The sequence below is a fragment of the Miscanthus floridulus genome, chromosome 9, assembly GCF_019320115.1.
Source record: "Miscanthus floridulus cultivar M001 chromosome 9, ASM1932011v1, whole genome shotgun sequence".
In the NCBI taxonomy this organism is placed as follows: domain Eukaryota; kingdom Viridiplantae; phylum Streptophyta; class Magnoliopsida; order Poales; family Poaceae; genus Miscanthus; species Miscanthus floridulus.
In genome coordinates, this window is record NC_089588.1 from 96,242,894 (window position 1) to 96,296,286 (window position 53,393).

Genomic DNA, 53,393 nt, shown 5'->3' on the forward strand with positions numbered 1-53,393 from the left:
CGATCTTGCTGATGATTTTACTATCAATAGTTTTTCAGCAACATCAATCTGCCCGATCGAGATCGATCTAGATCAACCTCACATACTTTTAGTCCGTCATTTGCTTTGTTACAATACGATATTTCTTACTTTGAGTGATGGGTTATGTTTTATCAGTTGTTCAACCTCGATCTTGATCGTGCATAGTACGTGGTTAAGGCACGTATGATCTTGAAGGGGTTTACTGGCTAGTTGAATCTGGTCTGTGGTTCGCTATTATGGCTGTAACGATCTGGTTGATCCCCACTGATGGCACTTTATATCAGAGGATGCTAGTTGGTAGATTTGTTCTCGATCAGGCATGACCTTAACTGTTTGATATGCCTGCATCGGCTAAATAGCCGATCGCCTATGCTTTAATGCCTATAGTGTGTCTCCATGATTCTATTAAACGTGAATAGATTTGTGTACTTTAAAGGTTTGATTTGTTGTATTCATCACGGCTACCATCGATCCGGTCGAACCCCACTGTTAGAGATAGTAGGTTAAGTCTGATGAGTTTATAGATTTGTCCATGTTAAATAGTTGATTGTTCACATGCTGTAGTCCCTTTTCCACCAGAATCGGCTATTTCAGCCGATCCGTTTGAGCTTTCACACATATAGCGTGTCTTTCGAAAAGCCTGTCAATATATAGATGGTTTTATGGATTCTTCAGTTTTAATTTGTTATTATCATCATAGCTACCATCGATCCGGTCGATCCTCACTGTTGATGGTAACAGATTAGATTCAGAGCGTTTGTAGGTCCATTTGTGCTAGACAGTCGATTTGTTAGCATGCTATATCTTTTCTCGTTAGATTCATCGGCTCGACACATTACACTAGTAATACCCACTTAGCTGATGATCTTACTTAAATCTTCTTGTATTATACTTGTCAACATAAAATCAATCGCTACCCACAGGCTTTATAGTCCATAACAGCCAATTTCTGTGTGTATCGGTTATTTAGTTGATTTTCCCGTCTGGCTGCTCCCAAAGCGGCACACTTGGAACTATCTGGGCAAAGACCAGCATGTTCCACCATAAATTACTGATAAACTTTCTCTCCTTGTTAATTGCAGGTCAAATTGACTGGCACACCTTGGGAGGAATTCGTAGGATCGGCTAACCCTGCGTTAAAGCCAAGCAGATCTCCAACCTTGCTCCATCAAGCAGATCCTTCTGGCTTGCTGTGTGGCCGGCGCATCGACACTTTTTTGCGCTAACAATTTATTTCCTTTTTGTTTTTACTATTCTTAAGTTTGCTTTATATTTGCTAAAGAAATAAAAAGATGCATAACAAACTAAAAGCAAATTAAAATTTTATCTTAGCTAGTTATATACATATTAAGGTGTGATCTTAAATTTTGAAAACAAAATAAAAGTGTGTGTCTAGTTTTCTATTTTTAAGAGCTAAATAAAAGGACTCTGAGAATAATCTCTTGCAATGAAAATGATGAATAGTTGATGTGTCGTAATTCCTTTTAAGTACCTAGTTTTCAGTCTTGAATTCTTCCGAGTTTTGGATATAACTGTTTTGATATAAGAATTTACTCTGAACTTGAAAATCGTGGGTAGCATATGATTGATCTAAGTCTAGGTAATTGACGGATATGATATGAGAAGGTTTGAGCCGCTATTTATCTTGTTCCAAGTGACACTAAAGTTTGAGAGATTTATCTTTTGAAAAAATATATGAAAATCCTACATGATGAGTTCCTATATGACAAAGCTTGAATTCCTACCAGAGCATATATGATATTTAGATTAGGAAAACTTTCACATATATGCTGCTTGCATTGCATTGAGTTTTCTCAAACTTTGTTGGCCCTTATAAGATGTTTATCATGCTCTTAAAATCAAGATTACATACACACCACCCAAATATGCACTAATCCTACACTGGGGGTAGCCACAACAACATGCCATTCTATCCAAAAATATTTTACTCCTACACTAGGGGTAAAGACCAAAAAAATTCTTGATAGGATATGCACCAAATAAATGCTCCAAAGTTCTTGTTGCTATCTCTCAAAAATTCTATTGCAGAAAAGAAGCATGTGGCTATGCAAAAGTTATTCATAAAAAGCGAGAGAAAGAAAAAAAAAGTTGAAAAAAATGGACAAGTGTCCGAGATATTTAAAACAATGGGTACTTAGATGCCTACCTGAAAAAAGGAAGAAAAGATGAATAAGATAGTCCATATGTTCTTGCAAAGTTGTTTCACGTTTTAAAAGAGAGAGATATTTTCAAGGAGCATAGTAGAAATAGGTTAGCCCCCATATATATCCACCACATACATCCATACATATGCACATCTTGATTTAATTGTATGACTCAACTCTCTTTGGATCCAAAGTTTGACTTTACAATATATATATTGCAAGTATGCTCTTTTATGCTTTCTCCACTCCTAAGAGCTCCACATAAGCTTTAGTTGTAGGAAAGAAAGGCATAACATTACTTTTACCTTGGTGAGGATCCACAAATACCACATATATTGAGAGACTTGAGAGTGTCATACAATGGAAGCTCTGAGTTTTATTTTGAAAATCTATAAAAACTCCGGAAGAATGCTTGAGCAAAGAACTTGAGACATAGCTCTGAGTTTGAAAGTCAAATCGGTTCATTCTAATTCAGAGGAGAATTCTTGTTTGAATGCATATGTATATTTGAGGAGTTGCGTCGATGTTTTCAAAATCCTTAAACTCCTGATCCATTTACTAAGTTTAGCTTTGCTAAGGGACTAGCAAAGGTTAAGCTTGGGGGAGTTTATTAACGATAGTTAACAACCATTATAAACCATCAATATAACATGTATAAGGGCATAAATATAATCACCAACAAAGGTTTAGGGGTTTAAACAAACAAATTCTATGAGTTTTGGTGAATCTGTATTTTCTGCAGGGTTTATTTATAAAATTGTCAAGGTGGACCTACATGTCAGATTTAATCGCGCTTATCCGTAGCAAAATAGACATCAGAAGACTCTAGAATACTCGAGAGGACTCCATGCTAAGGCAAAGAGGTAGAGACTACCAGGTGGGGTTGGCCAGCCCCACCTGCAGGCCGCCCAACCCCCTGGGCCCACAAGTCATCCCCTCCTTCGAATGTCGGTTCTCCACCGCCTCCTAGGTTGCATCTACGCTGTCCTTCAAGTCAGTTTGATCTAAGGGCTCACGTTGGACGCTCCGGGCTATATATACCAGCCCCTGCCACCCCCTAGGTATCATAACTCTAGTCATCAAGTCATTTGAGAAGACAAAAACCCTAATCATCCTTAGAGCTCCACTATATTCTAGGGCATAGCTAGTTAGGCTAGGTCTAGAGGGAGGCAAGCAGGCTTCGCTTAGATTCCCAATCTTGTCAAGAGCGTGGTTTGGTATAATCTTTGTACCCCCTCTCTTTTGTACCTCCATTTTTTATATGCAAGATACAATTGTTATGGCAATATTAGTATTCATCTTATTCATGTTCTTCGTTATAATGTTCATTGTCTACTTTGATTATGTGCTTAGTATAGTTAGATTATCATCATGTTCATGCATAAGTTCGTACAGTGCTCACTTTAAGGTACCATGGGTGAGTGGTCGACATTGTGTAAGAGTGGTGCTTATACGTTGTTTACCTATGGATACACCCTATATTCTGGGTCTTGTGGTAGATCACGGATGTGGCACTTCCATTGAGTCCTTTGTAGTCCACTCCATGACTAGGCGCACGTAGGGTCCGGTTACTAAGGAAGAACAAGCTCTGTTCTTAATCTTCTTTAGTAATATCCCTTATGTGTAGATATGAAGATGATCTTAGCAATGACTACTAGGTATAATTGCACTAATCAATATATGCTTTGACTTGTAATTAAGAATAACTTAGGAATTATTCCTCTATTTTCTACTAGACCATGCTAATGCCATAGAGAGGAGTACTCTGAGTGATTTATCATTATCATTGATCAATACTTATCATATATATATCTTATCGTATGGCTTACCCTGTTATGAGTGGAACATTGGTTATGGTTTATTTCTCTATCAATAGTATAAGTTATCAATACATGTCCATGCTAGACCTTCCCTACGGTAAAAATATAAATAATGATACCTAGAATACTCCTGGGTGAAGTGCTACAATGGTATAATTATCTGTGCGCTTGTAGATTCCTTTCATATATTCATATATATTCTTCCTAGTCACATAAATTAGTAAAGAACTGCTTAGTATTATTCTAATAGTAATGCTATGTAGTACCAACAAGTATCTCTATCATCATCACTAGGGATAACAACCTAGCAAAGTAATGTTAGGATATGTAGGTAAGCAATAGGTGGCTACTTAAAACAAGTGACAAGGTAATAAATACGAATAAGCATTTCTAGCACTGTCACTGGGGACTAGATTTAAAACTCTATTCTTAGTAGAAACGCTAAGAAATGTCAACACTCGTGAGCTGAGAGGATCCCTATGGTGTCATCCTCTTGTGCACCACCTAGGCCGCCCTAGCATGGAATCAGCGACGATAGTGATACCCTAGGAGGAATGGAATGGCACATGATATTCAGCAAAGAGTAGGGCCATTAGTGATGGCAATGACGGAAGATCAGTGAGCGAGAGGTGAACACGGTTGCGGTCGTAGGACCCTCGCGCCTACGGTGGTCCAAGGTGTCGATCACCATTGTCTGGGATGACAACCCTGACCATGTGCCTAGCCTAAGACATTTCCCCCTGATCGTCAGCTTGATCATCACCAACACTTGCCTTATGAGGGTGCTTGAGGATGGGGGAAGTGTGCTCAATATCCTCTATGCTGACACCCTAGATCATATGAAGATTCCAAGAAGTCATCTTTGCCCGAGCGAGGCGTGCTTCTACAGGATCCTCCCGGGAATGCAAGTTGTACCCATCGGTAGCATCAAGCTATCTGTCATGTTTGTGGACCCAAGCAACTTATGTAAGGGCTAATCACCATCGAGGTGGAAGCCATCCTAGGCACCTACCATGCATTGATCGGACGGCCATGCTACGCAAAGTTCATGGTGATCTTACACTATGCTTGCCTAAAGATCAAGATGCCTATCCCACATGAAGTCATAGCCATGAACTCCAGCGCCTGGGAGGCCTACCTATGCAACTAGGAGAAGATGCATATGGCTGCAGTAGTCGCCTCTCTCCTGACCTTGTTGATATCTAGTTTTGTTTGAACGAGGAGTCTCTACGCAGCAAGAAAGAGAGCCCAACAAGTTCTTTCAAGCCAGATAGATACCAAGGCAATCGGGTCGACCCTAAGTGCCCCGACAAGGTTGTGCGCATCAGAGCCAACCTGCCACCAAAGCTAGAAGCGCCCCTTGTGAAGTTTCTATGAAAAAATGTTGATGTCTTTGCATTGTGTGCATGCCCTTTTCAACATATCCTTTTTTCTCACATGGGTTTTCGAGATGGAGTTTTTAGTGAGGCGATACATGTGTAGGTTGTAATAAAGGCAATCCTAGCAACCAAAGTTGGAATTATATTTGGGTCTCCTCTAGTAGAAATAGCTATTGGATCTTGTAGTTTCATCCAAAACCAAATAGGTGGAACACGTGTGACATATGTTAGGGACTCTCTTTAGGTGTAAAAGAGACCCAAATACTATAGGTTTAGGGGCATATGAGTAAATATCTAGGGTATAATTGTAACATTTGAGGACTTCATGTAATTCTCTCCTCCACTGAGGTAATAAATATAAACCGCCATCTCCACCTCCTATAAATAGAGCCCTTTGGATTAGGTGGTGAAGACTCTCTTAGCCATTTTACTCTCTTATGTTCCCTCTCTAACTCTTCATGTCTCTCACTCTCCCTCACTCTCTCTCTCTCTTTGATTCATACACCCTCCATCCTGTAATATAGCGCATTCTAGCATTCAAAATTTGTCCTCAAATATAAAGCATTCTAGAAGATAGAAACCAGTTTTGCATTAAATACTTTCAACTTATCAACCAATCACCACTAATCATGTTGATGATAGCGTCTTATTAGGAAATAAATTGAGGGCACATGCGTCTTTTGTGTTCTCTCTTAATCTATCCTAAATTTCTAGAATGCATGTACTATATTATAGGAGAGAAGGAGTATCCATTAATCAATACCAGTGAGGTTTGTGGAAAGAGAAAAGTAAAAGGGATATGGCAATCCTAGTAATTGGTTGTGGTTTATGTCCTTAGCACACAAGTATAGAACTTTTGTGTAAAATTAAGGATAGTATCCTAATCTGCAATACAACTCTCACCAACTCATCCTCTCATCTCAAAATATGTGGCCCTCAAGCAAGCTGAACTAGTCCTCTTCCTCGACACGGTGGTCTTCCTCGTTGCGCAGGACGTGGCTAGGAACATCACGATCCATGCATGACACTGCCCCGTCAGCATGCGCCTCATCGCATTCTAGGCATAGCTCCTTCTCCACAGGCATGTTGCCCTCAGTGACTAGAATCCATGGACCCGCTCCTCCATAGCATGATGTTGTTCGATGCTCACTCTCACCATGGTGCCACCTAGGATGTGGAAGATGGTGTTGATCCTCACACCATTCACCTATGCAAGGAGACGGGGTGGCATGAGCAGACCACAACGTGGGCTATGCCATGGGCCATGGATGACCCCTCAGTGATGTAGGACATGAACTGACCCCTAGCCAGCATGGGAAGCATGGCGTTGTCGAGGTTCTCCACCATCAGCACTGAGATCTTCGACACCTTGCCAGGTGTCGTGGCGCGAGTCATTGTCGGTGAAGCGACCCCGCGCCCCGGGCTCGCTGGTATGTACCCTAGGCCATGACGCCATGTGTGCACCCACAGCACCCCGCCCAGCACGTGGGCCCTTAGGGGCATGTTCCGCGCTGCCTCATCCTCATCGTGGTGGTGGGAAAGAGGAGCCGCCGATAGGCAGCGCGCCTGAGCAAGAAGGGTGGCATCGTAGTGAGGGCATGGGCATGGAGTGAGCTAGCGTCAGCCGCTGGGAGGCGGTAATGGGGAGTGGTTCCTTAGCGATGGAGTGTAGCAAGGTTCCTTAGCGATGGAGTATGGGGACGGGAGAGAGGAGAAGGTGATGGAGGATGGGGACGGGAGAGGAGAGGCCGCGAGGGTGGTGGGGATTATGGAAGGGCGAAGTACCGACGGTGGGCCGAAAGCGCTCTAGTTTTTAAATAGAGCAGGAGGGGGCAGGGACGGTGGGCCCTTAGGCATGGCGGTTAGAGAGGCGGGTCCCAACTAATGTGAGTTTGTTACCATGTGGCCGCGGCTAGCCACGGTGAGCCTCGGTCTTAGTAAAGAACCACATTTTTTTTTGACCACTAAAAAGCACATATTGTGATAGAATTAGGGCAAGCTTGGATGCCTGACTAGTTTTTGCTAACCTGCTTAGCTAGGCGAAGCTACCCTTGCATGACAAGCCAATTTGGCTTTCACGCCCCAAAAAACACAAAAGCTATCCTTTGCCTTTGTAAAACTTTTGTTCCTGTCACACAAATTCTTTTCCCATTGGATTCAGCATTTGAGTGATCTGGGCCACCCGTCTCGTGTTCCTTCTTTGCTCAGCCCATAGCGCTTCTTCTTCTCGCTGACATCTGGGCCCCACTTGTCAGCTAGTTTTTGGGAACGCACCATTTATCGCTTTGAAATGTTCATTTCTGTGATTTTTCTAGGCCATCCGTGACGGTGAGAATGACTGTTATAATAGTTTTACACTCTGCAAAGGTTGCACACTTTCACCATGAGCCATGATTTACCCTTTGGCCCAAGGAGGCCAACCTATTGACCCACTACCAAGGAAGGTCGGTAGGGTTCACTATGAAGCCTTTTAAAGGTTCGTCTAACAAGTTAATAGCCGCTAGGTGTCAATGGCCTGCAAACATAGGAACCACCCTACTCCTATGGCACACTCGATCTGAAAGTACTCATAACAGGAGAGGTTGTCCTATGCCCAACTTAGTCAAACCCCTTATGCGCCTTTCGGTAACCATTAACAAGCTAGAAAAGTCCTACTAAACTAAAGCTAGAGCCATGTAGCACTCATGGTTGTACTGTAAGTCCTAGCTTTTGTCGATAGATAAGTCCTTAGGGAGGGCCAAGAGCATCATGATAAAAGCAAGAGCTCCCTCTCCCTATAATAAAGTTGCTCACAAGCAAGTTTTATCCTTTGTTGCATAAAGCCATTAGTCAACATTAAGATCATGATTGTTTAAATTGAGCGCTAGCAAAACTACCCATATGCAATAAACCCATAGGTATCAAGATAGCAAAAGCTAGATCAATCCTTTGGGGAAACAATATTAGACACATACAACATGAATTATAATGATTATAAAGTGTGTAGGTAACATGGATGATCTCATGTTATACTTGCCTTAAACTTAGATCTTCTACTGGTCCCAGCCTCCAAAGAACTTCTTGATCACCAACTTCTTCTAGATCACCAACGCAAAGCTCACCGACTAGACATGATCATAGAACACCACACAAGCATCCATGCAATCATACATAAAGAGAACAATAGAACCAAATTAGAACAGTACACCAAACAATAAAAAAGTTTGCAAACTAATCTACGTATTGCTACGAGCACTTAGACGCGAAAAGCACTCTAATCGGAGCTACGGTGAAAGAGAAACGACTACCGAAAGATTTACTTTATATGAGAAAAAGGAAACTATAGGCTTTGTTTATTTTAATTATATAAAACATGTATAAGATACTTTAGAGAAATATCTAGATTGAATTAAGTCAAATTTATATTTGAGTTAGAAAACTAAAGTTGAATTAATCATATTTTATTTATAAACCCAGCAGCATAATCATGATTAAAGTTAGGATTCAAATCATGAAATTCTAGTGCTAGGGACATGTTAAACATTATTATGAACACGTAGATTACATTGTTATGAATCTAACGCAGCTTGAACGGGTCGAAACGGAGCTAAAATGGAGATTCTACACTTAAAACAATATCAGTTAGAAGGTTTACACGCCTGTCATCACATCGCGACGAGGTCTCATGAGTGATGGGGTTGAACACGAATACAAGACACCGCTAGACGGTGGAACGCACACTGTTGTAACTAACTAAGAAAATAAATGTGTGGTAGAACCGACCAATTTATAAGAGCACAAGTACAATGGCAACCACCGAAGCGATCGCACTGTTATACTTGAGCCCATATAAACCCGGTAGACTATCGAGTATCACGCAGGATCTCGAATAATCCAACACACAAACAAGATTGTACATGATTCAACATACAAGCCACATGTTACATAAGTTCACAAGTAGTTCAACATACATCGGAGTACGAAAAGAGTTATTACATCCCAAGTTCAAATGTAGTAGTAGCGGAAGCAAACATAGTTTTAAAACTAACATTTCACACCCTTATTCAAATATATGCCAGTTCATGATCCATTCCAACAAAAGCATCATAGATTACATATATAGAAGCGCCTTGCCCATGGCCTACTCCTCGTCCACGGTGGGAGAGAAGCAATTCTTACAATACCCATGATATACCGTGCCATTTGCAATAAGTGGGAAATAAACCCTGAGTACAAGAAGGTACTTAGCTAGACTTATCCATCATAAACCAAAAATAAAGTGACTCCAAGGATCATGGAAGGATTTATAAGTGGAGCTAGCTTGACAACATTTTGCATAAAAAGCCACTAGTTGAGCTATATATTTTATAATTTGATTTCAAGTTAATTATAGCTATTCATCTCTAGATTAGCATCTAACCTGTGCTAAACATGTGATGTATGATTATGTAGCATAACAATAATAACCATAGCCGGTGTAACATCCCCATGTTCATCATGACCATCAAATTCCATAGTTCAATTACTACGATGTTGGAGTTAGTCGAGTTTCTCACTATCCGAGAGAGATGACGATTCGAATCGGTTGCAACTAGCTGGATAGTTATTCCTAACACAAACCCACACTTCTCCCATCGGGGTCGCATCAGGTCACCTTTGGTACAACTCAGGTACACATTTCGTGGGTTCGATCAGCGCCGCACAATTAGGGATTCTACTGGTTGCCAAGATGATTAGGACTACCCTGCCCTTGGGCTCACATCTGGCTCCCTACACATCCTTACTACCTCTAGTGTGCACACTCTAACAGAATGAGGCCCGGCCTGAGTTTAGCTACTCGGCTTTGCGGTCAGGACGAGTTATCCGGCTAGCTAAGTGAGAGGCATGCGTTCAATCTCGGTAGAAGTGCTAGCAATGGTATGGTCCTTAATCCACATAGGTGGGATCAACATGGCCAACCCAACACCATTGGTATACCAATTCCCTCTCGGTCTCCACTTAGATAACATCCCATGGTTATTTTCCACGATAGCAAATATAGCCAACCGTGCTTTGGTATCCACCTATATCTCGTAGGTGATAGGGAATCACCCGACTTCTACCGACTAAGCATTGCTAAGCATATGTTCGATCCTAGACCTATACAGGGTTTAAGATATATGTCTAGATAAGGAAATTATATGCATCAAGAGTTTCCAATCAACTCCTATAACCTAATACATCAGACATAAAAGGACTCAAGTTGATATTTGTAAAACATATGAGGCTTAGAATGCTCCGGGGTTTGCCTTTCAAAAAGGATATAGGCCTATGATCTGGGCACTTCGGTAATTCTTCTAGGACCTGCTCTTCACCTTCAGGAGCTAATCGCTGTTGTGCCTCCTGGTCCTCTTCTTCAACTGTCTTGAATTCCAGCAATGTTATCCCTTCCAGCGATCCTATATGCATGAGCACGAAATAAGATACAAGAATGCATAGGTGATGACATGAATGATAGGATATGAGGAAATGCATAAACATACATGTACGTAACAACAAGGTATTAAGGTGATGACAAGACTAACTTTATTTTTACTAAGTAGGTGCATATCTCTTCTATAGTAACTTTAACAAACATCTAATTAAAGTATTTTCTGGACTGCAAGACAGCAGTCACTTGCTTTAACCATAACTGGAGTTTTACACACCTAAACAATGTGATTGTGCACTTTCTAGAAAGCTTATAAAATTGTCTACACCTTTCTTATAATCAACTTAAGATGATTAAATGGTTAACCAGGTCAAATAATTACCTCTCTCAGATATGTCCAGAGATTAAGCAAAGCTGATAGCAGACTTCTAGAAGCTATAACTCTCAAACCATTAGGCCTATCACCATGAAATTTTTGGACAAGCCAGATGAGTAAGTTATATACAACTTTGCTATTGACAAGTTTCATAGAAAAGATCATTCTCATTATGCGATTGTCACCACAATAGAAACTACACATGCAACCCTCCAGTTGAATTATAAAGCATTAATTAACTAGCTGCCTATAACCAATTAATTTTGAGCACAACTACTCATATCAATAGATCATATGCATCACACGCACCATAGAAAATATCATTGTTAACCCCAAATAATTTACTTATATGCATTTATTAATTTCCTTATATAATAGGGTGATTTAAAGGATAATGTTTCTAACGCATAATAAATCCTAAAAAAATTACAGCAGCCTACATACAACTCCAGTAGTCTATTGTATAAATTTCATGCTATTTGGATAAGTATAGCAACCCCTACAAAAATGGCAAGTTGCATAGGCTTATTTTAGTAAAAATAGTTTAACCTAGTAAAAAGTGTCAAGTAATAGATTTCATATTTTTTCTACTTTCATCCTAGCACAAGAATGTTGTGTAAAATTTTTCATGATCATAAGTTGTGTATATTTACCCCTATTAACTTCACTAGAAACTAGCAATTAATCAAGGTTAAATAGTAAAACCATATTTCAAGTGCCTACTGTAGGTTTAGTATTTTTTTTCTAGCTAGAGAATGTCAACACAAGATCAACAAAATTGGAATCACATTTTTAGCACTAACCTAGCTAAAGTTATGCATTTTACAAGATATAAACTATTTTAAAAGCACTTAACTAGATTAATTTAATTCCCCCAGAAATACCCCCAAACAGTAGGTTTTCCATTTTTATCAAATAGTACACTTCATGATGAATCCAACAAAATTTAGTTCACTCAATTTGGACACTGCTAGCTCAAGATATGAATTTTTGAAGTTGGAATTCATTTCTGAAAAGAATAAAGAAAAAACATTTAAAACTTAAATCGCTACGTGCACCTGGTTCACTACACCCGCTACGACTGACTGCTAGGCCCCACAGGTCAACGGGCCCCACATGTCATCAGCATAGAAGTAGGGCAGCAGCTTGACCGGTGGCGAACTCGCTGATGGCGAGGTCTCCAGCGGCAAGGCCACCACCTCTAGACTCAACCTGACCCTGCGCATCTACCGATGGGCTTGGTTGGCCAAGGGGCTCACTAGAGCTACATCATTGGTGAGCATGGTGGCTCGACGGCGGCATGTGGTGATAGGCTCGCCGTCTCCGGCGACGACACGGCCAGGTGAGCGGGGCTACCGCGTCAGGAGGTCTTAGCGGAGCTCTAGGGCTAGGTCTGAACTATGACGAAGCGGCGGTGAGCTCCGGCCACGTGCATGGCGGCACGGCGGCGTGAGCGTGGTGACGGTCAGGTCACCATTCTGACGATATGGCTGCCGGTGGTGAGTCTCCGTCTTCGGTGATGGTGCTATGGTTCATGGCAATGCGGAAACACACGCTAGTGGGGGACGACGGGGTCTAGTCAGGGCCAGCCGCGGTGAGCTTGAGCTCGCAGACATGGTGGACGCGCACGGCTCGGATGCGTGTTCCCGCATGGTTGCTGCGGTAGCGGTTAAATGAGCTACGGCGTGAGCTTCTATGACCTAAAGCGACGATAGACCAAATGAGAGGAAGGTAGGAGGAGCAATGGTGATGGCTGGCCACGGGCGAGCTTGAGCTCGGCGGCGCACCGTGGCCATGGCGGTGACGGCAACGTGCAATGTGGCCTCACCTAGGCTCAAACGGCTACAATGGTGGGTCGAGGAGTTAGAAGAGATGGTGGCCGAGCTGTGGGCGAGATGGATTGGTCGAAGGTGCGGTGGTGGTGGCGCGTGAGCACGATGGAGGTGCGCGGCGATGGCGACGGCACCGTGGCTCGACTGCGAGAGAGAGAGCGAGAGCGAGGCGAGGCAGAGAGAGTGAGCGAGCGCGACGCGGTGCCCTCTTCTGCCCGCTCCAGCCTGACGCATGGGGCTAGGGCCAGCGTATGGACACCAAGTGGCAGCCGCAGCCTGTGGCCGATCGGCCACGGCTGCTGCTCGATCAACTGGTTCAGACGGGTGAAGGAGCCGACTGACAGAGCAACTTTGAACCCCTGGATCTCCCAAACCGGTTCGAGTTAGCAAAAATTTCCTTAATAGAATTGTAGAGCTACATGAATACTATAAGATTGCTTAAAGGAGTTTTATCTAATTCGCAATAGTTTTCAAACTATAAGGCTCCAAAGTAGGCTACATTGAAACTGAAACTCAGCTTCACACTTAGAAAAATTTTGAGTTCCCAAAACAACATTTTATTGATTCTTGTGAGCTCTATTTGACCATGTTAGTCATGTAATTAGCTCATGACCCTTAAATAAAGTTTGTTCCCCATGTCAAAAACTACAACTTTTATTAAGGGTGCATTGTCATGCAAACACTCTAGACTATAGTTCAACTCTAGTCAAAATAGTATCATGAAAAATGAAGTTTTGAGTAAACTAGGACTTATAAGCAAAATTAGCCCATGCCATGAATACAAACATTATTCCATTTTCTATCCTAGATATGTCTAAGGTGTTTTTTGTGACCTCACAACCATCTCTTGCATTGGTCACACATTATCACAAGCATATACATGTATATGATCAACATCACGTGTGATAATATGTTAGAACAAGATAAAATTTCATATGCTCATGCTCATGAATGCTTGGATGATGCTTGTGCTTATGAAATACAAGTGCCAAATGAAATGCTTAATGGTAGGGTGTTACAAAATGTGCGACCAAAGAGCTTGCAACGTGAGTGAACCCGTGCTCAAGACGCATGCGGCCGCACCCGCCTCCTGTGAGCACCAGCCATGGGGAAGAGCTCTCGCATAGCTGCGCGTTTGGAGGAAGACAACGGCTCTTGGAACGTCTCGTGGAACCGAGTCGCGTGGACGCGTCAGGCGTCGCCAGCGATGATCGTGGAGCGCTCGCCGAGGGCCACCATTTGCTGAGCATCACCCGCTTGGCCTGCTTCTCTAGATTCGGGTCACGGTAGACGGACTTGGCTTCAAGTCTATCACTGCGCCGTGGCACCAGATTTTTGACACGCACGCGCGAGACGCGAAGGCGTGGTGGCTACTGGATTAGTGGCTTCTCGAGCGGCAGCTATGAAGTCTTGGACTGAGTTGGGTTGGACTGTAGGAGAACCGGTACCTGGCATGTTGCTGGGCGATCCCTGTCCCTGAGGTGATCCCTCGGCAACAGGAGACCGGGCGGGTGGCTTGCGCATGCCCCCAAAGGATACACGACTATATGTGATCCGGCAACAGCAGCGGTAGTCTGTGGGTTCTGTAGTGGCACAGAGAGAGGCATGACCACCGCGGAAGGCTCTGGGGCATCACGACCGAGCAGAGAGCACGTGATGTCAGGCAAGGGCTCTCGACGATTGCGGCGACCAGGCAAGGGCAACGACAATTCTTGCAATCCGGGCCTTGAGGTGTCGGACAGCTTGTGGAGGCCATAGCATGGCGTCATGGATGCCAGCTATCTAGTTAGGGCGCCAGGACTGCGAATGCGAGAGGTGTGGCACCAGGCCAAGGCCCACGTCGTGGTCGCCCGTCACGCGTGGGCGGCTCTCTGGTCCGCAAATGACAGGGTAGATCAGGCTCTTCGAACAGCAGCATAGGATCCAGCTAGTGAGGAGCTAGCTCTTGACGGAAATGACATTTGAATTTCAAAATCCTGGCTTGACCTTGTTCCTAAGACGCTTGTCCTAAAGGCGATGGCGGTGTCATCCCTGACCAGGATAATAAGGTTGCTGACCGTGGCAACCGGACCCCACGTGGACCGAATCTCCATGAATCGCGCCAGGAGAGGGTGGTGCATTTGACGTTTCCCATGACGATAGCTATCGCGCCCTGGAACATCGTGCCCCAACCGGGCCCCAGCACAGGGTCCGGCTCCGCCCCGTCGGCAGCACCGGCCTCATGCCCATCGTTGGCATCGTCGACATGCTACGGCCGTGATGGTGGCGTGGCCGAGTGCCGCACACGTGGAGAGGAGGTGACGGTAGTGGTGCCTGGATTGGCATAACGTGACTTCCGGACAGCATGCTGGATTGCCTCTCGATGACATGGAACCCGCTGGCGTCGACGTTGGTCCCTGGGCGGGGAACATGCGCGGCCGTGGATTTCGTCAGCGGCGGAGACACCAACGGCCTGTGCCGTGGGTCTAGGCGATGGAGCGCGGGGACCCTTGCCGCCAGCCGTGGACCAAGGGGATGCTCCGCCAGCACTCGCGCGGCCAGAAGCAGAGGAGCCCTGCAACCACCAGTCTTGTTCCTAGACTTGCGCCGATGACGTCGTTTTGACTTGGTGGGCGCCGGAAGGGGTTCCTCCACAGCTACTGCGCACTGCGCCATGTCCGGAGTCGCCCCCAGCGGCGGCGCGGCCTCGAGGGCCTTGCGAGCGGCGTCCAGGTATGGCGAGCGACTGGCAGCTGATTTGAGGTCGTCGTCGTAGTTGCCAGGATAGGAGTCCTCCTCCCAACGCCGAAACTTACTAGCTCTTACCTGATGACTGATGGGCAGGGAAGAAGGGAGGAGCATGTGGGGAGAGGGAGGACGACGAGTCTGTGGCTAGCGCTAGGGAGGTGGCTGCGGGGTCCTAGGTGGTCGTCGACAGGCTGGGACTGGGTTTGGGGATGGGGATGGTGCTGGCCACCGGCGCCTGAGTGACCTCCGGTGGGCTAGGCTGAGAGGAAGCGCATGTTCCAGAGACGCACTCCGGAGAGGCGAGCTCACCGTGGAGCGCCGGAACTACTCCAGCGATACCATGGATGGATAGATCAGGGCGCGGGGACTTGGATCTGGGTCTGGAAGGGGTGGTTTTGCTTCTTCATGGAGGATCGACAACGGGGGGCATGCGGTGCCGCCGGCACCGTGGGGAGAAAGGGAAAGGTCGGGGAGGGACGGGTCCATCCTAAGTCTTTGCGAAAAGTGTCGTGGCCGGCGGGGTTGACTTGGTCGCTGTCCACGTGGATGCTACGTGGCGCGATCTGATTGGCTTGGTCCACCATGGATCGGATGACGTGGACCTGTGGACCGCGTCCACGGGTGCGTGGTGCATCGAAGGGGTATCATAGGCCGGGCACGGTGGTGCCATTGCCGACACGGCTTGGACCTCCCCGGAGAATGTCGAATCGGCGACTCTGGCCTTCATCGGTCACGGGGCTTGCAGAGAGAGAGAGAGAGAGAGAGAGAGAGAGAGAGAGAGAGAGAGAGAGAGAGAGAGAGAGAGAGAGAGAGCGGGCGACGGCGAGCGCGACTAGGAGGTCGGAGAGGGCCGCGACAGCACGGAGGCGAAGTGGGGCTTGTTCAAGCGGGTCAGCATCACGGTGAAAATTATGTGGAGCAAGAGAGAGTGCGGCTAGGGCTGGTGGCCTATCCTTACCGACTTTCGAAACTAGGTGAACGGCTCCAGGTGTTGGCAAAGCAGCGCGGCGGCGGATCAAAGGCAGCGCAAAGCTACGGTTTTGGGCGGCAGCGCTGCGAGCTCTAGGGTGAGGTGGCTGCTGTGAGGAGGCAGGATGGAGGCGTGTAACACCCTAAAATTTGCAATATTTTTAAAATAGGAGAAAATGATTAATTATGCATTTTTATGAGCATTTGAATTTAGGAAAATAATAATAAAATCAAATATAGGTATAAATACATGATGGTGCATTCATGTCGCTGCATATTATTTTGTGTTGCTTGGTTTGAAGTCGGATTTCAAATTGAGTTGAATTCGCATTTTGAAATTGTTTTGGAAAAATTGGAAAAAAATGAATTTCCCTTCTTTCCCCATTCCCCGCTTTCGGCCGGTAGGCCTGCTCCCGCGCCCGTTCCATTTTTCCCCGCTGGCCCACTTGCGCCCCGCTCCTTCTGCGCTGGCCCAGTTTGGCTTACCTTACCGCAGGTCGTCCTTCTCCCCGCATGGGCCTACACTTCCACGGCCAGCGAGCGTCGGCCCAACTTCACAGCCCGCAAGGCCGCAGCACGCCCCTCCTTTCCTCCCTCTCGCTGACGATCTGGACCCACTATTCAGGGCGTCTCCTTCCTCCGCGCCGTGTCCACCTCAGACACCACCGCGCCGACGCCGTCCGTGTCCGGCTCCGCTACGCCGCGGGTGCCGTGCCGCCCAAGCTCCCTGTCGGTGTTTTGGACCGGCAGGCCCTCAACCGACTAGTGCAAGTGTACTGTGTGCTCCTAATCCCGGATGGTGATGCAAAGAGACACAAGGTTTATACTGGTTCAGGCAATAGGTGCCCTACGTCCAGTCTGAGAGAGCGATCTTGTATTCCTTGCACCGATATGCTTGTAGTAGGGGCTTACAAGCTGAGCGAGAGAGGCAGCTAGTCCTAGGTCTCTGCGTAGAGTGGCGTGGGCTGCTTGAGATGTTGATCTCAGGCAGTGAGGAAGCGTGCGTGTTACAGAGCGTTGTGCGTTGCTTGCTCGTGTCCGTTCTCCTCTAGAAGCGGCCCCGGTCACTCCCTTTTATAGTCGAAGGGAGGCACAGGGGCGGTACATGCATTTGCTACGTGGCGTTTTATGAGCGGAGGTGGCGTGTCCGAGCCCTGCAGCTTATCACTATGGCGGCATGGTCGGTGGAGCGGCCTTGTCCTCGGTGCACTGGAGCGACGCGCCGGTCACGCCTGATCCTGTGCGACGTGGGAGCTCCTGTGATGGTAGGCGCGCCTTCTTCTGTTGGAGGCATGCTGGTTGCTGTATGTTTGACCAGCGCGGAGTGCCGAGGCTGGGTAGTCGCGACGGCGCGGGTGTGCTGACTCCGAGGATACAGGGCTTGGCCCTGTGCACGACGTGGGAGCTCCTGCGGCTTGACGTAGGGCATGGTGCGTACTGCGAGCGACGTGCCGGTCCTAGAGCGCTGACAATGTAGAGAGCCGAGGCCTAGTCGATGCAGAGGCTGGACCGTCGTGGGGGGCTCGGTGGGCGCGAGTCCCAAGGCTACAGGAGCCTAGAGGTGGGTAGCCGAGGCTCGGAGGGAGCAGTTGGTTTTGTGCATCGATTCTGAGGCTACAGGGGCCCGGACTTGACTCTCCATGCCGCGCTATCTTTGGAGCAGGGGTTAGGCAGTACAGTGCGGCACGGGCGTCAGTTGTGGGCATAGCGCCGAGCACAGCGGCCGGTAACCCCTGCCCCGTCCTGTCCTGGACGGCATGGCGTCGATGTGACTCCCATCTCGTCGGCCACTCCGCTGCATCGAGCCATCGTTCGACTGATGTCGCGGGAGTGGTTGGACGCATTGGTTGGATGTGATGTCCTCGTCCGAGGCCTTATGGGTGGGGCCTCGGGCGAGTCGGAGAATCGGTACCTCGTCCGAGGCCTTACGCGCGGGGCCTCGGGCGAGGCAGAGAATCGGTACCTCGTCCGAGGCCTTACGGGCGGGGCCTCGGTCGAGTCGGAGAATCAGTACCTCGTCCGAGGCCTTACGGGTGGGGCTTCAGGCAAATCGAAGAATCGGTACCTCGTCCGAGGCCTTACGGGCGGGGCCTCGGGCAAATCGGAGAATCGGTACCTCGTCGGAGGCCTTACGGGCGGGGCCTCGGGCGAATCAGAGAATCGGTACCTCGTCCGAGGCCTTACGCGCGGGGCCTCGGGCGAGGCGGAGAATCGGTACCTCATCCGAGGCCTTACGGGCGGGGCCTCGGTCGAGTCAGAGAATCAGTACCTCGTCCGAGGCCTTACGGGTGGGGCCTCAGGTGAATCGGAGAATCGGTACCTCGTCCGAGGCCTTACGGGCGGGGCCTCGGGCGAATCGGAGAATCGGTACCTCGTCGGAGGCCTTACGGGTGGAGCCTCGGGCGAATTGGAGAATCAGTACCTCGTCCGAGGCCTCGTGGTTTCATTTTGGGCCGACCCCGCTTCGGATGAGCCTGGATATTGTTCGAGGTGGGCCAGGTGGTCCGGTCGGGCCTCGGACAAGGTGGGGGTTCGCCGGTGGTTGTCTCTTGGCTTCAATTTTTACAAGGTCTAAGCGATTTTTTCGGTTCTCACTTAGGGGACCCCTTTTTATGGTACCCAATAGTAGCCCCCGAGCCTCAGGGAGAGTGTGAGCGCTCTCCCTGAGGTTTTGACGAGACTTGGCTCACGGCAGCTCCTGGCGGGATGGTGTTTCATACTTGAGGCTTCGGTGGGTGCGCGCGAGCGCACCTGCCGGGTGTAGCCCCCGAGGCCCTAGAGGAGTGGATTTATTCCTCCAGGGGCTTTTCTCATGTTGAGTGAGGGGTTTTATCATGTTTGTCGAGCCCCCGAGTGCGAGTTTGGGTCGCTGGGTCTCGGCTTGGTTGCAGGAAGAGCCCCCGAGCCTCTGCTCAGAGCAAGAGGGCGATCAAGAGTTTCCCCGTCTTTTTTGTGCGGCCTTCGCGCATCCTTTTTGTTTGGAAGGAGGGGTGTTTATCGCGTTTGCCGAGCCCTTGAGTGCGAGTTCGGGTCGCTGGGTCTCGGCTTGGTTACAGGAAGAGCCCCCAAGCCTCTGCTCGGAGCAAGAGGGCGATTAGGAGTTTCCCTATCTTTTTTGTGCGGCCCTCGTGCATCCTTTTCGTTCGAAAAGAGGGGTGGAGTATGCTAGGCTACCCTCGGTGGGCGCGACCAGTGACACCTCCGGTGAGCTGTTACCGGCTAAGTCCGAGTGGAGGCCCATGCCCCATTCGATAGGGGTTGGCTAGCGGTCCAGAGACGCACTCCAAAAGTACCAGAGGGCTTCTCTAGTGGGTCACAGGGCCGTTCGATTGGCCCCGGGGGCTTGGTGCCTCCCTACGGTGGGATCCCATTCAGAGACCTCCCTACCGGTCTCGGACACGACTTAGGGCATCCCAAGCAATTGCTTTCTTAGGCCTCGGCCATGTACGGGCTCGCCCATAGTCATCCCTAACTCTGTTTGTCCTGGGGTGGCTGTCGAGACCCTTGGGGGCCTAGCCTTCGAACCCCTGGACCATAACAGGCTCGGTGCCTTTTATCATGTTTGCCGAGCCCCCGAGTGTGAGTTCGGGTTGCTTGGCCTTGGCTTGGTTGCAGGAAGAGCCCCCGAGCCTCTGCTCGGAGCAAGAGGGCAATCAGGAGTTTCCCTATCTTTTTTGTGTGGCCCTCGTGCGTCCTTTTTGTTCGGAAGGAGGGGTGGAGTATGCCAGGCTACCTCGGTGGGCGCGAGCAGTGACACCTTCGGTGAGCTGTTATCGGGTAAGTCCGAGTGGAGGCCCGTGCCCCATTCGATAGGGGTTAGCTAGCGGTCTAGAGACGCACTCCAAAAGTACCAGAGGGCTTCTCTAGTGGGTCCCAGGGCCGTTCAATTGGCCCCAGGGGCTCGATGCCTCCCTACAGTGGGATCCCATTCAGAGACCTCCCTGCCGGTCTCGGACATGACTTAGGGCATCCTAAGCAATTGCTTGCTTGGGCCTCGGCCATGTACGGGCTCGCCCATAGTCATCCCTAACTCTGTTTGTCCTGGGGCGGCTGTCAAGACCCTCGGGGGCCCAGCCTTCGAACCCCTAGACCGTAACAGGCTCGGTGCCTTTTATCGCGTTTGCCGAGCCCCCGAGTGCGAGTTCGGGTTGCTGGGCCTTGGCTTGGTTGCAAGAAGAGCCCTCGAGCCTCTGCTCGAAGCAAGAGGGCGATCAGGAGTTTCCCTATCTTTTTTGTGTGGCCCTCGCGCATCCTTTTCGTTCGAAAGGAGGGGTGGAGTATGCCAGGCTACCCTTGGTGGGCGCGAGCAGTGACACCTCCGGTGAGCTGTTATCGGGTAAGTCCGAGTCGAGGCCCATGCCCCATTCGATAGGGGTCGGCTAGCGGTCTAGAGACGCACTCCAAAAGTACCAGAGGGCTTCTCTAGTGGGTCCCAGGGCCGTTCGATTGGCCTCGGGGGCTCGGTGCTTTCTATGGTGGGATCCCATTCAGAGACCTCCCTGCCGGTCTCGGACACGACTTAGGGCATCCCAAGCAATTGCTTGCTTGGGCCTCGACCATGTACAGGCTCGCCCATAGTCATCCCTGACTCTGTTTGTCCTGGGGCAGCTGTCGAGACCCTCGAGGGCCCAGCCTTCAAACCCCTAGACCGTAACGGGCTCGGTGCCCAGTTCCTTAGCCTGAAAGGAATTGGGTGGGGGATATTCTCTTCCCATCGGCTGACGACGGCGGTTTGCGCCTTTTGAGGCAGTTCCTCAGGGAGACAGAATGGCGCCTACTGTTGTTGTGGTCAAATGCGACATGACGTCTGTGGATGGGACGTTACTGTGTGCACGCGATTAATAAGGAAAAGGTGGACGCGTGGGCGGTTTGGTCGGATCCGGATTAACTGCGCTAGATCTGAGGGAAACTTCCCTGATTTCGTCGCCCGTCCATTTCGCCCCCTTCCCTCCCTCATAAATATGTGACGAGCCTCGCCCCGCCCCTCCTTACCTTGCTTGCCTACGTTCGCCCTTTCTGCCCTCGAGCGGTTGCTAAGAACAGAGGAAGAGAGCGCCGGGGAGAAGAAGGGAGAAGGGGGAGGAAAGGCGAGAGAGAGAGAGAGAGGGATAGCGAGAGCACGCCTTACCACCATAGCTGCATTCTCCACCGCACCCATGGCCGGCGGTGCTGTTGTCGTCCAAGCAGATCCTTGGGGTCCGTCCGACGTGTCTACGGCGACGCTGCAGTCGCTCATCGACGATGGTCTCCTTCGCCCGATTACCGACCCCAACAGACCAGAGTGGATCACTCCAGGGGGCGAGCCGGAGTTGAGGCCACGCGAGGGCTACATCGTGAGCTTCGTAGCCTTCCACGAGTGCAGTCTTGGCTTGCCGGTGGACCAGTTCATGCGAGCACTCCCGCATTACTACGGCGTGGAGCTCCACAACTTCAATCCCAACTCTATCGCGTAGGCGGCCATCTTCGTCACCGTCTGCGAGGGGTACCTAGGCATTGCCCCCCACTAGGAGCTATGGCTCCACTTCTTTCGGGTGGGGCTCACCACCAAACCGACGGGCACACGGAAGGCGTTGAGGGCCGGCAGCTACACTCTCCAAGTGCGCCAAGACAGGCAGCCCTTCTACATCCTGGCCCAGCTCGCATCGTCCAACCGCCGTTGGTACAACAGCTGGTTCTACCTTCACAATGACGACGGTGGGCTTCCCCCCTATACCGGGCAGGTCATGGAGAGCCAGCCAGAGAGGGGGAGGTACAGCGTCCCGTTGGCTGATCAGCCCAAGTTGCAGCCGCTCCTGCAGGCCCTGGAGAGGCTGCACAACCACGGCCTTACGACGGCCGTGGTCGTGGTGGCCTTCCACCGCCGGAGGGTGCTACCACTAATGGCTTGGTGGTAGTGCCTATTCGAGATGACACCAGATGAGCCGATCGACGGTGTCCGGTTGTCCGCCATCGCCCTCTCCGACAAGGAGATTCTGCGTCGGGTGAGAGAGACGGTGGAGGGGCAGCTGAGGAGCAGTGGTCTGACCCCATTCCCGATGCGCCAGTCGTGGGGGTACATCTCTCTGGTGAGTCACGCGTCGCTGTGGCCCCCGAGGCCTCCTTGCTCCTTACTTTTTCAATCTGTTTCCTTATTTGCGTTTGTCGTTCCTGCAGGGGATGAGGGATGTGCGAGCCTCCACGCCACCTGTTCCCAAGGACGCGGAGTGGCGGGCGGCAAACAGGGCGCACGCCGAGGCATACAAGGAGCGGAAGGATGCTGAGGAGGCAAGGCACAAGAGGAAGAGCCTTGAGCGTGATGAGCTAGAGAAACGTCGCTGGCAACAAAGGCACGACGGCCTCTAGGAGGAGCCATCCCCATCACCGTCGTCGATGGATTCTTCGAGCGATAACGACAAGAGCGAGGCGGGGTGGGGTCCTCTAGACCATCTCCTTGACCTCAGGGAGACAGCGCCCAGGGCGTCGGCGAGTGGCCTGGCGTCTCTAGGAGGAGGAGGAGAGGGCGCCTTGGGGCTAGCGACCGCCCACCCCGAGGCCGAGGCCGACATGCCCGAGACACGGGCATTGGGGAAGCGCGCCGTCAGCCCGGTGGGCTCGACGGTAGAGGTGGAGCGGGCGACGGTGGGGGTGGCCCAACCGCCTTCGTAGAGGGCCGAGGAGGTGTTGGAGTCCGGCAAGGGCCGGCCGGTACCGGCAGACACGGGGGCCGTGCCACCGCCGCCGCTACCACCATTATCGAGGACGAGGGACGCGGTACAGAAGCTATTGTGTCCCCGTTCATGGTAAGTGTTTTGTCAGTGGAGTTTACAGCATCCCCCACTCATTCTTTGGTCGTATGCTGACCTTATGAGTGCTTTGCCTTTAGCCGGAAGCGTCAGGTGGAAGCGCCCGCCCTGGCGCCACGTAAGATGCTCAAGGTGAGCACCAGCTCCACCGCTCGATGGGTGGTGGAGGCACAGGCCACCATACAGCGTGGCGTGGCGTTAGCCAGGGCCAACCCGAAGGAGTCGGTCACCCAAGGAGAGGCTACCGAGGCGGCCACAAAGCAAGCGGGGGAGGAGGCGCCTACGTCGCGCGAGGCCGGGGTCCTCGAGTTAGGTGAAGCCAAGGCGCCCTCAATCACTGAGGCCACCGAGGCCGAGGCCCCTAGGACTTCCGAGGCCGAGGTGGCAGAGGCCAGGGCTTCCAGGGCTTCCGAAGCTGAGGTGGCGGACGTTGGGGCTCCCAGGACCACCGAGGCCGAGGTGGCGGAGGCTGGAGCTCCTGAGACCATAGAGGCCGAGGTGGCAGAGGCCGGCGTGGGCATGGCAGAGCCGGTGGCCCAGGATGCAGAGATGGAGGCGGGGCAAGCCTCGGTAGCGCCCCCGGTCCAAGACCCACCGCCGTCACAGGAGAGCGCCCGGGAGGTGGAGGTTCATTCAATCTCTTCTGATGATACTTCTCGGGGGAAGGAGGTGGCGGATGCCGAGGCGGCCAGCACCGCAGAGCAGCTAGCTTCGACCTCTGGCGAGGGGAGCTCAGTCCTCGTCCGGGTACAACCCGAACCCCGCGGGTGGGATAGCCTGCGTGTCTTGTGGCGGAGCCGGGACGACCCTGAGAGGGAGCCTCTATTTGCCCTCAAGGACACGGCCGAGGGGGCACTGGGGTTCTTTCGAGCAATACCGTCGTCTGGTGGAGCGGTCACTGTGGATAGCGCTGTCCGTCGTGGCTGACGACCTGCCTGGTGTTGCCTAGGTACACGCCTTCTTTTCTTGTGATGTGTCGTCTTTTTGCCGAGTTTTCTCACAGTGCTTGACGTTTATTCTGCCTATCCAGGAGCTCGAGGCCCGGTCCCTCAGGAAGTCGATGTTCCTTTAGTGGGAGAGGGACGTCTGGGACCAGCTCCAGCAGCAGAAGGACCTGCTCGCCAATGCTAATGAGCTTCTGTCGGCGCGGAGCGCGGAGGTGGAGGACCTCCGCCTTTGCTGTGCTGATATCAAGGCCGAGGCAGCCACAACTCAGGAGCAGGCTGCCCCTTTGGCGGCACGGATCAAGGAGCTAGAGGAGGAGCTGACCCAGGTGGCCGGTGAGCGGGACACCTTCAGGTCCCAGGCCGAACAAGTGGTGGCCTCTGCCAAGGCCATCGCCGGGCAGCTGGGTGCGGAGCAGAGCACGCACCGGCTGACGAAAGGTGCCCTGGTGGAGGCTGTCAAGGTGCCCAAGGCCTCCCGGGTCGAGGCCTTAGCCTAGAAGGAAAAGGCCGAGGGTGAGTCCTGTTGAGCCATGCCCCTTGTTTTATCTGTTTTTCTTGCGTTCGACTCCTAACTCCCTGATGCGACGTAGAGCTAGAGAAGGAGGCTTCCAGGGCGACCGAGGCCTCTCGGGTTGAGGTCCAAAACTGGAGGGAGAAAGCCAAGGGTGAGTCTCATAGGCTCGTGCCCCTGTTTGACTTGTTTTTCTTTCGTGCTTAACCCCATCCCGCCTGTCTTAGCGCAGGGTTGGAGAAGGAGGTCACCCGGGCAGCTGAGGCCTCCGTCGCAGTGGAGGCGGTGCTCGAGGCCGAGATCCGGGAGCACAACACGCTGCAGAGCGCCACCCGTGCCGCCTGCGAAGCCCTAGAGGTTGGGGGTCAAGTCGGGCAGCTCCCTCGGGAGCCGCTTGATCGCGTTGAGCGGCCGAGTCCACGAGCGGCTCTGGGGGGCGCTACACACGGGCGTCAAGAAAGCCCTGGCCATTGTCTCCTCGCACTACGCCAGCATCGACCTCGAGGCCGTCAGTGACGGTTACGTCGTGGCTGAGGATGACGAGAAGGCTGAGGAGGAGGTCATGAAGCTGGTGGAGGCGGCTGAGGCCCCTAGCATGGCGCTGGCCAGTTTGTTCGAAGAGGAGGTGGTTCCTCCCACGTCGTCCGCCGACGCTGGCGACCCTGAGTTTTGACCTGGGCCAAAGGGGCCATGTAAATAGATTAGGACTTACATCATCGTACCATGACGCTTGTGGCCGTCGATGCCTTTTTAAAGTACTTATGTGTATATGCTTTTTAATCATTTTTTATTGTATTTCTGAGCCTCTACCCTCTGTCTCGTCTCTGAACATATCTCTTGCAAAAAACTTCCTCGGAGCCTAAGCTGCCCTTCGGGTAAAAGGTGGTGAGGGAGTTGCCATAGCCCAGAGGCGTAGGCCGTCTCGTGGCTCAGCCGGCCTTTTGGCCCTGAGACAGACTTTTGGTCCTTAGGTTTTTTACAATCAATTTGTCAGAGTACGCGAGAGAGTTTGGCATAGAAATTTCTTCAAAAAACGACTAAAAACGGTGTATGGGACTTAGGGGGGTCCCCCCTTCTAGCCCCCGAGGGAGGCTCAGTTCTGCAGAGGCAGAGCTGAGTCTTATTCGAGCCCCGCGGTGGGCACCTCTACAGAGGCAGAGCCGAGTCTCCCTTATAGCGTTATCGTAACGTCGCTCCCCCATCGATGGGGGGCAGGGTTTCTCGAAAAATTAGAACAACTAAAGAATGCTTCTTTATTGTATTTTGAGAAACAATGTAGACAATGCTTGGAAATTTAAGGGTAGAAGCAACGTAGTTGTTCTATGTTCCAAGCGTTGGTGAGGATTTCGCCCTTCTCGTTGGCTAGCTTGTAGGTCCCGGGCTTTAGCACTTGGGCGACGATGTACGGCCCTTCCCATGGCGGGGTCAGCTTGTGGCGGCCCTTGTTGCTCTGCCTCAGTCTCAGCACCAGGTCGCCCACTTTCAGGTCTCGGCTTCGAATGCGCCGGGCTTGATAGCGTCGTAGGGCTTGCTGGTACTTGGCCGAATGTAGCAGCGCAACGTCTCGGGCTTCCTCCAGTTGGTCGAGGGCGTCCTCACGGGCAGTGTGGCTGCTTTGCTCGTTGTAGGCCTGTAGCCTCGGGGAACCATACTCCAAGTCAGTGGGGAGGATGGCCTCAGCTCCATAGACCAGGAAGAACGGTGTGAACCCCATGGCTCGGCTCGGAGTGTTCCTCAGGCTCCAGATGACCGACGGGAGTTCGACAAGCCATTTCTTGCCAAATTTCTTCAACCGGTTGTATATTCTTGGTTTGAGGCCCTGTAGGATCATGCCATTGGCATGTTCTACTTGGCTGTTTGTCCTAGGATGTCCTATGGCTGACTAGGCCACATGGATGTGGTAGTCGTCGTAGAACGTCAGGAACTTGTGGCCGGTGAATTGTGTCCCATTGTCAGTGATGATGGTGTTTGGATCCCCGAACCTGTGGATGATATCAGTGAAGAACAGCACCGCTTGCTCGAATTTGATTTGAGTGATCGGACAAGCCTCGATCCACTTGGAGAACTTGTCGATCGCTACCAGCAAATGGGTATAGCCCTCGAGGGCCTTCTGTAGAGGCCCAACCATGTCCAGCCCCCACATGGCGAATGGCCATGTAATGGGGATGGTTTGGAGGGCTTGGGCCGGGAGGTGCGTCTGCCGCGCATAGTACTGGCATCCCACGCAGGAGCGTACCAGCTTGGTGGCATCAGCAACCACCGTTGGCCAGTAGAACCCTTGGCGGAAGGTGTTTCCGACAAGCGTCTGAGGCGCTGCATGGTGCCCGCAGGCTCCCGCGTGCAAGTCCCAAAGTAGGGCTTGGCCTACCTCGGTGGTGATGCACCGTTGGAGGACGCCAAATGGGCTTCGCCTGTACAACTCGCCGTTGCTGAGGACATAAGTTTTGGCTCATCATGCAAGTCGTTGGGCTTCGGTCCTATCTGTAGGAAGCTCTCCTCAAGCGAGGCAATCAAGGAATGGGACTCACCAGTCCGTGCCCTGGTTGGCCTCGGGAGGCTCCGCGTTGATTTCCATGACCTCGGGCTCGGCCGCAGGGGTCTCGATGACAGAGGAGGCCTCGGGCCCTGCGGTGGGCTCGACCGGTGGGCCCTCTTCTGCCGCCGAGGCGTAGTTGATGGAAGGCTTGTGGAGGTCTCTAGCGAAGACGTTTGGGGGGACCGGGGCCCATGCCGACGCCATCTTTGCCAGTTCATCCGCGGCCTTGTTGAATTTTCGCGCAATGTGGTTGAGTTCGAGACCGTCGAACTTGTCTTCTAGGCGATGTACTAACTTGCAGTATGCCTCCATTTTGGGGTCATGGTAGTTCGACTCCTTCATCACTTGATCGACGACGAGCTGTGAATTGCCCCGTAGGTCGAGACGTCGTACTCCAAGTTCAATGGCGATCTGCAAGCCGTTGACGAGGGCTTCATACTCGGCTGCGTTATTGGAGGCGGCGAAGTGGAGCCAGATCATGTAGCGCATGTGCACTCCGAGGGGTGAGATGAAGAGCAGACCCACGCCTGCCTCGGTCTTCATCAGGGACCCATCAAAGTACATGGTCCAGCATTCCGCCTGGATTTGAGCAGGTGGCAGTTGGGTGTCGGTCCACTCAGCCACAAAATTGGCCAAGACCTGGGATTTAATTACTTTCTGAGGCGCAAAAGATAGGGCTTCGTCCATGAGTTTGACAGCCCACTTGGTTATTCTACCCGAGGCCTCCCGGTTCTGGATTATCTCTCCCAGAGGGAAAGACGACACTACGGTCACTGGGTGGGACTCGAAGTAGTGACGCAGCTTGTGTCGAGCTAAGACTATGGCGTAGGTCAGCTTCTAGATGTGGGGGTAGCGTGTCTTAGTCTCGGAGAGTACCTCGCTGATGAAGTAAACAGGTCGTTGGACGGGTAGAGCATGCCCTTCTTCCTGCCTCTCGACCACTACGGCCGCGCTGACCACTTGGGTCGTTGCAGCGATGTAGAGCAAGAGGGTCTCACCCTTGGTCGGCGGCACTAGGACGGGAGGATTGGAGAGCACTGCCTTGAGCTTGGTGAGGGCTTCTTCGGCCTCAGGGGTCCAGGAAAAGCGTTCGGATTTTCTCAAGAGGCGGTACAGAAGCAAGCCTTTTTCGCCAAGGCGCAAGATGAAGCGGCTCAGGGCTGCAAGGCATCCCATGACCCTCTATACTCCCTTGAGGTCTCGGATTGGTCCCATGTTGGTCACGGCTGAGACCTTCTTTGGGTTGGCCTCGATGCCGCGTTCCGAGACTATGAATCCCAAGAGCATGCCTCGGGGGACCCCAAAGACACACTTCTTAGGGTTGAGCTTGATGCCCTTCTTTCTGAGGCATTTGAAGGCTATCTCCAAGTCATCGATGAGATCACTGGCCTTCCTAGACTTGACCACGATGTCATCCACATAGGCTTCGATGGTTCGCCCGATGTGCTCACCAAAGACCTGGGTCATGCACCGCTAGTATGTGGCCCCTGTGTTTCTGAGGCCGAATGGCATAGTCACATAGCAGTACATGCTGAATGGGGTGATGAAAGAAGTCATGAGCTGGTCAGATTCTTTCATCTTGATTTGATGGTAACCAGAATACGCATCAAGGAAAGATAGGGTTTTGCATCCCGCAGTGGAGTCGATGATTTGGTCAATTCAAGGTAATGGGAATGGAACTTTTGGACATGCTTTATTCAAACCGGTGTAGTCTACACACATCCTCCACTTCCCATTTTTCTTTTTAACTAATACGGGATTAGCAAACCACTTTGGATGGGACACTTCCTTGATGAATCCAGCCGCCAAAAGCTTCTGCACCTCCTCGCCGATGGCCCTGCGCTTTTCCTCGTCGAATCGGCGCAGGCGCTGCTTCACTAGTCTGGAGCCGGCCCGGATGTTCAAGGCGTGCTCGGCAACCTCCCTCGGTATGCTCGGCATGTCCGAGGGACTCCACACGAATACGTCGGCATTCGCGCGGAGAAAGTCGATGAGCACGACTTCCTATTTGACGTCGAGGGTGGCGCTGATCCTCAGCGCTCGGTCGTTGGAGCAGGTGGGGTCGACCGGGATGAGCTTGATGGCCTCTGCAGGCTCGAAAGTCCCAGCACGACGCTTGGAGTCGGGCGCCTCACTACCAAGTTGGTCAAGGTTGACGATGAGGGTCTCGGCCTCCATGAGAGCCTCGGCATACTCGATGCATTCGACGTCGCAGTCGTATGCATGCTCGTACGTGGACTTGACAGTGATGACGCCGTTGGGGCCAGGCATCTTGAGCTTGAGGTAGGTGTAGTTGGGGATCGCCATGAACTTGGCTTAGCACGGGCGGCCTAGGATGGCGTGATAGGTCCCCTTGAACCCAACCACCTCGAAGGTGAGGACCTCATTGCGGTAGTTGGAGGGAGAGCTGAAGCAGATGGGCAAGTCGATGCGCCCGAGGGGTCACGTGCGTTTTCCTAGCACGATGCCATGGAAGGGCGCGGCATTGCCTTGAAGCCATGACTAGTCGAGCTCCAGGAGCTCTAGGGTGTTGGCGTAGAGGATGTTGAGACCGCTGCTTCCGTCCATCAACACCTTGGTGAGCCAGGTGTTGCCGATGATCAGGTCGACGATGAGTGGGTACTACCTGGGGTTTGGGACATAATCGGGGTGGTCATCCCGATCAAAGGTGATCGCCTCCCGAGACCAGTCAAGGTACCGGGGAGTGGCCACCTTGACCGAGAAGACCTCCCAGCGCTCCTTCTTTCGCTGATGCACCGTGAGGCACGCTGAAGGCCCGCCAAAGATCATGAAGGCGTTGTGCACCTCGAGGAACCCGTCGTCCTTGTCGTTGTCGCTGTCGCCGGCGCCCTTCTTCTAGGCATCGTCGTTGGGGAGCCCGAGCTTGGTGTAGTAACGCCAGAGCATGGTGCACTCTTCAAGGGTGTGCTTCACCGGGCCCTGGTGGTAAGGGCAAGGCTTCTTAAGCATGTCATCGAAGAGCCCGAGGCCTCTGGCGGGGCCTCGGGGATTCTTGCGATCTGCGGCCATGACTAGATCGGCCTCGAGGACCTCCCGCTTCCCCTGGCGACCCTTTTTCTTTTTCTTGGGGAGGTGGGGGGCCGAGGCCCCGAGGGCCTCATCCCTCCGCTTCCCCTTGGCATCGTTGTCGGGGAAGATGGCCCTGACAGCCTCTTCGCCCGAGGCGAAGTTGGTGGCGATGTCGAGGAGCGCGACTGCCGTGGTCGGTACGTTTCGGCCTAACTCTCGGACCAGGTCTCGGTAGGAGGTGCCGGAGAGGAATGCCTGGATAATTTCCAAGTCACCGACACGGGGCAACTCAGTGCATTGCTTGGAGAAGCGTCGGATGAAGTCTCAGAGAGACTCGTCCGGCATCTGGCGACAACTCTTGAGGTCCCAGGAGTTCCCGGGGCGCACGTATGTGCCCTAGAAATTCCCGACGAAGACCTTTACCAAGTCGCACCAGTTGTTGATCTGCAAGGGGGGGAGGTGTTCGAGCCAGGCTTGCGCCGAGTCTGACAGGAATAAGGGGAGGTTACGGATGATGAGCAGGTCATCGTCCACGCCGCCTAGCTAACAAGCCTAGCGGTAATTGGCCAGCCATATCTCGGGGTTGGTCTCGCCACTGTACTTTGAGAGGTTGGCCGGTTGCCGAAACCGGGCTGGGAAGTGGGCGCTGCAGATGGCCTTGCTGAAGACCTGAGGGCTAGGTGGCCTAGGAGAAGGACTGCGGTCCTCCTCACTGTCGTAGCAACTGCCTCGGTGCGGGGGGTAGCCTCGGGCAGGCCCATCATTGTTGTGGCGCCGTCGCCTGCTGACCACATCGTGGTCGCCTTATGCCTTGCGTCGATCGCCAAGGCGGTCGTGCACCGAGGGGGCCTTGTTGGCAGTCGGTGCTCGAGCAGGCTCGGGACAAACCGAGGCCTCTCTATCCTACCGAGGCGGTGCCGTGGGTAGTTCCGAGGCGCCCCCGTGCCATCGAGACACAGAACTTTTGGCCTGCTATACCGCGGTGGTCTCGAGGAGGTCTCAGAGCTTGCCGTGGGCCCGTTGCCCCTCCGAGGTAGAGGGCTCGGGCATTGTCCGGAGTAGCATCGCTGCTGCCGCGATGTTCTGGCTAGCGCGATTGAAGATAGGGGGTTGCTCGTCCCCTTCGTCGTTGTTGATGTGGTGGTTGACGTCGCGAGCCCTCCGCTGGGCTGCTCCGCCATCACCACAACCCCGCTGCTCTTACTAGAGAGTGTCTCGGAGCTGCTGCAGAAGGAGTCGGTCTTGTTTGACCTTGGCCTGAAGCTCACAGAGCTGCTCTAGGTCTAGGCGTCGAAGTTCTTCGGGGGCAGGGTTCTTGTTCCACGCCGCTGGGGGCTCGACGCATGGAGGTGCGGCATCGTCTGCCCCCTCGCAGGGCAGGAAGCGACTGCCCGCCCCTTCATCCTCATCGCTTGCGCTTGGCATCCCTAGCTCGACGTTGAAGCACTCACGAGTGGGATCGTAAGTGCCTTCGTCAATAGAGTCAGAGTAGCCGAAGCAGTAGTCGCTCGCGGCCATAAAGCGGCGCATGGCTTCAGGGTCGTGAAGCCCGAAGAAGTCCGCTCCGGCCCATGCCTCGTCCTCCTCCGAGGAGTCAGTGTGGGTGTGGGTCGAGGTTGTGGCAATGAGGTCGAGGGCAAAACGTTGGTGGCGTCCTGAGGGCTCCGCGTGAGTGGAAGCATAGGCGGAAGCATAGGCGGTGGCGGCATTGCTCAACCCGAAGGGGTACGGGGATGGTGCCATCATCGGGCTCCGCTCCGCCGGAGTCGACTCCTCAGGAGGTGGCGGGGTAGAGCTTGATGACGGGGCGTTGCTGCGCACCACCAGCGTATTTCCCTTGCCCAGTCTTAAGCTAGACAGGTCCCCCGCCAGGGACTCTGTACCAACAGCCGGGTATGGGATACTGGCGGAGCGCGGTGTGTCGCCCTGAGCTTGCGCGGTGTCGGGGTGGTCCCGCCCGCATCGTGCCTGGCAAGCACGACGAGAGCGGCGGCCTAGGCGCCGCTAGCGCCTGGGCTGCTGGTGTGTGATGTCGTCGTTGGTCGATGGGGCTCTAGGTGGGAGGAGTACCATATCGTACTCATATCCTAGAGACATGAACTCTAGGCTCCCGAACCAGATCACTGTGCCGAGACGCGGCGGTCGCACGGGGTCTACCATCTAGAACTTGTTGGGATGACTAAGCTGACATGCAGTAGCGCCCCTACCTGGCATGCCAACTGTCGGTGTTTTGGACCGGCAGGCCCTCAACCGACTAGTGAAAGTGTACTGCATGCCCCTAATCCCGGATGGTGATGCAAAGAGACACAAGGTTTATACTAGTTCAGGCAATAGGTGCCCTACGTCTAGTCTGAGAGAGCGATCTTGTATTCCTTGCACCGAGGTGCTTGTAGTAGGGGCTTACAAGCTGAGCGAGAGAGGGGGCTAGTCCTAGGTCTCTGCGTAGAGTGGCGTGGGCTGCTTGAGATGTTGATCTCAGGCAGCGAGGAAGCATGCGTGTTACAGAGCATTGTGCATTGCTTGCTCGTGTCCGTTCTCCTCTAGAAGCGGCCCCAGTCACTCCCTTTTATAGTCAAAGGAAGGCACAGGGGCGGTACATGCATTTGCTACGTGGCATTTTGTGAGCGAAGGCGGCGTGTCTAAGCCCTGTAGCTTGTCACTATGGCGGCATGGTTGGTGGAGCGGCCTTGTCCTCGGTGCACTGGAGCGACGCACCGGTCACGCCTGATCCTGTGCGACGTGGGAGCTCCTGTGGTGGCAGGCGTGCCTTCTTCTGTTGGAGGCGTGCTGGTTGCTATATGTTTGACCGGCGTGGAGTGCCGAGGCTGGGTAGTCATGACGGCGCGGGTGTGCTGACTCCAAGGAACAGGGCTTGGCCCTGTGCACGACGTGGGAGCTCCTGCGGCTTGACACAGGGCATGGTGCATACTGCGGGCGACGTGCTGGTCCCAGAGCACTGACAACATAGAGATCCAAGGCCCAGTCGATGTAGAGGCTGGACCGTCGTGGGGGGCTCGGCGGGCACGAGTCCCGAGGCTACAGGAGCCCAGAGGCGGGTAGCCGAGGCTCGGAGGGAGCAGTTGGTTTTGTGCATCGATTCCGAGGCTACATGGGCCTAGACTTGACTCTCCATGCCGCGCTGTCTTTGGAGCAGGGGTTAGGCAGTACAGTGTGGCACGGGTGTCAGTCGTGGGCACAGCGCTGAGCACAGTGGCCGGTAACCCCTACCCCATCCTATCCTGGACGGCATGGCGTCGATGTGACTCCCATCTCGTCGGCCACTCCGCTGCATCGAGCCATCGTTCAGCTGATGTCATGGGAGTGGTTGGACGCGTTGGTTGGATGTGATGTCCTCGTTCGAGGCCTCGGGCAAGTCGGAGAATCGGTACCTCGTCCGAGGCCTTACGCGTGGGGCCTCGGGCGAGGTGGAGAATCGGTACCTCGTCCGATGCCTTACGGGCGGGGCCTTGGTCGAGTCGGAGAATTGGTACCTCGTCCGAGGCCTTACGGGCGGGGCCTCGGGTGAATCAGAGAATCAATACCTCGTCTGAGGCCTTACGAGTGGGGCCTCGGGCGAATCGGAGAATCGGTACCTCGTCGGAGGCCTTACGAGCGGGGCCTCGGGCGAATCAGAGAATCGGTACCTCGTCCGAGGCCTTACGCGTGGGGCCTCAGGCAAGGTGGAGAATCGGTACCTCATCCGAGGCCTTACGGGTGGGCTCTCGGTCGAGTCAGAGAATCGATACCTCGTCCGAGGCCTTACGGGCAGGGCCTCGGGCGAATCGGAGAATCGGTACCTCGTCCGAGGCCTTACGGGCGGGGCCTCGGGCGAATCGGAGAATCGGTACCTCGTCGGAGGCCTTACGGGCGGGGCCTCAGGCGAATCAGAGAATCGGTACCTTGTCCAAGGCCTCATGGTTTCATTTTGGGCCGAGCCCGCTTCGGATGAGCTCGGATATTGTTCGAGGTGGGCCGGGTGGTCCGGCCGAGCCTCGGACAAGGTGGGGGTTCGCCGGTGGTTGTCTCTTGGCTTCGATTTTTACAAGGTCTAAGCGATTTTTTCAGTTCTCGCTTAGGGGACCCCTTTTTATGGTACCCGACACTCCCATTAATGGGAACAGGGATCTCGATCTTTCGTCAGGTATAGGAAACTATCATTGTGGCAGAGAATGACACACCGATCTGTCTTCAGATCAAAAGATTAAACCCTGCAATCTTAGCACCATAACTCTCTAGTTATCAACCGAGACACAGATCTGGTTGACCTCACCAAGAAGGCTAATCCCTGCCTACGGAATGAAGAACACAAGCAAGAACAAGAAAGAAAACAACCAAATTGCAGATGAATGATTAATCTCACGATGTTAGGGTCTCACAAACCGGTCAGTAGCGAAGCTGTTCTTGACAGATTAATCTAAGCAAAACCCAAAATCTAATGACGGCGGCGGCGTATGATTATAAAGGTCTTAGGGTCGTTGCCTACCCTAGACGCGCCCCCCTAATGGGCTCAAAGATGATACACGGCCCATTGGACCAGATACGGTGACGCAGCACCTAGATAGATTCTAGACGCTGAATTGTTTCGACAATTCCTGTGGATTCCGAAGAGCTTTTGACGTGAGACCACTTGGATTTGCTTCCTTATCAAATTAGCCATCCAACCATATGTGGATCGTCGAAAACGGAGTCTAGACGTGTCCTGGGTGACCAGTTTAAGATAGACTGGACCTGGAGGCCGAGGCAGACTCGAAATCATGTTGGACCGGGCCTCCGGTTTCTGTTGGACGTCCTTGCTGGTCATCATTGCCTCCACCTCTTCCTCTAAGTCCCTCATGACCCTCTCCAATGTTCCTAATTAATATAACATCATTAGGTAGCAATCTATTCTCAACAGTAAGAAAAGGATCACTTAAGAATGAGCTCACCTCTAAATCAAGTTGTCGCCTTCGAGCTCGAGTCATTGGACCTTGCATAATGGTTGGAGGATCAGCGGGTGCATCTGAAGGAGTGATGTACTCATCATCCTCCCCCTCTTAAAACTGAGTTGTCCTCGACTCAAGCTCATCTTCTTCTCCCAAATAAGGTTTCAAATATGCAATGTTAAAAGTGGGACTAACCTCGAACTCGGGTGACAACTCAAGTTTGTAGGCATTATCATTTATTTTCTCAATTATCTTATAAGGACCAGCTGCTCTTGGCATTAATTTAGACTTACGTAGCTCAGGAAATCTATCTTTTCTCAAATGTAACCAAACAAAATCACTCGGTTCAAATTTATTTTCTTGTCTACCTTTACTACCAGCAATTCTATACTTTGTATTCATTCTTTCAATATTTGCTTTAGTTGTTTTGTGCAACTTACGAATGAAATCAGCATGCTCTCTAGCATCACTATGTGTTCTCTCAGTGGTAGGTAAAGGCAAAAGATCAATAGGAGCGTGAGGGTTAAAACCATACACTACCTGAAAAGGACTTACCTTGGTGGTGGAATGTTCTGCCCTGTTATATGCAAACTCTACATGCGGCAAACACTCTTTCCACATCTTCAAATTGTGCTTCAAAATTGCTCTCAACATGGTGGACAATGTTCGATTCACTACCTTAGTTTGCCCATCAGTTTGGGGATGACATGTTGTAGAAAACAGCAGCTTGGTCCCCAATTTATTCCACAAAGTGCGCCAAAAATGACTCAAGAATTTTGCATCGCGATCTGAAATAATAGTAGAAGGCATACCATGCAAGCGAACAATTTCTTGAAAGAAAAGATCGGCAATATGAACAGAAAAACGATCAACCACCACAAAAATACTATCCCTCCCCCTCTTAGTCCTTGGCAAACCCAATACAAAATCCATAGATATATCAGTCCAAGGAGTAGAAGGAACAAGAAGAGGCATATACAAACCATGTAGGTTCAACAGCGACTTAGCTTTTTGACATGTGGCGCACCAAGCCATGTACCGTTCTACATCTCACCTCATCCTTGGCCAAAAAAATATGTGGACAGCACCTCCTCCGTCTTCTTGGCACCAAAATGTCCCATCAATCCACCTCTATGCGCCTCCTGCAACAACAAAAGATGAACGGAGCCAACTGGAATGCATAGGCGGTTAGCTCTAAACAAAAACTCATCATTGATCATAAACTTATTCCATGTACTTCCCTCTCTACAATTCAGCAACACGTCCTTAAAATCAGGATCAAGCGCATATTGTTCTTTTATTGATTCAAGCCCAAAAATCAGACAATCAAGTTGGGACAGCAAGGTATATCATCTAGACAAAGCATCAGCAATCACATTATCCTTCCCTTTCTTGTGTTTGATAATATAAGGAAAAGATTCAATAAATTCAACCCATTTAGCATGCCTACGATTCAGATTATGTTGAGAGTGAAGATACTTAAGTGATTCATGATCAGAATGAATAACAAATTCTTTAGGCCACAAATAATGATGCCACGTCTCTAAAGAACGGACAAGTGTATACAATTCCTTATCATACATGGAATAATTCAGAACAGGGCCATGCAATTTTTCACTAAAGTAAGCAATGGGTTTACCATCTTGCATCAAAACACCCCCAATGCCAACTCCACTAGCATCACATTCTAGCTCAAAAGTCTTACCAAAGTTTGGAAGTTACAGCAATGGTGCATGTGTGAGCTTGTCTTTCAAAGTGTCAAAGGACTCCTCATGTGCCTTTCCCCAATGAAACACCACCCCTATCTTCGTCAACTCATGCAATGGGGCAGCAATGGTGCTAAAATCTTTGACAAAGCGGTGGTAGAATCCTGCAAGACCAAGAAAACTCCTCACCTGTGACGGTTTGGGGAACTGGCCAGCTCTTTATGGCTTCAATTTTCATCTTGTCCACCTCAATTCCCTATGGAGTTACAACATAGCCAAGAAAAGAAACTCGATCCGTGCAAAAGATACACTTCTCAAGGTTAGCAAATAATCGTGCATCACGTAAAGCATTAAAAACAGCACGTAAGTGATCCATATGTTCAACAAAAGACTTGTTGTAAATCAATATATCATCAAAGTAAACTACCACAAAATGACCAATAAAAGCTCTTAAAACCTCATTCATTAAGCGCATGAAAGTGCTAGGTGCATTTGTCAAACCAAAAGGCATTGCTAATCACTCATACAACCTGAATTTGGTTTTAAACGCGGTTTTCCATTCATCTCCAAGTTTCATTCTAATTTGGTGGTAGCCACTTTGCAAGTCAATCTCGGTGAAAATTATAGAACCACACAACTCATCAAGCATGTCATCTAGCCTAGGAATAGGATGACGATACCGAATAGTAATATTATTGATGGCTCTACAATCAACACACATACGCCAAGTTCTATCTTTCATAGGGACCAAAAATACAGGAACGGCATAAGAACTAAGGCTTTCATGTACATACCCGCGGTCCAAAAGGTCTTGGACTTGCCGCTGAATTTCCTTAGTCTCCTCAGGATTGGTTCGATAGGCAGCACAGTTGGGCAAGGTTGCTTCCGGAATCAAATCGATTTGATGCTCTATCTCTCTCATAGGTGGTAGCCTTGGGCTATCTCAGCTAGAAAAAATTCCTCATACTCCTGCAAAAGGTTAGTGACAGCAGGAGGCACTAAACTAACAATATCATCAAGCGAAAACATAGCTTGTTTGCATACCAAAGCATAGCAAATATCATCATCAGAAATTTCAGCAAAGTCACATTTTGTTGCAAGCATAACACCCCCCTTCAATTTAATCCCCTCGGCCTTAGAAATAGATGTAGACTTATCATTTTTAGGTGGGAGAATAGAATTAGCAACTTGCTAATTTTTAGATTAAACAACATTCAAACTAGCAGCGCGTTCTCTATCAACTTGTACAATTTGAGTAGGGGTCAAAGGTACCAAAGTAATTTTCTTTTCTTTATGCATAAAAGTGTATTTATTACTTCTAACATGGTGTGTAGCATCATTGTCATGTTCCCAAGGATGACCCAATAAGAGTGAATAGGCTTGCATAGGTACCACATCACAATCAACAGAATCAGTATAAGAACCAATAGAAAATGAAACTCTGCAAGTTTATGTTACCTTTACTTTTCCATAATCATTTAGCCATTGAATATGGTATGGACGTGGGTGTAGGCATGTGGTCAAGCCAAGCTTCTTGACCAAATCAGAACTCACCAAATTATTGCAGCTACCTCCATCAATAATGACACATGCTCGATGGTTGCTGATAATGAAGAAAATCTAGAACAAGTTATGGTGTTGCAGCTTCTCAGGTTGCTATACTTGTGAGCTGAGCACCCATTGTACAATGATGCTCCTATAGGCCGCCGTGGCCTCATCACCAAGGACTTCACCACCTCCTCATCTGTATCTTCGTCTTCTTCATCTTCAATGTCAGAGGTGCTGATTTAACCATCTTTTGTAGCATCTTACTAAGCTCTTACAAAGTTCTTACCAACGCAAGTAGTGGGTGGTACAACCGGCGGCTGGTTCATGATACCTGTGAGGCAGTGGTACCGAGATTGCAAGGGCATTTTTCTGTACTGATCTGAAGAGTTTGTGTAGCTTGGAAGGCACACAAAGAATAATATGTATATTTGGCACATAAGTCAGTAACAAAAAGTAATGCTGAATTATAGTCCAAAGTACTTTTTCTTGTTGCTGGTCTAAAATGTTCCAAGTACCAGGTGTGTGACAAACAAGTATGGTGGATAGCAAGGTGCCAGGTGTGTGACAAACAAGTATGGTGGATAGCAAGAGCAACACGAACAAGGAACCAGACAGCACACGCTAACATAGCTCACTTTGGCCTTCTCTATATGCTCCTCTAGATATTGTTTCACTTTTGCCCCTCTCTTTTTTCTATTTTTTTGGGTTGTCGTTGTTTTTTTGGGAAACTTTGACTTTTTCTTTTAATTTTTTGATATTTTTTCTTCACTTAGGAGCACAAAAGAAGTAACCACAGAAAATATAAGCTTAAACAAGTGAAAGGCATGGCCTGTGGAAAATTCAGAAGACGTGCGCAAAATTGACAAAAAGCTTGTGACCACGAAAAGAGGATCTTGTGACCAGTTTTTGGCCAAAATAAAATTTTCTGAACCCGACAAGGCAGGGGACAAACGGATCTGAAATTTTTTTCTGATCGATTTTGATATATGGAACGTCGAAATCTGGGTTCGTATGCGAAAACTAGTCCAGTTTTAAGAACTGACTCCGAATTAGAAGACAAAACAGGAACAACACGCGCAAAATTGGTCATGACAGCAAGGATTTGATGGAAATGATGGGGGAAAACACACGAACTAGACTCTAACACAACCTAACCAGCAACAAGACCTCAACTAGGACACAAACTCAACACGACGGACTCTAAAACTGAAATATGCAAAGGCTATAGCGCGGAAGGTTCTAGGATAGGAAAAAAACGAGTATGGCACTGGACTATGGGACGAATGCGAAACACTCAAAACTAGGGGATAAATGTGAACCTGATAGTATACCTTAGCTTTGATTACCACTTAATAGGAACGGGGATCCCGATCTTCCGTCAGGTGCAGGTAACTATCGTTGTGGCGGAGAATGACACACCGATCCGTCTTCAGATCGAAAGATCGAACCCTATAATCTTAGCACCACAACTCCTCTAGTTATCAACCAAGACATAGATCTAGTTGACCTCGCCAAGAAGGCTAATCCCTGCCTACGCAACGAACAACACAAGCAAGAACAAGAAAGAAAACAACCAAATTGCAGATGAATGAGTAAAATCACGATGTTGGGGTCTCACAAACCGATGAACAGAAAAACTGTTCTTGACAGATTAATCTAAGCAAAATCCAAAACCTAATGATGGTGGTGGCGTATGATTATAAAGTTCTTAGGGTCATCGCCTACCCTGGACGCGCCCCCCTAACGGGCTCAAAGACGATACACGGCCCATTGGACCAGATACGGTGACGTAGCACCTAGACAGATTCTGGATGCTAACTTATTTTGACAATTCCTATGGATTCCAAAGAGCTTTTGATGTGAGACCACTTGTATTTTCTTCCTTATCAAATTAGCTTTCCAACCATATGTGGATCGTCGAAAACGGAGTCCGGATGCATCTTGGGTGACCAGTTAAGGCAGACTGGTCCTAGAGGCCGAGGCAGACTCGAAATCATGTTGGACTGGGCCTCCGGTTTCTGTTGGACGTCCTTGCTGGTCATCATTGCCTCCACCTCTTCCTCTAAGTCCCTCACAACCATCTCTAATGTTCCTAAGTAATATAACATTATTAGGTAGCAATCTATTCTCAAAAGTAAGAAAAGGATCACTTAAGAACGAGTTCACCTCTAAATTAAGTTGTCGCCTTCGAGCTCGGATCATTGGACCTTGCATAATGGTTGGAGGATCAGCGGGTGCATCTGAAGGAGTGATGTCCTCATCACCCGTGTCTCATAAATACCGCCCAAGCCTGCGCCGCCTTCCTATCCCACCTTGCAACAAGAATTCACCCTCACATCAAGCTCGTTGCCGCCTAGCCCTAGCGTCGCCGCCGTTGACAGAGTCGTGCAGCCGCCGTGCGCCTTCGTCGCTTCCCCACACGTTTCTTTCGGTGTTGGTGAGTTCCCCCATCTTCTCCTCTCTCTACGGGCTCTCTCCGTTCAAAAAACCATGCACTATAGGCCCCAATCCAAGAACTCGGGCGAGCTTTCTTTGTTCGGCCACCGCCATTCACCTCGCCGCCGGCCGCCTACACCCGCCCGATCTGATCTCAGCCGCCCGCTTCTAATCTGACGGCCCATATCGAAGAATACCCCTTCGCTGGTGTTTTTACAAAAAAACCCTTACAATTAATTGGATCTTAACCCATGGTCCATAGCATCTTTTCATATTTTGTTTTCTTCTTTTGAAAGTGTACTTTATTTCGGTTGGATCTAAAATACGTTTTCAGCAATTTACAGTTTTGCCACTAGATTTGTTTCAGCCATAAAATCTCTGTTTTAACTCCGATTTGATCCGTTCAAGTTGCGTTAGGTTCATAATTCCATGATCTACATGTTTATACTACTGTAAAGTAAGTTTTCAACTTTTAAAATTCTAGGTTAGATTTAATCTATTATTTTACTAAAGGAAATCTTGTTTAATTCATAACTTCTTCGTTTCAGCTCCGATTTTTGTAATCTTCGCGTCTGTGTGTTCGTAGTGAGACGTAGATTCATTTTACAAACTTTTCATCTTGATTTTATGTTGATTGGTGTATTGTTCTAATCTATAGCTTTTGTTTGCTATGCATGATTGTATGGATGCCTGTGTGGTGCTGATTGATCTCGCGTAGACAGTGAGTTTTGTGTTGGTGATCTAGAGCAACTCTTTGAAGATCAAGACCAGCAGCGATACTTTGAATTAAGGCAAGTATAATATGAGGCCCTTTTTACCTATTCACTTTAATGCAATCTCAATTCATATGCATATGTTAATAAACCGCTTGGAGTCTACTTACCTTGATATTGATTATCATGTCCTTGATTTACCTATGGGTTTTGCATGTGGGTAGTATGCTCAGTTTGCTCCAACTGATATTTATTAATGAATACAATTAAAGATATATGCAATATGGTATTAAAAGATGCTTTTTAGCAACATGAAACCAAGGGGGCTAGAGCATTGGGCCTTTTCTTATGGTGCTCTAGTTTCTCTCCATAAGGACTCATCTTTAAGTGACAACCCAGGACTTACAGTACAACCATGAGGACCACATGGCCTAGTCTTAGTCCAGTACCTTGCTCTTTCTAGTTTGTTGCAGTTTACTAAAAAGGGCAAGAGGGGCATACCAGGCTGGGTATGGGCCTCATCCCCAGGGTGTGTACTATGCTACGTGTATTAGTGCCACTTTTGGAGATGACTCCATAACACTTGGGAGATGGAATCCTTAGTGGCTGCTCCTTATTAGAACGACTAGGGAAAAGCTTCGTAGTATACCCTGCCTACTCACCTTAGAAGTGTTTTGGGAGTAATTAACCCGAGCATATGGGCAACACAACTCATGGTGAAAGTGTACAACCTCTGCAGAGTGTAAAACTAGTATATCAGCCATGCTCATGGACACGAGCGGCCTAGATCCTTACTAAATAGTTGGTTACTCGGATGATTTGGGTTATGATTAAATTGCTGATATCTCTAATTATTCATATTCGGGAGCCTAAGCATAACTTAGCAACTTATGATTAATAATAAAATATGACCAACTAAAAGTGCTTACCGCAGTTTAGCCGTGTCAAGTCTTTTGAGCCTGCATACCCTCATGTTATGCTTGTTAAGCGGTAGTAGCTTATGCTTGTTTTATTTCAATACTTTGGCAAAATCCCGGATGGGTACCAGATGGAGGTTCTTCGATGGAGTTTTCCAAGAGGTGTTAGGCTTGTGATCAACCAGTTGGCGATTCATGTGGTGTGGAGGCTTCGCAGAGGAATAGAGTTATAGTATATGTTGTAAAGTAAGACTATGTCTTTTGTAACAAACACTTATGCGCTATGTAATAAAGGCATTGTCTTTGATATTACCCCTTCATTTGTAACTATATGTGTGAATTGAATTCCTGAGCACACATATGGTATGTATCTGGTTTCATCCTTAAAACCAGGTGCTACAAAGTGGTATTAGAGCTATGTCAACTGTAGGATCCAAGCCTAGTTAGAAAATGGTCGTTTTAAGGTTCAAAATTTGTTATGAAATCGTTGGTCTATAAACCTTGTTATTTTCTCCTATACTATATTCTTGTTTTTGCTGTTCATCTCCTCCTTGTTATAAATTTTGACCCTATCTTCACCCTTGCTTTGAATTGTTTTTAGAGCTATCACTTACCACATTCTTGCGCAAAATGCAGATGAAGCTATAGAGTTTTGAGCCCTTGATACAACAAGAATGCTAGTAACATGAGTAGTGTCATTGAGTCCTAATGCTTGAATTGGGAACCTGTAGTGTTTGAATGGTTGTCTTGATGTTCATGCTTGATTTGGATCTTTGTAATGATTGCAATGATTTTGTGGGTTATGCTCACAATTTCATTTAGTTTACATGATAAGGCATAAGGACCAATGATTAGATAGTTGGGTTGGTTTTTCTCGTCTCTGCGCATGCTGTTTTCTGAGCAGTCAGTGTTCATCAGGTTATATGTCCATAGGTAGATGCCCAAAAGTCATGAAAGTTTTATGGAGGAAAGTAGACTTATGTATCTTTCATATGCCACTGGAATCACCTTCATATTTGTTATGGATTGGGAGTTATTACCTCTACAAGTTGAAGTTTCTGCACTGTCTAGGAGTCCATATAGTTTCAGTTGCACCCTATTTCCTACTAACTTAACCTCAGAATCTGGCAAGGTGGTCTATACAAAAGATGTAGGGAATTTCATAAGCTTTCTATCCATATAAGGCCCATCTTCATATGATTTCTGGAACTTGAGATATGGATGTCTTACTAAACTACTACTGGTAGTTCTCGTCCAGAGAATTTTAGATTGGTTATTTTACCATGTGAACTACTTCCGGATCATGGATTACAACCAATCATTGTGCTAAATGTTGCAAACAGATGGTTTCTACCAGGAGAAGTGCTTCATGTGATGCTAGAAGGAATGCCCCCAATGCTAATCCACCGCCATCAAACCCTCCAACTATAGAGCAATCTATGATGGCACAAACTCAGTTGCTACAGACCTATGTTTAGAATGTATGCATCAACCCACATCAAGCACCACCAAGAGACAAGCATGGTGAATTTATGAAGGGACATCCACCGACATTCTCTCATGCAAGCGATCCACTAGAAGCTGATGACTGGCTTAGAGCAGTGGAGCGACAACTTAATATAGCTCAGTGTAATGACCATCAGAAAAGTGCTTTATGCCTCCGGTCAACTTCAAGGAGCAGCTTCAGACTGGTGGGAATTATTTCAGGTTGGGAAAGATGTAAATCAGATTTGTTGGGAAGATTTCAAGACTACCTTTAGATCTTATCATGTTCCAGAAGCTTTGGTGGAGATCAAGGAGGAGTTCCTCAACTTGAAACAAGGTTCCATGATAGTGTGAGTATCGTAACAAGTTCACTCAGCTGTCACGTTATGCTCCAGGAGAGGTGGTTAATGATGCCAAGAAGCAAAAAACGCTTCTTGAAAGGATTGAATGATGAACTTCAACTGTAGTTGATGACTGTTGTGTATCCTAACTTCCAAACTTTGGTAAATAGGACCATTTTGATTGAGAACAAGCGTCGGAAAATAGAAGAGAAGAAAAGAAGAATTCAAAGCCAATCTGTAGGTAGCAACACACGTCCCTGCTACACTCCCCAGCAAGAATTTTAGCAGAGGTACCAGGAACCAACTAGTGAGTGGGATTTTGATCCTCCTCAACAACTCCCTCAACACCAGCAAGAGCAACAGTATGTGAACCAGAGTCCACCCCAAGAACCACTCGTCAACTCCCCAATGAAGGATAGTGTGCCCAACACTCTCCCCTCAGGCAAGAAGTGCTATCACTATGGTGAACCCGGTCATTATACAAGTCAGTGCCCGAAGAAGCCGAACAAGTAGCAGCCCCAGAAGGTAAACCATAAGCAACAGACTCATGTGCAAGGCAGAGTCAATTATATGATGATAGAATCTGTGCAAGAAGCCCTAGATGTTGTGTTTGGCACATGTCTAGTCAACTCTAGCCCTGCATCAGTTTTGTTTGATTCTGGAACTTCACATTCTTTCATTGCACATCGTTTTGTTAAGGAGCACAATATGCCAAAGTGTCCTATGAAGACACAAATGTTAGTTGACTCACCTTGTGGGGATGTGCAAGCTACTCTAATATGTCCTAGTGTAACAGTTGAAATAAGGGGGTAGAGTTTTTGGCAAATCCGATTGTGATGAAGTCTTCAAGCATAGATGTAATTCTTGGAATGGATTGGTTAAATCCACGGAAGGCTATTATCCAATGTGAGAATGGTACAATACACTTGACATCTAAGTTAGGAGAAGAAGTTGTATGCAAGGCAACTACAACAACAAGAGAGGTGTGTAGTGTTAATCAGATGGAAGGTGCAACTGTAGATAAGACCAAGGTTGTTAATGAGTTTCTAGATGTTGTTCTTGATGATTTGCCAGGTATGCCGCCAGATCGTGATATTGAGTTTATTATTGAGCTTTTACCTGGAACTGCACCTATAGCTAAGAGACCATATCGGATGGGAGTCAATGAGCTAGAAGAACTTAAGAAATAGCTAAAGGAGCTATAGGATAAAGGTTTCATATGTCCTAGTTCTTCACCATGGGGAGCCCTAGTTATATTTGTTGAGAAGAAAGAAGGTAAGCAAAGGATGTGTGTGGATTATCGCTCTCTCAATGAGGTAACCATCAAGAACAAGTATCATTTGCCTAGAATTGATGATCTATTTGATCAATTATGAGGTGCTTGTGTGTTCTCCAAGATTGATCTTCGCTCTGGTTATCATCAGTTGAGGATTCGTTCATCGGATATTCCCAAGACTACCTTTACCACTCGGTATGGATTATATGAGTACACGGTTATGTCTTTTGGATTGACTAATGCCCCTGCATACTTCATGTATATGATGAATAAGGTGTTTATTGAATATCTTGACAAGTTTGTTGTGGTCTTCATTGATGATATTCTAGTCTTCTCCAAAATAGAAGCAGAACATGAAGAGCATCTGAGATTAGTTCTGCAGAAACTTTGAGAACATCAACTGTATGCTAAACTAAGCAAGTGTGAGTTCTAGCTTAAGGAAGTCTCTTTTCTTGGGCATGTTATCTCTAATGGTGGAGTAGTTGTGGATCCCAAGAAGGTTAGTGATGTGTTGAGTTGGAATCCGCCTCAAGATGTAAGTGAAGTCTAGAGTTTTCTAGGCATGGTCGGATATTATCAAAGGTTCATTGAAGGTTTTTCTAAGATTGCCAAGCCTATGACATCTCTACTTGAGAAGAATGCTAAGTTTGTATGGACTGAGCAATGCCAAGCTAGTTTTGAAGAGTTGAAGAAAAGGTTGACTACAGCTCTGGTGCTAGTACTACCAGATATGAACAAGAGTTTCTCTATCTACTATGATGCATCTCGACTTGGTCTAGGTTGTGTTCTTATGCAAGAAGGATGAGTAGTGGCTTATGCATCTAGGCAACTAAGAAAGCATGAACTAAATTATCCTACTCATGATTTGGAGTTAGCAGCTGTAGTTCATGCATTGAAGATTTGAAGACATTATCTTATGGGACATAAGTGTGACATTTATACAGATCACAAGAGTTTGAAGTACATTTTTACTCAGTCGGATTTGAACTTGAGGCAATGTCGTTGGTTAGAGCTAATCAAGCACTATGATTTGGAGGTACACTATCACCCTGGTAAGGCAAATGTTGTAGCTGATGCTTTAAGCTGAAGGAGCTATGTTAATGCAGCTCTAGTGACACAGTTACCTAAGGAGTTATGTGCTGAATTCGAGCATCTTAATTTGGGAATAGTTGCTAATGCAATAGAATTGGAAGTGGAACCTACACTTGAACAAGAGATCTGCAAGGGTCAGTTGGAAGATGAAAAAATTAAGGAGATAGCAGAGCATATCACAATTGGCAAAGCACCAGGTTTTCGATTGGATGATCAGGGACAGTGTGGTTCAGAAAGAGAATATGTGTGCCAGAGATAAAGTCCATTCGAGAGATGATTCTAAGAGAAGCTCATGACTCAGCATACTCTATCCATCCAAGTAGTACTAAGATGTACCTAGATCTGAAGGAGAAGTACTGGTGGTACGGTTTGAAAAGAGATGTGGCAGAATATGTAGCAATATGTGACACCTGTCAGTGAGTTAAGGCAGAACATCAAAGGCCAGTAGGTTTACTTCAACCTATGAAGATACCTGAGAAGAAGTGGGAAGAAGTTGGTATGAATTTCATTATTGGATTACCATGCACTCAAAGTGGTTATGACTCAATTTGGCTAATAGTAGATCGGTTGACTAAGGTTGCTCACTTCATACCGGTCAAGACTACATATACGGGTGCAAAGTTGGCAGAATTATACATGCAACGGATAGTATGTTTGCATGGAGTTCCTAAGAAGATTGTGTTAGATAGAGGTACTCAGTTTACATCACACTTTTGGAAGAAATTGCATGAGTCTATGGACACTAAGTTGAACTTCAGCTCAACTTATCATCCACAAACTGATGGACAAACAGAGAGAACTAATTAGATCTTAGAGGATATGTTGAGAGCTTGTGCTTTGCAATATGGTACGAGTTGGGATAAGAGTTTGTGTTATGCTGAGTTCTCCTAAAACAATAGCTATCAGAAGAGTCTCAAGATGGCACCGTTCGAGGCACTATATGGTAGAAAGTGCAGAACTCCATTGTTTTGAAATCAGACAGGAGAAAGTCAAGTGTTTGGACCTGAGATCCTCAGGGATGCTGAAAGGCAAGTGCAAACTATCAGGGAAAACTTGAGAGTGGCACAATCTAGATAGAAGAGTTATGCTGACACTCGAAGAAGGGAATTAGCTTTTGAAATAGGGGATTATGTTTACCTAAAGGTGTCACCTATAAGAAGTGTGAGAAGGTTTAATATGAAAGGAAAGTTAGCACCAAGGTATATTGGACCTTTCAAGATTTTGGAGAGACGTGGAGAAGTAGCTTATTAGTTGGAATTGGCTGAGTTTGTCAGGTGTACATGAGGTGTTCCATGTGTCTCAATTAAAGAAGTGTTTGCGTATACCTAAGGAGCAGATACCATTAGAGGAGCTTATAGTTAAGGAAGATCTCACCTATAAGGAATTTCTGGTAAGAATTTTGGAGACAGTAGAAAGAGTTACAAGGAGCCGAGTTATAAGGATGTGTAAGGTTTAGTAGAATCGGTATACTGAAGATGAGGCTACTTGGGAAAGAGAAGAGGATTTGAGAAAAACATACCTACAGTTATTTGAGTAAGTATCGTCCGAATCTCGAGGACGAGATTCATTTTAAGGGGGTCGAATTGTAACACCCTAAAATTTGCAATATTTTTAAAATAGGAGAAAATGATTAATTATGCATTTTTATGAGCATTTAAATTTAGGAAATAATAATAAAATCAAATATAGGTATAAATACATGATGGTGCATTCATGCCGCTGCATATTATTTTTGTGTTGCTTGGTTTGAAGTCGGATTTCAAATTGAGTTGAATTGGCATTTTGAAATTGCTTTGGAAAAATTGGAAAAAAAAAATGAATTTCCCTTCTTTCCCCTTTCCCCGCTTTCGGCCTGTAGGCCTGCTCCCGCGCCCGTTCCGTTTTTCCCCCACCAGCCCACTCGTGCCCCGCTCCTTCCGCGCTGGCCTAGTTCGGCTTACCTTCCTGTGGGCCATCCTTCTCCCCACATGGGCCTACACTTCCACGGCCAGCGAGCGCCGGCCCAGCTTCGTAGCCAGCAAGGCTACAACGCGATCCTCCTTTCCTCCCTCTCGCTGATGATCTGGGCCCACACATTAGGGCATCTCCTTCCCTCCACGCCGTGTCCACCTCAGACACCACCATGGCGACGCCGTCCGTGTCCGGCTCTGCTACGCCGTGGGTGCCATGCCTCCCAAGCTCTTCTGTTCTCATAAATACCACCCGAGCATGTGCTGCCTTCCTATCCCGTCTTGCAGCAAGAATTCACCCTCACATCGAGCTCACAGCCGCCTAGCCCTAGCGCCACCACCGTTGATGGAGTCGTGTAGCCGCCGTGCGCCTTCGTCGCTTCCACGCACGTTTCTTTCGGCGTTGGTGAGTTCCCCATCCTCTCCTCTCTCTCCGGGCTCTCTCCATTTGAAAAACCGTGCACTATAGGCCCTAATCCAAGAACTACGGCGAGCTTTCTTTGTCCAGCCATGGTGCCGCTGCCATTCACCTCGTCGTCGGCCGCCTACACCCGTCCGATCCTATCTTAGCCGCCCGTTTCTAATCTGACGGCCCATATCGAAGGATACCCCTTCGCTGGCGTTTTTACAAAAAAACCCTTACAATTAATCGGATCTTAACCCACAATCCATAGCGTCTTTTCATATTTTTTTTTCTTCTTTTGAAAGCGTACTTTGTTTCGGTTAGATCAAAAATACGTTTTCAGCAATTTATAGTTTTGCCACTAGATTTGTTTTAGCCATAAAATCTCTGTTTTAACTCCGATTTGATCCGTTCAAGTTGCGTTAGGTTCGTAATTCCATAATCGACTTGTTTATACTACTGTTAAGTAAGTTTTCAACTTTTAAAATTTGAGGTTAGATTTAATCTATCATTTTATTAAAGGAAATCTTGTTTAATTCATAACTTCTAGCTTCGATTTTTGTAATCTTCGCGTCTATGTGTTCGTAGCGAGACATAGATTCGTTTTACAAACTTTTCATCTTGATTTTATGTTGATTGATGTATTGTTCTAATCTATAGCTTTTGTTTGCTATGCATGATTGTATGGATGCCTGTGTGGTGTTGATTGATCTCGCGTAGACATTGAGTTTTGTGTTGGTGATCTAGAGCAACTCTTTGAAGATCAAGACTAGCAGTGATACTTTGAATTAAGGCAAGTATAATATGAGGCTCCTTGTTACCTATTCATTTTAATGCAATCTCAATTCATATGCATATGTTAATGAACCGCTTGGAGTCTACTTACCTTGATATTGATTATCATGTCCTTGATTTACCTATGGGTTTTGCATGTGGGTAGTATGCTCAGTTTGCTCCAACTGATATTGATTAATGAATACAATTAAAGATATATGCAATATGGTATTAAAAGATGCTTTTTAGCAACATGAAACCAAGGGGGCTAGAGCATTGGGCCTTTTCTTATGGTGCTCTAGTTTCTCTCCATAAGGACTCATCTTTAAGTGACAACCCAGGACTTATAGTACAACCATGAGGACCACATGGCTCTAGTCTTAGTCTAGTACCTTGCTCTTTCTAGTTTGTAGCAGTTTACCGAAAGGGCAAGAGGGGCATACCAGGCTAGGTATGGGCCTCATCCCAGGGTGTGTACTATGCTGCTTGTATTAGTGCCACTTTTGGAGATGACTCTATAACACTTGGGAGATGGAATCCTTAGCGGTTGCTCCTTATTAGAACGACTGGGGAAAAGCTTCCTAGTATACCCTGCCTGCTCACCTTGGAAGTGTTTTGGGAGTAATTAACCTGAGCATATGGGCAACATGACTCATGGTGAAAGTGTACAACCTCTGTAGAGTGTAAAACTGGTACATCAGCCTTGCTCACAGACACGAGCGGCCTGGATCCTTACTGAATAGTTGGTTACTCGGATGGTTTGGGTTATGATTAAATTGCTGATATCCCTAATTATTCATATTCGGGAGCCTAAGCATAACTTAGCAACTTATGATTAATAATAAAATATAACCAACTAAAAGTGCTTACCGCAGTTCAGCCGTGTCAAGCCTTTTGAGCCTACATACCCTCATGTTATGCTTGCTAAGCGGTAGTAGCTTACGCTTGTTTTATTTCAATAATTTGGTAAAATCCCGGATGGGTACCAGATGGAGGTTCTTTGGTGGAGTTTTCCAAGAGGTGTTAGGCTTGTGATCAACCAATTAACGATTCATGTGGTGTGGAGACTTCGTAGAAGAATAGAGTTATAGTATATGCTGTAAAGTAAGACTATGTCTTTTGTATGCGCTATGTAATAAAGGCATTGCCTTTGATATTACTCCTTTATTTGTAACTATACGTGTGAATTGAATTCTTGGGCACACATATGGTATGTATCTGGGTTTGTCCTTAAAACCCGGTGCTACAAGGTGGTGGGTGCGATGGTTCGACTTAAATAGCCCCAGGGTAGCGCTAAAGATGGAAAGGAGGAGACCGAGAGGGGGATTTCAGGTGGCACTGAAAAAGGAAAGGGGTAGCGGCGGTGTTGTGGGGAGGAAGATGATGCCTGACCGGTCGGTCTAGGGTGGCGGCGAGAGAGGGCGCGTGGGTCCCAGCCGTCAGTGTGTGTGTGAGTGAGAGAGAGAGAGAGGAGGCGTGCAGGCTTGCTGGTGGCGCGCTAGGCCTGTGGGAAATGAGGCTGAGGGAAGAAAGGAATAGGCCTTGGGCCTGGCGGGTGAGGAAGGGAGGAGGGAAGGCCGGGTTGCTCGGGCCAGAAATGAGAGGGAGAGTTCCCTTTTTTATTTCAAAGCCTTTTTCAACTCATTTTCAAAAGCATTTGAATTCATTTTGAACTTTGGTCAAAACCACTCACCTCATTAAATCAAATGCAAAGGCATGAATGCTCAAACTTGTTTCTACACCCTATGATAAATTTTAATTTAAAGAAAAATATTTTTTCATATGTTTCATGAGCACAAAAATTCAAAATTAAATCATTTTAACTCTATTTCCAAATAAGCAATTTTTAGGGTGTTACACCCGCAGCCCATCCTGTGCTCAGATCCGTGGCCAACCGGCACCCCCACACCTCCCAGCAGCCCTAGGTCAACTCGTCCCAAGCTTAGCTCCGGCAACTGCTGCACCCCACCATGGCCGCTCGCCTAGAGCACCAGCTCCACCCAGTGCGGCCTCCTCCCCACCCTAATTCTCATCCTCTGCTCGTTCCTCCCGTCCCTTGCCACCGCATACCGCCCAGGCGACATCGTTCCGATGCCCAGGCAGTGGTGGACCTGCTCGCCCCCGAGCGAGGGCCGGCGACCTCGTCGGCCTAGGCCGACGCACCTCTAGCAACTCGCCCCGGCACCCCCAGCGTGCCCCAGCAGCATGCCTCCAGTAGCTCGGCCCGTCCGTGCGGTTCAGAGGAAGAAGAAGCACGCAGATAAAAAACAGAGGAATACACATTGAGTTGATGACATGTGGGTCATATATGGGATATAGGGCCCACTGACAATAGTTTTCCAAAAGCCACACGTGTTCAACCAAACGAACTTCAACTTTTCCCACAGCTGCTTTTATAAAACCCAGAGCTCACAGTAGCTTTTCCAAAAGCGACAGCTCAACGAAACATGGCCTAAGTTGTTTTTGCAGATGATTCTGGCTTGGTGACCATTAAGTTAAGCTCAATGAAGTTGAAGTATGTAGTCATCAGGACGGGTGTCCCCAAAGTGAGATGCAAGTTACTCTGATGTTAGTATCAAGTGACCAAGAGAAATCTTAGTTAGAACATGGTTTACTACATATAAACATGTAGAGGTTATGTTTAAGAATGCAATTCATTGTATTTTTTTATAGCCATCCACCAAGGTGTTCGACACCCGGAAGCCAAAGGTGGATGCATCCCGTGGATCAGCTGCGCGCGGAGGTAGGCGTGATCTGCAAGACCGACGCGTTAGTGGAGGCGTTGCTGCAGGAGATGACCGCGCTCCGCAAATCGGTGAGCCAGGTGGTTCTTGACTTGCGCCCAACCGCGCTAGTCGGCATCCTACCACCTCCATTGGTGACCGCGACGAAAGCACCTGTCGGCAATCCGGTGGCAATCCGATCACCGGCCCGTAAGGGCACCACGTGGAATCAAGTCACCGGGGGTTTGAATTCTCAACTCAGTCGCCCGGTCAAGGGTACATTTGTCCCACCCAAGCCCAACCCAAGTCCTAAATTGTATCGTCTACTCTCGTGGCGGGTGTTCCAGGTGGGGTGATGGGGTTCATGATCACCATGTTGTTGGGGAGGCATCCAATGCTAGTCATCATCTTCCTAAACTGAACTTCCCTAGTTTTGACAGCGAGAACACAAGGCTATGGATGAGAAGCTGATGTACTATGTCCCATATCAGTGGTGGATCAAGGTGCAACCATGCACCTGTTGCCGGTAGAAAGATTTGCATATCTAGGACTCTAAACATCACGCTTCGTAATTTTGTTATTCATAACATTGACTTAGCAAAAATAGGACTTAGGGTATGTTTG

General features: G+C 48.8%; 1 protein-coding gene across 1 annotated transcript; it reads left to right on the forward strand.

The window, feature by feature from the left end:
• Window positions 1-22,401: 22,401 nt before the first annotated feature.
• Window positions 22,402-25,591, forward strand: LOC136480350 (basal body protein 10-like). The gene is made up of 7 exons (XM_066477927.1): window positions 22,402-22,545; window positions 22,832-22,995; window positions 23,541-24,372; window positions 24,491-24,522; window positions 24,613-24,845; window positions 25,151-25,275; window positions 25,376-25,591. Exons 1-7 carry the CDS (start codon window positions 22,402-22,404, stop codon window positions 25,589-25,591), a joined length of 1,746 nt encoding a protein of 581 aa, XP_066334024.1.
• The last annotated feature ends 27,802 nt before the right edge of the window (window positions 25,592-53,393 follow it).

Excerpts from the sequence above, each read along its gene's own strand:
- LOC136480350 (XM_066477927.1), top strand. The coding sequence starts at position 22,402 with ATGGAGAGCCAGCCAGAGAGGGGGAGGTACAGCGTCCCGTTGGCTGAT. Across the intron at positions 22,546-22,831 it reads TGGCCTTCCACCGCCGGAGG|GGGATGAGGGATGTGCGAGC; the intron begins GTGCTACCACTA and ends TCGTTCCTGCAG. Across the intron at positions 22,996-23,540 it reads GAGCTAGAGAAACGTCGCTG|CCGGAAGCGTCAGGTGGAAG; the intron begins GCAACAAAGGCA and ends CTTTGCCTTTAG.